The sequence below is a fragment of the Lolium rigidum genome, chromosome 2 (genome assembly GCF_022539505.1).
Source record: "Lolium rigidum isolate FL_2022 chromosome 2, APGP_CSIRO_Lrig_0.1, whole genome shotgun sequence".
Classification (NCBI taxonomy): Eukaryota; Viridiplantae; Streptophyta; class Magnoliopsida; order Poales; family Poaceae; genus Lolium; species Lolium rigidum.
The window spans coordinates 3,637,839-3,709,927 of record NC_061509.1 but is presented as its reverse complement, the minus strand read 5'-3'; the positions used below and the strand labels follow the sequence as shown (position 1 = coordinate 3,709,927).

The 72,089-nt window shown below is 42.8% G+C and overlaps 3 long non-coding RNA genes and 1 other non-coding gene across 30 annotated transcripts; all 4 read left to right on the top strand.

Annotated features, from left to right (window-relative positions):
* Positions 1–3,257: 3,257 nt before the first annotated feature.
* Positions 3,258–3,330, top strand: TRNAK-UUU. The gene has a single exon. It is a non-coding gene; the product is annotated as a tRNA-Lys (tRNA).
* Positions 3,331–46,625: 43,295 nt separating this feature from the next.
* On the top strand, positions 46,626–53,508 carry LOC124691198. 7 transcript variants are annotated; one of them, XR_006998823.1, is made up of 12 exons: positions 46,627–46,862; positions 46,992–47,126; positions 47,658–47,763; positions 48,366–48,549; positions 48,915–49,024; positions 50,559–50,669; positions 51,359–51,545; positions 51,758–51,846; positions 52,118–52,255; positions 52,338–52,958; positions 53,058–53,167; positions 53,253–53,508. It is a non-coding gene; the product is annotated as an uncharacterized LOC124691198 (long non-coding RNA). The 7 variants fall into 7 exon arrangements; XR_006998824.1 differs by having other exon boundaries at positions 46,629–46,862; positions 52,839–52,958; XR_006998822.1 differs by having other exon boundaries at positions 46,626–46,862; positions 46,992–47,003; positions 47,442–47,763; positions 52,118–52,958.
* A 4,661-nt stretch (positions 53,509–58,169) lies between these two features.
* Positions 58,170–59,355, top strand: LOC124691201. The gene is made up of 2 exons (XR_006998848.1): positions 58,170–58,763; positions 58,868–59,355. It is a non-coding gene; the product is annotated as an uncharacterized LOC124691201 (long non-coding RNA).
* A 500-nt stretch (positions 59,356–59,855) lies between these two features.
* On the top strand, positions 59,856–67,973 carry LOC124691200. Of its 21 annotated transcripts, none has more exons than XR_006998831.1 (9): positions 59,856–59,972; positions 60,083–61,263; positions 61,414–61,545; positions 62,148–62,332; positions 63,095–63,217; positions 63,303–66,022; positions 67,105–67,227; positions 67,517–67,583; positions 67,671–67,973. It is a non-coding gene; the product is annotated as an uncharacterized LOC124691200 (long non-coding RNA). The 21 variants fall into 21 exon arrangements; XR_006998835.1 differs by having other exon boundaries at positions 59,857–59,972; positions 60,090–61,263; XR_006998834.1 differs by having other exon boundaries at positions 59,863–59,976.
* The last annotated feature ends 4,116 nt before the right edge of the window (positions 67,974–72,089 follow it).

The following is a 72,089-nucleotide window of genomic DNA, read 5'->3' as shown; positions in this document are numbered from 1 at the left end:
CGAGTGGATTTGGTGAAAACACGGGAAAACCTATACACCGACCAGGTCGGTGGCTACGGGCCACCGCACACCCCCTGGTCGGGTATGGGCCAGGCCCAGTTCGCTGTGGTCTTTTCGGTTTTCTGTTTCTTTTTCGTTTTTTATTTTTTTTCCTTTTTCTTTTCTATTTTCTTTCTTATTTTGTTTTTCTTTCTTCTTTTTGTTCAAACTGGAAAAATTTCAAATTTTAAAAATGTTCAAAGTCAAAAAGTGTGCAAATTCGAAAATGTTCAAATTCGAAAATTGTTCAAATTCAAAAATTGTGCAAATTCGAAAATCGTTAAATTTTCGAAATTTGTTCAAATTCGAAAATCGTTCAATTTTCGAAATTTGTTCAAATTTGAAAATCGTTCAATTTCAAAATTTATTCAAATTCAAAAAATCGTTCAATTTTCAAAATTTGTTCAAATTCGAAAATCGTTCAATTTCAAAATTTGTTCAACTTCTAAAAATCGTTCAATTTTCAAAATTTGTTCAAATTCGAAAATCGTTCAATTCGATTTTTGTTCAAATTTGAAACTGTTCAGATTTAAAACAGAGAAAAAATGAGAAAGAAAAAAAGAAAAACAAACTTGGGCCGGCCCGTCCGCACCGAATCCACAGCAAACCAGTCTCAGCAAATCGTGGGCCGGCCCAACAAATACCTGGGGGGTGGTCGGTGGCTGTTATACACCGACCAGGTCGGTGTAAAGCAGCTCCCTGAAAACACCCCTATCACCCAATCCCCTTCAATTCACTTCTAACTAATCCCTTGCAATCTCTCTCTTCAAAACCGTTGTTTGGTAAGGGGGGATTGCTACATTCAGAAACATAAATCACAGTACTTGTTCTTTCAGACTGAGAACAGGTCATCTGGTAACAACATCACAATTATGTATAGCAGTCAGCAGTACAGGTCTCAAATCAATGTGCGTCTAAAATTGCAGCGAAGCTGCACATGAACATGTGCCTTGTTGTCGCTGGATGGGGCAGCGAGGTGATGAAGGTAGTGGACACTCGATCGGAAGGGCGATCAGCACCAGATCGATCTCACGAGCTCGGCAGGATGGGAAGAAGCGATTGAACCTGCGTGCTGTCTGGTTGCGGATGGAGGAGCCGCTGGCGTTGGCGTCGGGGGCGTCGCGCGAGGGGAGATCCTTTGTCGCTGCGAGCGTTGCGCGCCGTCGAACGCCAAAAACGCGAGGGGTCACGAGCGTCTCGAATACATGTCGGGTCGAGGTGTATCTTCGGGTTTTCTGGGATCCATCCCGGCCAAGACCGGCCTGCCAAACAGTCCACTGGTGTTTTCCAGGGTTTTTAAGTTGGACGGGGATTACACCCAGAAAAAAACGTTGAAACCTGTGTGCCAAACGAGGCCTAACTGTTTGGTTGCTAACTGAAAAATACTTATCATAATAGTTAATTTACGCACATTTGTCTTCCGGCAGTCCGGCTAGTAAGAAGGAAAGGCAGATGTCTGTGTACCATAAATTATTAATCTCATGCCTATGCCGAGTATTACAACAATGTTTACATGACTGAACCATGAAAAAGGGAGGATAAATAACTTGCTTCATGTTGGTTATATTCACACTTGTGAAATGATAAGGTCAGCTATAGGTGGATCCAACCGTCCCTAAGTCGGGGCACACGCCCAAGTTTCTGGCCGACGGCGTAGCCTATTTTGATAAAATTTTGATGAATATTTTGATAAAAAAATTGATCGGCCTTACACTGCATCCAGGCTTGACGAAAATCTTAGGTCAGCTACTGAGATCAACTACACACAGAGTGAAATCATGACATTATTTTTTCAATATTAATTCTTCATATTAAGAAAACTACCAGCTCACTTTGCATGTCAAGTATGCAAGCTTACATTTTGCATTTGTTCATCTTATGAAATCCATTAGGTACACAGTAAGATCTCAAAAAACAATGCATGTATAACAAAGTTAAAAGTTAAAAGTAGTAGTATTATATAAGAATATTGAGCCAGATAGTTTTAACCATATAGAAAACTACTCCCCCCCTTCCCTGTCCCTTCCATATTAGTCGTTGCTGATTTTTTTTTTGCAAAACTCCACCGATCTATTAATAATCATTAACATCAATACAATTAGTCCCAAAAGTAATAAAAAAAATACAAACAGGTCTTTGAATCACCTAGCAACGACTAGAAACACTAACGTGACCCGAAGGAGTGCCACCATCCTCGCCCCTCCATCGCCGGAGATGGGAAAAAGCTTGTCGTAGTAGAGCTTGTTATAGTAGACAAATGGTATGTCGTTGTGCTAAGACCCCAAAGGACCAGCGCACCAAGCAACAACCATCACCAATGATGTCATTCGTAGATCGAAAGAGACTGATCTGAAACCACACCAAGGAATGCGAAAACCGGCCGAATAGTAGGAGATCCACTGAACACATGACTCCAAGCGCGCTCCATTGATGCTAGACGCACAACTGTAGCGCATCACCTTTCCGAAGAAGGCATTGAAAAAAATCCGGAAAAAAGAGCCCCCCCCCCCCCACCCACCATGTGAAGGCCGTGGTCCTCCACACCTTCAATGTCGTAAGGCCACTGAGGAGGAGCTAACCGACGGCTTCGCAGGCGAGGGGATGAAACCCTAGATGGGTTCTACTGCCGCCCCAAATCGCCTCTCTTTCTTTCCCCGTACGTACCAGTTTGGTCTAGCGCTATGAAAAGAAATTTGGCATAGAGGTGTTCCTTCAGTTGTCGCTAATGTAGTATAATATTGCACTAAACTAGCGACAATTAATATGAACAAAGGGCGTAATTATTATTTCAAATCAGCCAAAACTATGTAAATGGGACTTCAGCAATATGATAGTACAGAATTATGAGGCTTAATAAAGCATGTGAACTAATAGAGCAAAGAGATAGAAAAGTCGGCACCCCTCCACTTCAGTACGTCTTTTTTTTTGTATCATAGTGTGTTAAACACTCTTGACCCTAAAAGGACCTTCTTAAAGAAAACTGCATGAACAACAGAATAGCACTACTATGATGGCATGATAAGATGGGATAAAGCTACTATTTTGCCTATGTACAGAACATTACGTTTATACATATCATGATATGCATGCGGAAATACGTGTCCATGAAGCAAACATGTACGAGAAGTGAGAATCAGTATAAATGGTACTCCAAATAGTTGTGGATTCTGTTCTCGCGATTTTAGATCTATAAACTAATTTCTCGAAATTAACACATAGCCGTCTTAGCTCAGCTGGTAGAGCGCGTGGCTTTTAACCACGTGGTCGTGGGTTCGATTCCCACAGACGGCGCATTTTCGATGTTCAACAATTTTCCACTGTCTCACTTCTTTTTGTATCATGTTCTTGCTGAAAGAGTAGATGCGGATCAGGCCACCTGACTTGCCAACGTCTTATTTTCTTAACCATCAGAGATAGTATGATGTGGCTCAGGTCACCGGAGTTAATTCAAAGTGAGCTGCCGAATGTCGCCGTCTCTCACATGGGCGGAGCCAGGATTGGTTTTTAGTGGGGGCAAAGATGTGCTTAGTGGTGCAAATATTTTTATTAAGTGGGGCAAATCAGTATTTAGCATGGCATATTACAAAGTGGTAGAAATTTGAGTGGGGGCAGCCGCCCCCATTGGCTAAAGGCTGGATCCGCCCCTGGTCTCTCAGGCGAACTAATGCGCCGTTCCCGGCCAGGGCCTCAAATTCAAACTCTACTTCAGCTGCAAGGCCAGTGAACTAAAACCTTTTTTCAGATGCTTTAATCAGATGGGTGAACTGAAACCTTTTGGAAGAAAACATGTTCTTTGAAAGAAACGAGTGTTCGTTCCTGTCGACTAATTGATCCCATTTGGAAGTTTTAGAGCATCTCTAATTTGGAAACATATTCCTTGGAAGAAAGGAGTCATTTGCTCATGTATTCATTTGAAAGGAAAGCCATGTTCTTCTGTCTCGTTGCAAATAATTCAGAACATGCAGTCCTTAGGTAACATCACCTAATGCTACTTTGCTACAGATAGACCTCGGTAACGCAGCGGCCTTCCTTCGCTCATGATTAAGTCTGAGATCATTCTACATCAGGATGAGATGTCTGCTGCTGCCTGGCATTTTTTACGCCTAATTCCGAACATCAAACTACAACTGTCCAGTCCTTATGTATCAGGTAATGCTGGCATTTTACATCCATTCAGAATAATATGTGGTAGTTACTACTTCCATTCCAAATTATAAGATGCGATAGTTCTACCAAAACGTCTTATAATTTGAATGAGAGGAAGTACGAGGCAATGTGATTTATCTAAGAATCAGAGAATTCCAGTTTGATGTTGGTTTCGTGATGTCATGTTTGCACCCAAGTAAACCTTCACACAAGGATATGTAATGATCCAGATTAGGGCATTCATACCAGCATATGTAATGATGCAGATTAGCGCAAAACATGATCCAACCAAGTCAATTAGAAAAAATCTGGTTTCAAACATGTTGCTTCAAAGAAAAGATTTATTTGCTCATCTACCTATTCATTTGGAAGGACAGTGTTCGTTCCTTTTGCCTTTCCAACAAATTCAGAGCATCTCTGGTTTGAAAGAATGTTCCTTGAAAGAAGAGAGTTATTAGCTCATGTATATCACGTAATGCTAGTTTGCTATAGTGAGATCATGATTGAGTCTGAGATCATTCTACGTCAGGATGAGATGTCTTCTGCTGCCTGCTGGCATTTTACTCCTGATTCTGATCATCAAACTGCAACTATGCAATGGTGGAATTTTACACCTAATTCAGAACAACATGTGGTACTTACCAGGCAATGTGTTTTCTCTAAGAAATCAGACAATGCTAGTTTGCTGCTGGTTTTATGATGTCATCTTTGTATCCCAGTAAACCTTGTAGAACCTTCATCCAAGGGTATGTGATGATTCAGGTTAGCTCAAAACAGCAAAAGCAGCGGCAGAACAACTTGAGCGAAGGAAGCCTAGAATGCAACTGCACTGGATAATCTGGTACCCATGAGTTTTTAGCATCCAACAGTTGAGCGTTTGCTACCTTAAGCGAACGGCAACTTAGATCCCTGGGTGTCACAACGCATCGAAGATCGAACAGCATGTGTTGACCTGCACAGAACAGGTATGCGCCTACGGAGAACACTTGAACCTCGAATATTATGTCGAAGTTGTTGAGTATTGGATTAGTTAGCAGTTTTTGTTGGCATGAACTTTTGAGAAGTCAGCGTGATGGTACGGTGCGTTGGTTAACCAGTAGCAAAATCTGCAGCATGGAGAAGTCGAGTTTGCGAACACTGTCGTGCCTGCATCCTGCTGACCACAAACGAGGCTGGGCTGTGCTGTGGTAAAGCCTTATAAAGCCCATAACCTGAGGCTCAGCAAGCAACGAAACTCCGCCCAACAATCTTTTAAATCTTCTAAAAAAATACTCTTATAAATTTTCATTTCCAGCGTCGATCGAGAAGAGATTTACAGAGTAGGGGAAGCAAAGTACAGATTTTAAATTATCCTGCTAAGACTGCTGACAGTGCAGGTAACTTGTAAGGCGTCTAAAGATTAGTCAAAAGTCAACGTTTTTTAAGTTTGACCAAGTTTATACACAAAAATATAAACATTTACAGTACTGAATCAACATGAATAGATCAACATAAAATATTTTTTTTTTAATATGTCCATTCGATATTGTAGATGTAAATATATTTTTCTAAATATTTGGTTAAAGTTAGTAAAGTTTGACTTTTGTCCGGTCCTTAGACGCCTTACATTTTGAGACGGAGGGAGTAAGTGTCAAACTCAGCAAATTTGCTTATGTGATAGTGAGTTAATGAGGAGAGAACATGATTGAGTAACATAGCTAGTTACTATAACATCACACTTTCCAAGATACAATTAGTCTACAAGCTAATTAATAAATACATCTATGATACTAATTTGATGTTACTAACCACTATGAAGGTGGTAAATAGAGTATTAACATGTGCATGTTACTGCTGTATGTTACTTCCCACTATGACTAGTCTAGGATAAACTCTATTAGATCTCGATAATCCGAACCCGGCTATCTCGGATCGGGGAGCTGCACGCGGAGTCATACGGCACAAAAGATACTTCAGAGTATAAAAGATTTATGAAAATAGAAGATAAAAGTCCACCGGAGTGTGTTTGGAGGAGAATTATTTCAATCCTAGTTCATCATCAACATAATTACATAAATAACTTCATCATTACCACAAATTAAGTATGATCTAGATCTAATCCTAACGCTAAATGGAGAGGAGATAGGGTTTCCCCTGGCACCGGAGGAGGGGAAAGGCACGGTTGGGACCAAAGACCATACCTTCGGGAAGGGAGCGGTGCTCACAAGCGTCATCGTGGTCCGCATCGGAAGCCACCGAGCAGGGCTTTCACAATGGCCCTTCACCGCGCACCAATGCTGTCAGAGCCGGCTGACAATAAAGATGAGGGAAAAAGATGTAGATGCCGGCTTGGACCACCACTAAAGAGGCAAAAAGCCCTACCGGCCTCACCGTAGAAGAAGAGGAGCGTCGGCCACCATCGGCCTCACTAGCGGCCAATGGTCTCGGGGGAGGAGGCCACCCATGCCGACCGATCACCACTGCAATCGCACCCACCTGCCATGGGTGACCATGAGCATCAGGGAAACACCACGCGCAGATGCCTCGACAACGTGCCACTCCACACCTCCGCCACACACGCCCTCCCTGCGCCGCCACGCTCGCCGTCGAGAACCGCCGCTGCCCAGGCCAGCGGCCCTCGCGATGAGGGGAAGGGCCGTCTCGAAACCCCGCATCTATCATTGGCGGTGTGGGCTTTGTCCGGCTACGTCCGTTGATGTAGGCAGGAAGGAAAGCTAGCCGGCGGCTCTAGGGTTAGGGCCCTCCAGTTTCGCCCGAGCAGAGTCGTCACAGGAAGAAGTGGAGGAGTTCTCTATATGAGCTATAGCACACACTATTATGGATGAAATAGGCGAAAGCGCCTTTGGCTCCCGAGCTCCAGTGCTCTTGTCAGTTTGAAAAAATTAAATGGCAACTTTTAATTTATTAAAAACTATGAAAATAATTCTCGAGATATTCTTTGATACATCTCAAAATCATGCAACATGTTAATGCAAAATTATTATTATTTTGTGCTAGGAAAAAATGACAAAATCTCATTTGTTATGGAGATTTGAAAATGACAAGTCAATTTTTTATTTTTTGTGTAGCTCAGAATATAAAGTATTCGAAATTGATATTTTACGTGTTTGTGGGGTGCATCATTGACTACATGCGATTTTTTCAGATTTTTTAAAACTTACAAATATGAATTTTTGATTTCTTTTAAAACAAGATCACTACTATCCATATGCCCGAAAGACTAAATATCGTATGAGAAACGGAAAGTGTTTTTGGCTCCCGAGCTTCAGTGCTCACGCCATTAAAAAAATAATTCTTTAAATAATTTCGTCGATTATCGACGATACATCCCACAATCATGCAAAATCTCAATTCAGAATTCGTTTTCTTTTGTGCTAGACAAAAATGACAAAATTTGATATGTTTGGAAGATTTAAAAAATGACTACTTAGATCTACACATTTGTTATGTGTACATCAAAATATGAAGTATTTAATATTGATTACATGTCTGTCAAATACTGTTGCGGTCAGAAACCCACCGACGGGCAGCGACTGGCAACACCGTAGAGCCGGGAACAACTCAGGGCTGCGGCTGGCCCCAGTCCCTCAGAGCGACGGCCCGCAAAGCCTTCTGGTCACACGTCCGATGCTGTCGCAAGGGCGTGCCACCTGACCTATACCGGTCGGGAAGGTGTTGGATGATGCCTCGCTTAGTTTCCTGCATGGCATACACGTAAACGTTAAATACGAGCCTCGATCGGCTCTCGGGTTATCTCGTGAATCGGCTCAAAGAGCCGATCCACCCATGATTCGTACGAGGTGTACAAATATATGGTGGTCCTGCTTGATCAAGATAAAGCTAAAGCGATCTACGACGATTTAGAGTTTTCACCGCATAATCGGATCATCCTACTCACGATTGGGCCTCGCGCTCGCGTACGGTGATCGTAAGCCGATCCTAGACGAGGCCTAAAAACCAACACGAGGTTGATCCCCGGAACATCCTGTCTAGGGCTAGCAAACTACACCCTACATGCCACTTGGATCCTCCAACCCTTTGTAAGGCCTAACTATTGCGGATATTAAACTAATCCTTGAAGAACAAGGAGCAACCGTAACGGATCGGATCTACTAAACAATGATCAAGCGGGGTGCCGCCCCTACACCTAAGATAGGTGTAAGGGCGGCTAGATGTATAAGGGTTGCACTACGACAGCATATGATACGAAGAACAATGCTAACCCTAACACATCTAAGATAACTACGTTGCTCGCCATCAAAAAGGCTTCAGTACGAGCAACGCATGAACAACGTAAATAAGCTTATGCTGCCTAGATCGCAAGATGCGATCTAGGCAGCATGGTGCTTACCGGAAGAAACCCTCGAGACGAAGGAGTTGGCGATTCGCCGAGATTGATTTGTGTTGAACGTTGGTTGTTGTTTATTTCATAAACCCTAGATACATATTTATAGTCCGGGGGACTTTCTAATTCAGGTGTGCACCTAACCGTGCACGGGTAAAACTCTAACTCCTAACCGACACGTATCTACTATGGTACAGATACACGGGCAATTAGCCCAAACTTGGTACACAAGGCCGATTCATGTATTTCTTCTACGTGTATTCTTTAAGCCCATCTCCAATCGCGGCCCACCTCTGATCCGGTCAAATTCTGGTGATAACACATGCCCCCCTGGTTTTGGAAATGACATTTCCAAAATCATTACGCTTTTCTTTCGTCGGGTCATGTCGTGGCAGAGCAGGACTGCCGCAGTATCCTTCATTACGATGCCTTGCCTCTTCCACTTCTCCGCGTGGCCTGCGAAATTTTCTGTTGGGCACAACTTCCTCGGAAACTGCTGTGGCATTGAATCTCCCTCATATCCCCTTTATTTAACCGTTTTAGACAGTTTTCTTCTTCATCCCCTTCGCATTAGCACCCAAAAAACCCTCCTGCGCCACCATGTCTTCTTCTTCCTCATCCTCCTCCGGTCTTTCCTATGGGTCCTCCTCCTCCCGCGAGACGCCGGAGGACATCCGCGCCCCGGAAGAATGGGACCAGGAAGACCACGCCTCCTCCATCGCGGTCCGAGGACGACCAGTCCTTGACCGGCGGGGATGAAGATCTCCAGTTCCTCGCCGATGGGGAACTGGAGTCGGAAAGCGAGGATGACCGGTTCCCCTGGGACGGCTGCCCCTCCTCTGAAGAAGATGAGGAGGAAGACGACGACGACTCCCTCGAGGGCTACCCCCCAGCGAAATGCCTCCGCATGTGGTGGGACGACGACAACAGCGACGATGAAGAGGAGGATGAAGCTCCCGTAGAAGGCTACGGGAGCAGCGACGAGGAGCCCATCGGCAGTAGTGCCGATGAGAGCTCCGAGGATGACGACGAGGGCAGCGATGGCCCGTAGATTAGGATCTACTAGTGTAGGCCTAGCAGTAGTAGATTGGTCCATAGACCCTTCTTTTGTTCTTCCTTCTTTGAGCAATCGGTTCTTTCTTTGTAAGAAATCCTGTTCATTAATGAAGAAGTTTCCCCAATTTGATTTTGCCGATTCCTTTTAAACCGATTCTCACTGAGCCGATGGCAACGCATTGGTCTCTCATAATCCGCCCTTCATCTCTTCGACCACGGGGTGACTGCAATCTTGGTCAAAGCTCAATAAGCCGATGTCAGCGCATCAAGCCTTCATGATCTATCCTTCATCCTTTCGGTCAATGAGTTTGGGCTCCGCCGGATCACCACCCTTGACGAAAATCGCGGCGCAGGACTAGCCGATGGCCACCCAATCGGCTTTCAAAACCAGAGCATCCACCAGGCCAGCTGCCCCCCGAGTTTCAGTCAAGGCGAAACAGAGACGAGGGCACACCATTCAGACAAATGGACCTGGGCTAGATCATGTCTGAGAGAACTATCATGCAGAGCCAGCCAGAGCCGATCACCCCTCCTCCATTGAAAGTCGATATTGCAGATGATCACACAACGGCTCAGAAGTAGAACTCCTCTGACACAGAGCTGGAGATCCTTGTGTTTTGCACATTCTACTGGTAGATCCCATAAAATTTGTGCTAGGGTCGATGGCCGTGCATCGGCTTTGTCCATTACATATCATGCGAAATATTTTTTTTTTACGGGCCGATTTTTCTATCGGCCCCCAATATCTCACTGCACATGTATCGCACATGCTCATCTGATCAGGTGCCCCCCCGAGCCGATTCTGTCAGGGAACTGCTGAAATCGGCTCTGTGGTTAGCCAAGGCGCTATGTGTGAACATCGTCTTGATTAGGACCAGTGTGGACTTCTTCTAGCTCATTAGCCGATGTAACCCCATTTCCCATTAGATTGGCGTTGAACCCAGGCAGAATGGAAGGATAATTTTGGCCGATTGCTGGAATCGGCCTCCACGTTGCTTGCTCGATGAAGGTTTTGCAACGTTCCTCCATAAATCCTTGGGGCCGATCTCCCGGATCGGCATCGCCACGTTTGTCCATAGACGCTGTTTTTGTTACACGGTCAGGCCGGTGGATGAAACCAACCTAACCCCGTCCTTTGTCACGTCGATGCGCTCGCAGTCGTCCAATCCTGGAGCACTAAACTCCGTTGGAAGGATGGAGACCATGTTTGTGCCAGCCGATGTCTCATCATCGGCTTTCTTTTGTTTGGAGCGCCACTCTTTCCTTTGTGGCCGACCTTCTTCGTCCAGGGTTCGCTGAATTTTGGCGGCCAGATCAGGCCGTGCCTTCCTCAACGTGTGCAGGTATAACCTTTCAGCTTCCTCCAACCCACGCAGACGCTGAACCCTTCGCTTCTGGGAACGGCTGAGCCCATCAGGGCACCACTTTGGCCGATGATACTTGTCTTCTTTTTCATCATCGTCCTCTAGTTCCTCGAGATCTTCCACCCGAGCGGACTCAGCATGCTTGTTCCGAGGCGGGAGAGGCCCTAGACGTTTGAACACGGACACGTTAGCTGCATCCTTCTTCCTTTGTTTACATTCTGGCAATTGCCGATTGTAGGCAATCGGCTCATTCCTGAATCCCAGCAGTGTACGAAGAAGGGGCAGTCCCAGTGCCTATCCACGTCGTCTTGCTCCCTCGACTTTTCCTTGGCGTGGCGCTCATATCGCTCCTCGTCGTGATCATGCCGACGACGTCTCCTGTCGTCCCTAGCCAGACGATCTTTTTCATCATCGTCGTTGCATCGCCGGCGTTGGTCGTATTGACCCACATACTTGTTGAGGAGGTGATCAAAGAGAGGTCGATCATATCTTACATTCTTCACTTCTCCCTCTGTGATGTAGCGCTTGTCGTCGTGGCGGAGCCGATCGCGTGGAGCGGCTTCCTCTGTGTCTTTGCTATGAGAGCAGCTGCCCTCATCTCCGTCCTTACCAGAGTGGTGCCCGGGTCCCACCATGTTGATATTGCACGAGAAATCTGGCTGGCACCCTCCATGGTAAGTATACTCCACCATGTTAACGGCGGGGAAGGGGTGTGTGTCGACCTTCATGGCGTACTTGGTTGAAAATTAGCCGCCCTTTTTCTATCACCATTTGGATGCGCGACGCCACACCCTGCCAGTCGTTAGTGGTGTGGGTGAACGTGTTATGCCACTTGCAGTATGGCTTTCCGTTCAGCTCCTGCACCGTGGGGATCTTGTGGCCTTCGGGTATCTTTAGCTGCTTCTCCGTGAGTAAGAGGTCGAAAATCTGCTCAGCTTTGGTCACGTCGAAGTCGAACCCTTTTGGAGGGTCTTGTGGCTTAACCCACTTGCAGGACACGGGGCCTGCCGCCCGAGTCCATTCAGCCACTTGCTACCTCTCGATCTCCCGCAGCACCTTCATCCTCGTACTGCCTCAACCGGGACCACCGCACGCTTGAATTTGTCCTGGTAAACATCCGGGTGGCGCTGTTCATATGCGACGGCTTCCGCACCATGTGCGCCAATGAAGGGTAGTCTGCTTGGGAGGCCACGTCCTTGATCGATGATGAGAGACCCACCACCGCCAACTCGACTGCTTCTTTTTCACTTACGTGAACCGAATAGCATCGGTTCCTAATGGTCTGAAGCGGCTGGATGTATTCGACACTTGTTTCCCCGCGCTTCTGTCGTACTTGTGCTAGATCGGCAATACCAGCCTCGGAAGCCTCCGAGTGATGCTGTATGTGGAAGCTGCTCTTCCAAGCTGCTTCCAAGTCCGGATTGAGTTCGGTGGTAGCGATGTGTACCACCCGAAAGCCGATCCTGTGAGGGACTGTGCGAAGAACCTCACACGCAGCTCGTCGATGCTGAGATCGTGCCCGAGCTGTGCCAAATATCGGCTCACATGCTCGATGGAGCTGGAACCATCCGATCCACTAAACTTTGTGAAGTCGGGGAGCCGATATTTGGGTGGTAGCGGGATCAATTCGTACTCGTTGGGGTACGGCTTGGTATAGCCGAATGTCTTCCTTTTCGGCATCATGCCGAGCCGATCTTTCGAGAATTGTACAAATCTGATCCGCGGTGATGGCTGAAGGTGTCGAACCACGAAGATTCGCCGGGGTGGCATACTTAGCCAGCCATCCTTGCTTTTCCGGTTCCGAGCCAAGCTGCAGGAGCTGAGCTGCGGAGGTTTGTCGGAGTGGCGTACTTAGCTAACCACGTTTGCTTCTCAAGATCTGCTCCCGACGTTCCTCCTGTCTGTTCCGAGAGGTCCCTGTTGTTGCGGCTCGGTTCGAGTGTGCCCGATTGTTGCGGTCCGGCACGTATGCGCACGCGTATCCGTGCGGGATCTCCTTGGGCGCCTCATGTAGGAATTGGTAGTCACTAGGGTCACCACCAATCTTGTAGACGACGTATGCCGATGAGTTCGGCACTACGGTGCTCGCCGACGCGAACGGCAGCGGTGGACGGGGCCTGGAGTGGCATCTCTCCTTTGTAAGTCCCCGGAGCTGGTCCCGACGGAGAATCGCGATGGCTCATGATTTCCTGGATCACGCGCGAGCGACACGCTCCAAAGTGTTCACCGGGATCTCGAGTGGCGGTGCAGCGAATGAGCCACCATGAAGTTGATCTCCTGACGCAGCGACCTGGTGCGTTCTTCTGACGGGGCGGACAGGTCCATTCCGTTGAGCGCGCCTTAAGGTGAGAACCCCTTCCACCTGATGCCATGGGAGCGGGTTCTGTGGAAAGAGCCGATGAGGTCGGCTTCGAGGACTGCCTTGATCTCGTCATGCTTCTTCTTGAGCTCGTCAGTCAGATCCTCGTACTTGACCGGAGTGCTTTCCGCCATCTCGGATGTAGATGGCGATGCGGTGTATGTCGAAGATTGTCCCACCGGCGTGCCGAGAATGTGTTGCGGTCGGAAACCCACCGGCGGGCAGCGGCCAGCAGCACCGTAGAGCCGGGAACAACTCGGGGCTGCGGCTGGCCCCGGTCCCTCGGAGCGACGGCCCGCAAAGCCTTCCGGTCACACGTCCGATCGTTGTCGCAAGGGCGTGCCACCGACCTATACCCGGTCGGGAAGGTGTTGGATGATGCCTCGCTTAGTTTCCTGCATGGCATACACGTAAACGTTAAGTACGAGCCTCGATCGGTTCTCAGGTTGTCCTGTGAATCGGCTCAAAGAGCCGATCCACCCATGATTCGTACGAGGTGTACGAATATATGGTGGTCCTGCTTGATCAAGATAAAGCTAAAGCGATCTATGACGATTTAGGGTTTTCACCGCATAATCGGATCATCCTACTCACGATTGGGCCTCGCGCTCGCGTACGGTGATCGTAAGCCGATCCTAGACGGGGCCTAAAAACCAACACGAGGTTGATCCCCGGAACATCCTGTCTAGGGCTAGCAAACTACACCCTACACGCCGCTGGATCCTCCAACCCTTTGTAAGGCCTAACTATTGCGGATATTAAACTAATCCTTGAAGAACAAGGAGCAACCGTAACGGATCGGATCTACTAAACAATGATCAAGCGGGGTGCCGCCCCTACACCTAAGATAGGTGTAAGGGTGGCTAGATGTATAAGGGTTGCACTACGACAGCATATGATACGAAGAACAATGCTAACCCTAACACATCTAAGATAACTACGTTGCTCGCCATCAAAAAGGCTTCAGTACGAGCAACGCATGAACAACGTAAATAAGCTTATGCTGCCTAGATCGCAAGATGCGATCTATGCAGCATGGTGCTTACCGGAAGAAACCCTCGAGACGAAGGAGTTGGCGATGCGCCGAGATTGATTTGTGTTGAACGTTGGTTGTTGTTTATTTCATAAACCCTAGATACATATTTATAGTCCAGGGGACTTTCTAATTCAGGTGTGCACCTAACCGTGCACGGGTAAAACTCTAACTCCTAACCGACACGTATCTACTGTGGTACAGATACACGATTAGCCCAAACTTGGTACACAAGGCCGATTCATGTATTTCTTCTACGTGTATTCTTTAAGCCCATCTCCAATCGCGGCCCACCTCTGATCCGGTCAAATTCTGGTGATAACACATTAACTATGTCCGGATTTATTTTCAAATTTTTCATAAACTCAAAAATATGATTTTTTTAAAAAAATAGGACAACTGAGAGCATCTCCACCAGCGTCCCCGGTAGCGGCCCCGATAGCGATTTAGGGGCCGGAAGCGAAAATGGGCTCGCACGAGCGGCAAAAACGGCATCGGCAATTTTTCGAGCCCAATAGAAGCGCCGACAACCTCGTGCCGGCCCGTTGACCAAGGGCGCGAATCGGGCGCGCCGGCGCCTCGCTAGGCTGAAAATTTTGGGCGTGGGAGCCGCCTGTCAGCCACACATCGACAAAATATACATATTCCCTCCCCCCAAACACCGTTCCCTCCGCTGCTCATTTCACCCGCCAGCCGCTCCATCTCCCATCCAGCCTCCAACCCAAAACACCCTCGCCGCGGCGCCATGCCACCGAAGAGAAAGGCTCCGGCGAAGGCAGCGAAGGCGCCGACGAAGGCGCCGCCGAAGACGCGCACCGTCGCGTCGAAGGAGAAGCCGGTGACCATGTCGCAGGAGGAGTGGGACACGGAGATGGAACGCCGCTCCTTCATCACGACTGACCACAGAAGGCGCCGCATCATCGCCCTCGACGCAGCGAAAGCGGCGGCCACTTCGGAATCGTGCCTCAGCTTGGGCGGCGGCCTCAACACCATCTCGAGCTCACCGTCGTCGCCGGGTTACTGCGCGAGGTACAACGCGGACGCGCTGTCGATCTCGCAGATGCGGCTGTCGCAGATGGACGGCCGCGCCCGCTACTCCCACGAGTACAGGGACAGCGACATGACCATCGACAACAACGCGCCTTTCTCGCCGGATTCAGCGGCGAGGGGTAGCGGCGTCTTTCGCTTCCCCGACTTGAACTCGTCGCCTGACCTGCGCCGCACCGAGGGCCACGTGACAGACGGCACCGAAATTTCCCGCCACCTCTTCTCCGATGACGCCAGGCACACCCACCAGATGATGGCGGTGCGAGCTGCGTCGGCGTCTCCCCCTGCACCCTCCACGTTCATGTCTCCCCCGGCACCATCGATGTTCATGCCTCCCCCGACGACCATGGATCCTGTTGCAGCGACGGAGCTGCCGTCGAGGCTTGCCGCCGATGAGGAAGTCGTCGAGGTTGAGCCACCCGTGACCTCGTTCATCTGATCATTTGTCTTGGAAGCCATTTTTTGCGCCGGAGAGGGCGATATGGTGGCCGTGTGTTGGCCCAAACTTCATATTCGAAAGCCTTTTCGAATTTGGTGGCCGTGTGTTGGCTCAAACTTTAAATTCGTAAATTTATTCGAATTTCTATGCTTTTGTTTGAGTTTTTAAATTCAAACTATCTATTGTGGCCGTCGTATGAGGCGCGCCGGTGCGGAAACAACTCCCTTAAATGGAAGATGTTGTGCCGGTGTCCCAATACGATAGTGCCGGCGGCCCCATCGGCAACTACTTAGGGGTGCCGGTGGAGATGCTCTGATGCCCATGTGAACTAAATCTCTATCCAGAAACTGTGAGAAAAGGTTAGAAATATACGTTCAAGGTACACAACTACACAAGAGTGCAAGACATGCTGTGGACAAATGGGGCAGAGGCGCAGAATAGCGGGGGACGCGACATGACGAGACGTACAGCACACCATGTAGGCTGCTGCTGCTCCACCAGCTAGAAGGGCTAGCGCGTGTGACCGGTGGACGTGCAAAGGTCGTTCTGTCGAGGCACCTACATACGTGGCCGCCCGCCGATCGCTGCACTGCATGCCTCGCTGGCCAGTGGCTATTCACGCGCTTATTCGAGGGCATGTACAATACCTCGATGTTAGTTTTCTCTTAAAGATGCTACGTTAGATTTTTACTTAGTTAGAAGAGAGAGAATAAAAAGAGAATGTTGTTTTTCCTTAGCTAAGAGATCATCTCTTAGGAAATAAGTAAAGACTATTTTTCTCCATCGTATCACATATATCTTCCCTTAGTACCAAAATTTAATTATTCGTATTAATTGCTAGAGATGGCTGTAAGAGATAATGCATTGTAAGACTTATATCTAATGACTTCTCTAACTGATGTGGTGGGTAAGGGAAGGCATATCTTCTCTACCATTGTACATGTCCTGAGTTGTCTCCAGCGGGTCGACATGGAACCCGCGGAATGGGCTGACAAGGCCGTAACGACCAACACGTGCTGCTGCTGTTGTACGGCGATCCGACGAAGATACGTATTGATGCTCCTGGTGGTGCTAGACTGCGACCGCCGGCCGGCTAGATACATACGGCGTAGAGCACGTAGCTCGCCGCGTAGGAAAAGACAGCTCCTTTTCATTCGCGGCAACTAGACGGACGTGACACCTGTTCGCTTTGTTCATATGATTCTGATCAGACCAAGGGACTATGTTGCATCGCTACTATGTTGCCATAAGAGCTTTATATATAAAGCTGGACCAAGGGCCTTCCCTTTAAAAAGAAAGAAGATAGTGAAGACCATTTTCACAAAATCAAGTTTTTGTAAAACGTTTAACATAAAATAAACTTTATTGAAATATAATTTAGAAAATAACCTTATTATGGCGCCTTGGCAGAAGATACTGACGATTTTGATCTGGTCCCATTCGTCGGGCAATTTGGAACCTAGATCGCCTGTGGGTGATCTGAACAAGATGGAGCCACCAGAGACGACTTCAAATCGGCAACTCATCTCTTTTTCTTCTAAAGTTGAATGCCATTTGGGCCTCATCCGCTGCCCTACCTCACACTGCGTGCCATTGGCAAACATGGGTGATGTTGCACGGACTTCCGAATTCACGGCTAAATTATTTCGATCTAAGGCGAAACAAGATGATGGTAGCATGCGGACCATAGAGAGGGTTGCAATTTGAGATGGGAGGTTAAATTTGGAGAGATCAATTCACAAGAACTGCAGAACATGGAAGAGAACGTCACGAAGAATGTGGTGGAGAAACTTAGAGAGCGTATATTCTTTACCTCATGACAATAAGAATAATCCAATCAGAGGACAAATCATACACAGACCTACACAGAGACGGGCACATGGAAAAAGAAACACATCGAGCATGGGATCCAAGTGCTAGCAATGAAACAGACAACATATTCCTCAACGCTTGAGCTAGCTATAAGGGCATCTCTAGCGGCGCGACGCGTTTCGGACGTCCGAAATGTCCGTTTGCGTCGCGCGGCGGACGCGAGACAGACAGTTTTTGTCCGCGCGTCCGTTTGCATCTAGGGGTGGCTCCAGCGGCCCGACGCATTTCGGTGTTTGCATTCGAAACAATAAAATAAGGAATTCAACGAAGTCATACTTATTACATTTAAATTTTTAAAAGTCTACATGAAAATAAGATAGTATTTCTCTAGGCATGATCTTCATGGCCAGCCAATGTCCACTGATGCTCAATCAGATCCGTCTGCAGCTGTTTGGAGACGTTCTCGTTAGTGACTTCTACATTGATATGTAGATAGTCCTGCCAAGATGAAGCTCCAGGAAGTGGCGCCACCAGCTCACCTTGGAATTCCCAGTGGTTCTCATTGCGGCCATCAGGACGCTCGTTCTCAACGATCATGTTGTGCATGATCACGCAGCATGTCATTGATACGTCTCCAACGTACCTATAATTTCTGATGTGCCATGCTTGTTTTATGACAATACTTACATGTTTTGCTTGCACTTTATAATGTTTTTATGCGTTTTCCGGAACTAACCTATTAACAAGATGCCGAAGTGCCAGTTCCTGTTTTCTGTTGTTTTTGGTTCCAGAAAGGCTGTTCGGGCAATATTCTCGGAATTCGACGAAACGAAGACCAAACATCATAATTCACCGAGACGGACCAGGACACCGAAGGAGACCCGGAGGGGAGGCCCAGGGGCCCCACACCATAGGGCCGCGCCGGCAGGCCCCTGGCCGCGCCGGCCTATGGGGAGGGCGCCCTGGTGCCCCTCCTGCGCCGCCTCTTCGCCTATAAGACCCCTTTCGACCTAAAAACGCGATACCAATTGACGAAACTCCAGAAAGACTCCAGGGGCGCCGCCACCATCGCGAAACTCCGTTTCGGGGGACAGAAGTCTCTGTTCGGCACCCTGCCGGGACGGGGAAGTGCCCCCGGAAGCCATCTCCATCAACGCCACCGCCTCCATCATGCTCCGTGAGTAGTTCCCCCATGGACTACGGGTTCTAGCTGTAGCTAGTTGGTATTCTCTCCCCCATGTACTTCAATACAATGATCTCATGAGCTGCCTTACATGATTGAGATTCATCCGATGTAATCGGTGTTGTGTTTGTCGGGATCCGATGGATTGTTACATTATGATTGTCTATCTACAAAGTTTATGAAGTTATTGTTGCTGCAATCTTGTTATGCTTAATGCTTGTCACTAGGGCCCGAGTGGCATGATCTTAGATTTAAGCTCTATACTTATTGCTTAGATTGTATCTACAAGTTGTTCGCACATGTCTATGTCCGGAACCAAAGGCCCCAAAGTGACGAAATTGGGACAAGCTGGAGGGGAAGGCTTAGATATGAGGATCACATGTTTTCACGGAGTGTTAATGCTTTGCTCCGGTGCTCTATTAAAAGGAGTGCCTTAATTTCCAGTAGATTCCCTAGAGGCCCGGCTGCCACCGGCTGGTAGGACAAAAGATGTTGTACAAGTTTCTCATTGCGAGCACGTATGACTATATATGGAAAACATGCCTACATGATTAATGATCTTGATGTTCCGTCTTAATGCTATTTCAATCCTATCAATTGCCCAACTGTAATTTGTTCACCCAACACTTGTTATTGGAGAGTTACCACTAGTGTAGATAGTTGGGAACCCCGGTCCATCTTTCATCATCATATACTCGTTCTACATGACATTGGAAGTAGTATCAACTATTTTCTGGTGCCATTGCTCTCATATTACTGCTACTGTTGCTGTGTTACTGTTACTACTGCTCTCATATTACTGTTGCTTTCACATCACCCATGTTACTAGTGCTTTTCCAGGTGCAGCTGAATTGACAACTCAGTTGTTAAGGCTTATAAGTATTCTTTACCTCCCCTTGTGTCGAATCAATAAATTTGGGTTTTACTTCCCTCGAAGACTGTTGCGATCCCCTATACTTGTGGGTTATCAAGACTATTTTCTGGCGCCGTTGCCGGGGAGGCATAGCTCTACTCATAAGTTCACCTGGGGAGTACACTCTACCTCTCTCTCTGTTTTTGTTTTATTTTATTTTGTTTTGCTTAGTTTACTTTTGTCTAGTTTATTTATGCTTAGTTTATTTCTGTCTAGTATTATTTTGCTTAGTTTACTTTTGCCTAGTTTGTTTTTGTCTTGTTTTATTTTCCTCATATACCCCGAAAATCCATAAAAATTTGAAAAACCTAAAAATTAAAAACTGCTATTATGGGAGAACCTACAACCTATTTGGAGCTTATAGAATTATATAATAACTATAGAGAATCAAGAACGGGTAAAGTTATGAGTGTTGTGATAGAAAAGCTGAAAACAATTGCTAAAATCTTGCTTAAACGCCATGATATAAACTGTTGCTCTCAACAGGACACTAAACATCTTAAATTTCAATGTGGCTTTAGTGAGGAATTTTTAATTAAGAACTATAATCGGAATAGCTATATTCATTTTGGGTTCGAAGAGGTAGAACAATTTGTCATGTTTATGGGAGCCTCTGAGATAGAATCCTTCATGGCTAAAAATTATGAAACTTGTGTTGTTTGTAAGGATCTTAAAGATTATGTCTCTTCTATCCTTAATTTTTGCATAGAAAGCTACAGTGATAATCCTTATATCATTGATTATAAAGAGAGACTCATTAATGCACAAGAATGCACTCACAATTTGCAGGAACCAGTGGAAGAAGAAATTGATGAACCTGAAAGCTCATTGGATGAAAAAGAAGAGGAGAGTGATGAACAAAAGGAGGAAGAATGGATTAGCTACCCATGCCAACCTTCTAATGAGAGTAACTCTTTATCTCTTACACTATTTGATTGTCCTCCATGCTTACCAAATGAGGATGAATGTTATGTTCCTGTGGATTCTCTTGAAATATCCCCTATGAGTAAAACTAGCGAGAATAATTATGCTACTGTTATTCATGATAATCCATGCTATTTTGATAAATCTTATGATAATGCTTTGTTTGTGCCTGATGTCGAAATGCATGGTACTAAAGAGTTTTGTTTAGCAAATGTTTATGATAAATCTCTAGATGATGGTCCTATGTTACTTGATAATATTAATTGTACTACTAATGAAAATGGGATTGGAGAGTTCTTGACTTTATCTATGAGTCCCATATCTTTTAAGATTGATCAATCATCTTGTTACATAATTGATAAAAGTGGGTTTGAAAGTTTTAATCCTATTATTTCTGAGCTTGATAAAAATTATGTGTTTGTGAATCATGAAAAGCATGCTTTATGTGATAGTTATATTGTTGAGTTTGTTCATGAAGCTACTGAAAATTATTATGAGAGAGGAAAATATGGTTGTAGAAATTTGCATGGTACTAAAACACCTCTCTATATGCTTAAAATTTTGAAGTTACTCTTGTTTTATCTTCTTATGCTTGTCACTTTGTTCTTCATGAATTTATTTGTGTACAAGATTCCTATGCATAGGAAGTGGGTTTGACTTAAAGGTGTTTTGAACTTGCTTTTTGATGCTCTCTTTTGCTTCAACTCTTATTTCTTGCGAGTGCATCATTAAAACTGCTGAGCCCATCTTAATGGCTATAAAGAAAGCACTTCTTGGGAGATAACCCATGTCTTTATTTTGCTACTGTTTTTGTGTTTTGGAAGTTGTTACTACTGTAACAACCTCTCCTTATCTTTATTTTATTGCAATGTTGTGCCAAGTGAAGTCTCTAATAGAAGGGTGATGCTAGATTTGGATTACTGCGCAGAAACAGATTTCTCGCTGTCACGAATCTGGGTATGATTCTCTGTAGGTAACTCAGAAAAATCTGCCAATTTACGTGAATGATCCTCAGATATGTACGCAACTTTCATTAGTTTTGAGTTTTCTGATTTGAGCAACGGAAGTACCTCTTAAAAATTCGTGTTTACTGGCTGTTCTATTTTGACAGATTTTGTCTCTGTTTTTTGCATTGTCTCTTGTGGACTTTAAGTGAGGCTTTCTAGACGTGGAGAGCTGTAGCTAATGTTTTATTGAGTACTTGCAATGTGTCACTACAGGGCCAAGGTGGATTAAAGTTTTTTGAGTACTAACCTCTCTAATGAAGTTTATGAGAAGTTTGGTGTGAAGGAAGTTTTCAAGGGTCAAGAGAGGAGGATGATATATGATCAAGAAGAGTGAAAAGTCTAAGCTTGGGGATGCCCCCGTGGTTCATCCCTGCATATTTCAAGAAGACTCAAGCGTCTAAGCTTGGGGATGCCCAAGGCATCCCCTTCTTCATCAACTTATCAGGTTCTTCTATTGAAACTATATTTTTATTCGGTCACATCTTATGTGCTTTACTTGGAGCGTCTGTGTGTTTTTATTTTTGTTTATGTTTGAATAAATTAGGATCCTATCAATCCTTGTTTGGGAGAACACGCTCCGCTTTTTCATATGAACACTTGTGTTCTTCGTTTTACTTTTAATGTTCAATGACAAAAGTTGGAAGCTATTGCATTTATTGCTATTTGGTTGAAAACAGAAAATGCTTCATAATGTCTTGGATAATTTGATACTTGGCAATTGTTTTGAGCTCTCAAGTAGATCATGTTTCTCTTGCATCATGTAGTTTAAACCTATTAGTGGAGAAATACCGTAGAGCTTGTTGAAACTGGTTTGCATGATTGGTCTCTCTAAGGTCTAGATATTTTCTGATAAAAGTGTTTGAGCAACAAGGAAGACAGTGTAGAGTTTTATAATGTTTGCAATATGTTCTTATGTAAGTGACAATGGATTAACTTATCAATGCCTACATGTTGTAGACTAGGGTTTAGTTGGAAGTAGAGGGCAAGTAGATCTCGAAGGTTTCAGCCGAAAAGTACTCGACGATTATGAAAACTAGGGTTTGAGAGACAATGATTCGATGCTTTCTTTGTCCCTCGACCCCCCTTATATAGGAGGTGGAGCCGAGAGATTCGTATTGCACAAGTTACAAAGTCCGGGAGGGTTTCCAACTCATCCCGTAAGATTACAAACATCATCTTCTAATACAACTTCTAACTTTCCTTAATATCAACTTGGGCTTCCGATTCTTCTTATTCTTCGAGTCGTGGGCCTTCAGTAAACCCCGGGTACTATCTTCGGCAGGCCCATTGGGGATGTCTATGTCAGTAGCCCCCGAGATTTTGTTTGAATCGTAGAGTCAGGGAAAATCTCCACTGTTTATATTTACTCGACAACTTTAAACTTCTCTATATTTCTTCATATGAATTTCTATATCGTACAGGGATAATGGTAATTGGGGCTAGTTCATCTGACGGATCAGGTACTAGTTAACTGCTCTAGTGGCAATCCGCAAAAACCTACTTCAAGATCACGTCCCCGGACATGATCTCGGGATACTCGGTGTAAACTTCGACGAGTGCCGCTTAAGGTCTTACCATTCCGTCGAGTCCCGAGTCATATTTATCGGGTACCTAACGCGTCCGTTAGGATTTTTCTTCGTATCTGTTGATACGGATAAAAGTAGCAAACCGACGTCAGAGACGGCGCCACACCACTCAGAACGGATCTGGGGTCTTACCTTCGCAAAGTTTTGCAGCATTCAGAAATTGTTCGCAACTTTGGCGTTCTGAGAATATATTGTCGAGTGCTTATTCTGCTGTTGGAATGGCACATTTTATTGAGTCAACGGATGACTTATATTGCTCTCCCGATGGGAGTATATGTAGAGTTACTTTATAACTCGAAATATACTCTCTTGCTTTTCTATCTTTCTTTTTTTTTATAATTTCATCGGGCACGCGAACAGCGTTCCCGATGGGAGTAGCCCCCGAGGCTACAGCCAAGGACTTGTACTTGGGTGTAGGCTCCACGTCTTATGCCGCTATATTTTCTTTTTCTCCCGATATTTTCAAATCTCTCGGGTGCGCGAACAGCGCTCCCGATGGGAGTAGCCCCCGAGGCTATGAACAAATATTTGTATTTGGTCATAGGCTCCCACCATTTCTATTTTGTCTTTCTCGATTTTTTCAATTTTCCAAAGTAGCCCTCGAGCATTTGATCATAAACTTGTATTTGATCAAAAGCCCTCCAATATCTTTTGCTGTCGCCTTTTTTATTATAATGTTTAGTCGAAATTTTCCTTGCTGAAGTGACATCATTGCTGACGATAACCACGACCATTGTTCCTGGAAATCACGAGATGTTCTCTCTCGCTGCCTTGCGGGCCCAAATTACGCATCATATTGACACGTCGTGCAAGTGGGGGACACACGTCCTCCGCTTTTCCTGACGCACGCACTGTAACGCATGTAGGGTGAAATTACTTTCTTACCCCTGTTCCATGTGTACATCATCTACCGCACACTTTTTCGATCCAACGGTTCGCCGTTTCGCCGCACCTCTATTTAAGGTCTTCATCTTCTTCCTCCAGCACTTTCGCTCACGCCGCTTCCCTGCTCCCTTCTGCAGAAATCCCCTCTTGCGCTCCACAACTCCCTGAGCTCATACACTCTCACATTGTGTTCCTGCGCCATTCTTGATGCCACCGCGCAGATTGACCAGGCACAGTACTCCTGAATCCAAGATGGCTTCCGTGGATCTTGGGAGCGCTGAGTGGGAGAGATCCAAAATCTCGACCCAGGACATCAACCTCCTGAAGAAGCTGGGAATCAGCAAGAAATCGAAGGCGCTGTGCTTCCCAGCCGAAGAAAGCTACCCAACCCCTCCAATGGAGTATCGGGTTAGTTTCGTCGATCATCTCATCCGTGGCCTCTCTGCCCCCATTCACCCTTTTCTTCGGGGGTTGCTTTTCGTTTATGGACTGCAACTTCATCACCTCACACCCAACTCTATTCTCCATATTTCCATTTTCATCACTCTTTGTGAATCCTTCCTCGGCGTCCAGCCTAACTGGGCGTTGTGGAAGCGTATCTTTTTCTGCCGCCGCAATGGCTCTGCCAATGTCGCCTATAACATAGGCGGTGTTGTTATTTCCGTTCGCCCCGATGTCGATTATTTCGATGTCAAATTCCCTGACTCAGTTCAAGGATGGCGCAAAAAATGGCTATACATTCATGAGGAAAATCATGGATATGCTGAAGACAACATCCCTCCTTTTGATGGTGCCGAAAAAATCTACCGCCGCCGTTCCTGGGATGCAGAAGCTACCGAGGAAGAAAAAACGGCGACGGAAGCATTGATGACCCGCATCCGCGAGCTGCAAAACACCCGCGGCCAAGAACTATCGGGTATCCAGATCACGGCTTATTTCCTTAGAATCAGAGTGCAGCCTCTGCAGGCTCGCAAAAATCCCCTCTGGAAGTATGCTGGCGACAAGGACATGGATCGCCTGTCGGTGGATTTATCGGTCAAGGACTTAGAAAAGCTTGTCCGAAAAATTTCCTCCCTCAGCAAAAAAGATCCTGTCCCATCTTCTTGTCGAGTAAAACCATATAGCGCCGCCAATGCGCTTGATAACCCACAAGTATAGGGGATCGCGGCAGTCTTCGAGGGAAGTAAAACCCAAATTTATTGATTCGACACAAGGGGAGGTAAAGAATACTTATAAGCCTTAACAACTGAGTTGTCAATTCAGCTGCACCTGGAAAAGCACTAATAACAGGGGTGATGTGAAAGCAGCAGTAGTATGAGAGCAATAGTAACAGTAACACAGCAGCAGTAATAGTAACACAGGAGCAATGGCACCAGAAAATAGTTGATACTACTTCCAATGTCATGTAGAAACGAGTATATGATGATGAAAGATGGACCAGGGTTCCCAGCTATCTACACTAGTGGCAACTCTCCAATAACAAGTGTTGGGTGAACAAATTACAGTCGGGCAATTGATAGGATTGAAATAGCATTAAGACAGAATATCAAGATCATTAATCATGTAGGCATGTTTTCCATATATAGTCATACGTGCTCGCAATGAGAAACTTGTACAACATCTTTTGTCCTACCAGCCGGTGGCAGCCGGGCCTCAAGGGAATCTACTGGAAATTAAGGTACTCCTTTTAATAGAGCACCGGAGCAAAGCATTAACACTCCGTGAAAACATGTGATCCTCATATCTAAGCCTTCCCCTCCAGTTGTCCCAATTTCTGTCACTTTGGGGCCTTTGGTTCCGGACATAGACATGTGCAAACAACTTGTAGATACAATCTAAGCAATAAGTATAGAGCTTAAATCTAAGATCATGCCACTCGGGCCCTAGTGACAAGCATTAAACACAACAAGATTGCAGCAACAATAACTTCATAAACTTTGTAGATAGACAATCATAACGTAACAATCCATCGGATCCCGACAAACACAACACCAATTATATCGGATGAATCTCAATCATGTAAGGCAGCTCATGAGATCATTGTATTGAAGTACATGGGGGAGAGAATACCAACTAGCTACAGCTAGAACCCGTAGTCCATGGGGGAACTACTCACAGAGCATGATGGAGGCGATGGCGTTGATGGAGATGGCTTCCGGGGGCACTTCCCCGTCCCGGCAGGGTGCCGGAACAGAGACTTCTGTCCCCCGAATTGGAGTTTCGCGATGGCGGCGGCGCCCCTGGAGTCTTTCTGGAGTTTCGTCAAAAGGTGTCGCGTTTTTAGGTCGAAAGGGATTATATAGGCGAAGAGACGGAGTCGGAGGGGCCACGGGGCCTCCTCCCCATAGGCCGGCGCGGCCAGGGTGGAGCCCGCGCGGCCCCGTCGTGTGGGGCCCCCGGCTCGCCTCCGACTCTCCTTCGGTGTTCGGGGCCTTCCGGGAAAAATAAGATGTTTTGCGTTGATTTCGTCCAATTCCGAGAATATTGCCCGAACAGCCTTTCTGGAACCAAAAACAGCAGAAAACAGGAACTGGCACTTCGGCATCTCGTTAATAGGTTAGTTCAGGAAAATGCATAAAAACATTATAAAGTGCAAGCAAAACATGTAAGTATTGTCATAAAACAAGCATGGAACATCAGAAATTATAGGTACGTTGGAGACGTATCAGCATCCCCAAGCTTAGTTCCTGCTCGTCCTCGAGTAGGTAAACGATAAAAAGAATAATTTCTGTAGTGACATGCTACTTACATAACCTTGATCATACTATTACAAATCACATGAGATGAATGAAGTGACTCAAGGCAATAATCTATAGTTGCTAACAAATAGATAACATATAGCAAAACTTTTCATGAAGAGTACTTTCAAGACAAGCATCAAAAGCCTTGCACAAGAGTTAACTCATAAAGCAATAGATTCAAAGTAAAGGCATCGAAGCAACACAAAGGAAGATTTAAGTTTCAGCAGTTGCTTTCAACTTTCAACATGCATATCTCATGGATAATTGTCAACATAAAGTAATATAATAAGTGCAAATAAGCAAGTATGTAAGAATCAATGCACAGTTGACACAAGTGTTTGCTTCTAAGATGGAAGGAAGTAGGTAAACTGACTCAACATAAAGTAAAAGAATGGCCCTTCACAGAGGGAAGCATTGATTGCTATATTTGTGCTAGAGCTTTGGTTTTGAAAACATAAAGAGAGCATAAAAGTAAAGTTTTGAGAGGTGTTTGTTGTTGTCAACGAATGATAGTGGGCACTCTAACCCCCTTGCCAGACAAACCTTCAAAGAGCGGCTCTCATTTTATTTTTATTTTTGTGTGGCACTCCTTCCAACCTTTCTTTCACAAACCATGGCTAACCGAATCCTCGGGTGCCTGCCAACAATCTCATACCATGAAGGAGTGCCTTTTTATTTTAGTTTTATTATGATGACACTCCTCCCCACCTTTGCTTTCTCAAGCCATGGCTAACCGAATCCTTCGGGTGCCGTCCAACAATCACATACCATGGAGGAGTGTCTATTTTTGTTAATTTGGGACTGGGGAATCCCATTGCCAGCTCTTTTTTGCAAAGTTATTGGATAAGCGGATGAAGCCACAAGTCCATTGGTGAAAGTTGCCCAACAAGATTGAAAGATAAACACCACATACTTCCTCATGAGCTATTAAACATTGACACAAATCAGAGGTGATAAATTTTGAATTGTTTAAAGGTAGCACTCAAGCAATTTACTTTGGAATGGCGGAGAAATACCATGTAGTAGGTAGGTATGGTGGACACAAATGGCATAGTGGTTGGCTCAAGGTTTTGGATGCACGAGAAGCATTCCCTCTCAGTACAAGGCTTTGGGCTAGCAAGGTTGTTTGAAGCAAACACAAGTATGAACCGGTACAGCAAAACTTACATAAGAACATATTGCAAGCATTATAATACTCTACACTGTCTTCCTTGTTGCTCAAACACTTTTACCAAAAATATCTAGACCTTAAGAGAGACCAATCATGCAAACCAATTTCAACAAGCTCTACAGGTAGTTCTCCACTAATAGGTTTAAACTACATGAAAAAACTTAATCATGATCTACTTGAGAGCTCAAAACAATTGCCAAGTGTCAAATTATTCAAGACAATATGAGGCATTTTCTCGTTTCCAACCAAATTACCATAAGTGATGTAGCTTCCAACTTTTATCATTGAACATTAAAAGTAAAACGAAGAACAAGTGTTCATATGAAAAAGCGGAGCGTGTCTCTCTCCCAAACAAGGATTGCTAGGATCCAATCTTATTCAAACAAAAACAAAAATAAAAGCACATAGACGCTCCAAGTAAAGCACATATGATGTGACCGAATAAAAATATAGTTTCAATAGAAGAAACCTGATAAGTTGATGAAGAAGGGGATGCCTTGGGCATCCCCAAGCTTAGACGCTTGAGTCTTCTTGAAATATGCAGGGATGAACCACGGGGGCATCCCCAAGCTTAGACTTTTCACTCTTCTTGATCATATATCATCCTCCTCTCTTGACCCTTGAAAACTTCCTTCACACCAAACTTCTCATAAACTTCATTAGAGGGGTTAGTACTCAAAAAACTTGAATCCACCTTGGTCCTGTAGTGACACATTGCAAGAACTCAATAAAACATTAGCTACAGCTCTCCGTGTCTAGAAAGCCTTGCTTAAAGTCCGCAAGAGACAATGCAAAAAAACAGAGACAGAATCTACCAAAACAGAACAGCCAGTAAAGACGAATTTAAAAGAGTTACTTCCGTTGCTCAAATCAGAAAACTCAAAACTAACGAAAGTTGCGTACGTATCTGAGGACAACGCACGTAAACTGGCATAATTTTCTGAGTTACCTACAGAGAAAACAGCCCAGATTCGTGACAGATAGAAATCTGTTTCTGCGCAGAAATCCAAATCTAGTATCAACCTTCGATTAGAGGCCTCACTTGGCACAACATTGCAATAAAATAAACATAAGGAGAGGTTGCTACAGTAGTAACAACTTCCAAGACACAACAAAACAGTAGCAAAATAAACACATGGGTTATCTCCCAAGAAGTTCTTTCTTTATAGCCATTAAGATGGGCTCAGCAGTTTTAATGATGCACTCGCAAGAAATAAGAGTTGAAGCAAAAGAGAGCATCAAAAAGCAAATTCAAAACACATTTAAGTCTAACCCACTTCCTATGCATAGGAATCTTGTACACAAATAAATTCATAAAGAACCAAGTGACAAGCATAAGAAGATAAAACAAGAGTAACTTCAAAATTTTCAGCATATAGAGAGATGTTTTGGTACCATGCAAATTTCTACAACCATATTTTCCTCTCTCATAATAATTTTCAGTAGCTTCATGAACAAACTCAACAACATAACTATCACATACAGCATGCTTTTCATGATTCACAAACACATAATTTTTATCAAGCTCAGAAATAATAGGATTAAAACTTTCAAACTCACTTTTATCAGTAATATAACAAGATGATTGATCAATCTCAAAAGATATGGGACTCATAGATAAAGTCAAGAACTCTCCAATCCCATTTTCATTAGTAGTACAATTAATAGTATCAAGTAACATAGGACCATCATCTAGAGATTTATCATAAACATTTGCCAAGCAAAACTCTTTAGTACCATGCATTTCGACATCAGGAACAAACAAAGCATTATCATAAAATTTATCAAAGTAGCATGGATTATCATAGATAACAGTAGCATAATTATTCTCACCAGTTTTACTCATAGGTACTATTTCAAGAGAATCCACAGGAACATAACATTCATCCGCCTTTGGTAAGCATGGAGGACAATCAAATAGTGTAAGAGATAAAGAGTTACTATCATTAGAAGGTTGGCATGGGTAGCTAATCCATTCTTCCTCCTTTTGTTCATCACTCTCCTCTTCTTTTTCATCCAATGAGCTTTCAGGTTCATCAATCTCCTCTTTTTCATCCAATGAGCTTTCAGGTTCATCAATTTCTTCTTCCACGAGTTCCTGCAAATTGTGAGTGCATTCTTGTGCATTAATGAGTCTCTCTTTATAATCAATGATATAAGGATTATCAGTGTAACTTTCATTGCAAAAATTAAGGATAGAAGAGACATAATCTTTAAGGTCCTTACAAACAACACAAGTTTCATAATTTTTAACCATGAAGGATTCTATCTTAGAGGCTCCCATAAATATGACAAATTGTTCTACCTCTTCAAACCCAAAATGAATATAGCTATTCCGATTATAGTTCTTAATTAAAAATTCCTCACTAAAGCCACATTGAAATTTAAGATGTTTAGTGTCCTGTTGAGAGCAACAGTTTATATCATGGCGTTTAAGCAAGATTTTAGCAATTGTATTCAATTTTTCTATCACAGTACTCATCACTTTACCAGTTCTTGATTCTCTATAATTATTATAATATTCTATAAGCTCCAAGTAGGTTGTTGGTTCTCCCATAACAGCAGTTTTTAATTTTTAGGTTTTTCAATTTTTTATGGATTTTTGGGTATGTAAGAAAAGTAAAACAAGACAAAAAGAAACTAAGAAAAAGTAAACTAAGCAAAATAATACTAGACAGAAATAAACTAAGCACAAATAAACTAGACAAAAGTAAACTAAGCAAAACAAAATAAAATAAAACAGAGAGAGAGGTAGAGTGTACTCCCCAGGTGAACTTATGAGTAGAGCTACGCCTCCCCGGCAACGGCGCCGTGAAAACGAGTCTTGATAACCCACAAGTATAGGGGATCGCGGCAGTCTTCGAGGGAAGTAAAACCCAAATTTATTGATTCGACACAAGGGGAGGTAAAGAATACTTATAAGCCTTAACAACTGAGTTGTCAATTCAGCTGCACCTGGAAAAGCACTAATAACAGGGGTGATGTGAAAGCAGCGATAGTATGAGAGCAATAGTAACGAGTAACACAGCAGCAGTAATAGTAACACAGGAGCAATGGCACCAGAAAATAGTTGATACTACTTCCAATGTCATGTAGAAACGAGTATATGATGATGAAAGATGGACCGGGGTTCCCAGCTATCTACACTAGTGGCAACTCTCCAATAACAAGTGTTGGGTGAACAAATTACGATCGGGCAATTGATAGGATTGAAATAGCATTAAGACAGAATATCAAGATTATTAATCATGTCGGCATGTTTTCCATATATAGTCATACGTGCTCGCAATGAGAAACTTGTACAACATCTTTTGTCCTACCAGCCGGTGGCAGCCGGGCCTCAAGGTAATCTACTGGAAATTAAGGTACTCCTTTTAATAGAGCACCGGAGCAAAGCATTAACACTCCGTGAAAACATGTGATCCTCATATCTAAGCCTTCCCCTCCAATTGTCCCAATTTCTGTCACTTTGGGGCCTTTGGTTCCGTACATAGACATGTGCAAACAACTTGTAGATACAATCTAAGCAATAAGTATAGAGCTTAAATCTAAGATCATGCCACTCGGGCCCTAGTGACAAGCATTAAACACAACAAGATTGCAGCAACAATAACTTCATAAACTTTGTAGATAGACAATCATAACGTAACAATCCATCGGATCCCGACAAACACAACACCAATTACATCAGATGAATCTCAATCATGTAAGGCAGCTCATGAGATCATTGTATTGAAGTACATGGGGGAGAGAATACCAACTAGCTACAGCTAGAACCCGTAGTCCATGGGGGAACTACTCACGGAGCATGATGGAGGCGATGGCGTTGATGGAGATGGCTTCCGGGGCACTTCCCCGTCCCGGCAGGGTGCCGGAACGAGACTTCGTCCCCGAATTGGAGTTTCGCGATGGCGGCGGCGCCCCTGGAGTCTTTCTGGAGTTTCGTCAAAAGGTGTCGCGTTTTTAGGTTGAAAGGGCTTATATAGGCGAAGAGACGGAGTCGGAGGGGCCACGGGGCCTCCTCCCCATAGGCCGGCGCGGCCAGGGTGGAGCCCGCATGGCCCTGTCATGTGGGGCCCCCCTGGCTCGCCTCCGACTCTCCTTCGGTGTTCTGGGGCCTTCCGGGAAAAATAAGATGTTTTGCGTTGATTTCGTCCAATTCCGAGAATATTGCCCGAACAGCCTTTCTGGAACCAAAAACAGCAGAAAATGGGAACTGGCACTTCGGCATCTCGTTAATAGGTTAGTTCCGGAAAATGCATAAAAACATTATAAAGTGCAAGCAAAACATGTAAGTATTGTCATAAAACAAGCATGGAACATCAGAAATTATAGGTACGTTGGAGACGTATCAGCGCTCCCCAAGGTAACTTTTTATCAACTCTCTCTTTTTGTTTGACAACTTGTGCATAACTCTTTTATTGACATCCCTCTTTGCTTTATACAGGACCATCCAGCTATTGTCTCTCTTCCTCCCCTTCCTGAAGGTGGGGAAGTCGAAGAACGAGCCATTATCGATGATGATAACCAAGATGCTCCTGGCAATGATAGTGAACCCGCAGGTTCTCGAAAATCTGCGGGATCTTCTGAAAAGGAAGCTGAATCCGAGGGTACTACCTCGGCACACTCTCCTCCTCCTGCTGTTTCTCTTAAGAACAAAAGGAAGAGGACTGATGTCGAAGATTCTGGCACTTCCAAAGCCAAAGAAGCTGCTCCTTCATGTCGGAAGGTAGCTTTCGATCCATACCTGGAAGCCCTCGTCAGTTCGTAAGTCATTTTTTGTTTCTTATTGTTTTGCTACTTGAAGATCTTTGTCTATCTTGCTTCTTATCTTATCGCCATTTCATCGTAGTGATGACGAGGAAGAAATACCAGCTCTTGATGCGACTGCTCGAACGAGTACGTCGCATACTCTAGTTGTTTCTGAGGTGCACATTGAAGGAGAGGAATCTTCGCCTCCTCAACAAAACGGGCAAGCCCTACTCCTCCTGCAAGCCCTCTTGTCCCTTCGCCAAAAAGGGCGAGAGTTGAATCAATCACACAGCCTACCCTACAATTGGGTAGCTCCTCGACTCCTCTTCTGGATGATGTAAGTCCTTGAATACTTTCTGATGCTATCGATGTTTTCTCTGTTTACTTCTTTTTATTTTGTGCTATTGCACTTTTATTCCGTACCGATGCTTTCTTTCTCTATCTTTCTTTTAACAGCCTTTGATTAAGGAATTCATCCGTTTCGGTGCCCAATTTGTTGGGTACCGTGATTATGCCAGCAAAACTGAAGGTAATTTCTTGCTGCTTCTCTTTACCCTTGCCTTCTTACTCCTTTGTTGTCGATGTTTTTAACTAAATTTAACTTTCTTGGTAGAAAAACTGGCGGAGGCCAACGAGCGTGCCAACACACTTGCTCAAAAATTAGAGCAAAGTGAAGAGGCTCGTAAAAAGGCCGAATCAGATGCTAGTCAAGCTAGGGCAGAAGCTGACAAGGCCAAGGCCGACGCTGCTGGTGTCGAAGATCTTAAGAAGAAGCTTCATGATGCCGAGACTTCGCTGAGCGAGCATATAGCCGCACAATCTGCTCGCGAGGAAGCGATTATTAAACGCCTAAGGTCACAAAACCGTCGCTTTGTCAGTAAGTATCTGAACCACTTCGCATTCTTTGGACCTTCTTTCCTGCACTCGTTTGTTGATCAATAAATTTTTGTCTTGACAGGTAAAACATCTCAGGAATTTGAACTTGAAGATCCCGACAATGATCCTCTTCTCGACGCCCTTTTGTTCCTTGAGTTTCATGGAACAGAAGCACGCGAGGGCATTGAGCAAGTAAAGCAGGACTGTCGCGACTCTTCCCCTACTTCTTTCCGAAGAAAGAGGAACCCGCAACTTTCCTTGCTCATGCCAAGTGCTTTAATCCACCAGAAGATCTTGGACTGAAGGTGCGCCAAGAAAATATAAAGGTCGCTGTTGAAAGCACTGTCGCCCTTGTTGCCGACAGCCAGCAAAACATCGACTAGACTAAAGTTGGCGACACGCAGGAGATGGAGACCACGAAGTGGCGATCACTGATCAGGGCTGCGAAGCCCAACACAAAGAAGGTCCTCGCTTATCTTGGATTCGCGCCTACTCCTGCTCCTAGCTCGTCCAAGCCGGAGGTCTAGTAGAATGCCTTATCTTTTTCTGTTTTTTATTTTCCTGTTCCTTCTGAAATTGTCGCCACAGTAGCTTTGGCGGCAACTATCGTAGTAATTCTTTTGAAGACTACATCTGTAATATCTATGTAAATGTCCCGAAAATCAATGGAATTCTATTTTGCGTGATCATTGATACTGAAATTTTCTTTTCCAGTTGATATTTGATAACTACTCCGCGGGTCCTCATCTTGCCGATACCTTTCTTGCTTCCTCCTTCTCGAAGAAAACACTTGTCGCTGATGACCTTGTCGAAGGTTCTTCGAGTAGACACTCCCCACAAGATTTGCAAGAACTTCGCCAACAACTTCAATCCATCAAAAAGCAAACTCTTGCGATGATGGAGCAATCTCGCAAAGCATCCGAAAGGGAAAAGATTGCTCTTCAACAAGCTAAAGAAGCCATAACTGCCAAGGAAGCTGCTATTTCAGAAGCTGAAAAAGCAAATACTCGAGAAAATTTTATGCTTGATTTGATGATTGAAGCCAGTGCAGATATGTCAGGTATGCTCTTGCAAACCGAAATTCCCGTTTTCTCGCTACTTCCTTGTTCAAGATTCTTATGTTGTCACCAATCCAGGCTCTTTTATCGACGCTGCTGCTGAAGATGAAAGGGTGAATGCGAGGACAAATCTTCTCGTCAACCTTTCCCTTGACCATGGCTCTTTATTCTGGGCCACTCCCGAGCGGACCCGACAAATTGTTAGGTTTCAAGACCGCGCCTGTCAAGTTCGCGAGTTCCTTGATTTCTGCACCAGGACACTGACTTTAGTTTACAAGACGCTATTTCCTCGGAACGAGGCACCCGACACTATTCTTGGATTGTTGGAAAAGTTTCAAGATGCTCCTCGTATCCATCACTTTGTAAGAGCGCAACTATCTGCAGGTGCCAGGTTTGCTATGATGATGATCAAAATCTGCTATCCCAAGTTTAATATGAGCCAAATTGTTACCAAGTGTTTAGCCAAGATGGCGAAGAGAAAAAGGGATGTCAGCAAAATTGATGATTATGTGACCCCTGTGGCAGAAGATATGATGGATGAACTTCTTCGGATGGACTCTGAATTCTTCGAAAGGGGTAGCTATGCTGAACATAGTACTCGCACTGCAAATACTGGACGGATGACCATAGATAATATATTGAGCCGGAATTGATTTTCTTTGTCTATTAACCTGTCGATTTTCTTCAAATATGGCGCCCTTTATTGTTGCAAACATATACTATATTGTACAGCTTAAAAATATTTCTATTTTTCTTCCTCAAGCCCCCGAGTGTTTCGGTGGTAAACCTCTTTGTTGTGTATGCGAGGCTGTAAACCAAGGCAACCAAATTTTTATTGAGGATACTATATTTGCGGGTATAAGCCCCCGAGTATTTTGTTCTTTTGCTGATTGCTATTTTGTATTTTCTTTCTATTTAGCGAGGTATTTGATACCAAGGCGAAATATTTCTTGCACATTGGGTTTATCTATGTTGTGTAAGTGCTGTAACTTCGAGGCGTAAGCCCCCGAGTATGTCGACGAAAAGATATGTATCTCATCACTATATTTTATTATATTGCAGCACCGCGAGCCCGCCTCATTAAAAACCTTTCCAGCCTCACTCGGTGCCCTGAAAAGGAAAAGAGTGCGTCTGAAAACTCGCGGGCGTTTCAGTACATTGTATTTTTACAAAGGAGGACTATATTTCGACTCTAGGCGTAGAAACGCCTGAGCTGCGCCACGTTCCAGGGGTTTTTCTCGGGAACCCCTGTCTTCTTGTCCTTGATCCTGTACGCTCCTCCTTCGATTACTTCCGTGACGACGTAAGGGCCCAGCCATGGTGACTCGAGCTTTTCAGTACTTTGCTGATTGAGCCGTAAGACCAGATCGCCGACCTGAAAAGATCTTGGCCGCAACCGTCGACTATGGTAGTTTTTCAGGTCCTGCTGGTACTTGGTGACTCTTGAGAGTACTTCATCTCGAGCTTCGTCGAGTGCGTCCATATCGTCCTCAAAAGCTCTTCTTGAAGTTTCTTCGTCATACTCTATCACTCTTGGGGAGTCATGCTCTATCTCGATCGGTAGTACTGCCTCAGCTCCGTGGACTAAAAAGAACGGAGTTTCTTGCGTCGCCGTATTTGGTGTTGTTTGAATACTCCACAAAACACTTGGCAATTCTTCTGGCCAGGTATGCCGAGCTTTTTCAAGCGGTCCTAGCAGGCACTTTTTAATACCATTACAGATGATACCATTGGCTTTCTCGACCTGGACGTTGGTTTGCGGGTGCCCAACTGACGCGAAGTGCAGTTTGATGCCTACTTCTGCGCAGTATGCCTTGAACTCCTTGGACGTGAAGTTACTGTCGTTGTTTGTGACGATGCTGTGAGGTACTCCAAACCGAAAAACGATGCTCTTCACAAATTTTATGGCTGACGCTGCATCTGGTGAATTTATCGGCTTTGCTTCTATCCACTTGGTAAATTTATCGACACCAACCAACATGTACTCGTATCCTCCTGGCGAAGCTTTGTGTAATTTGCCTACCATATCAAGTCCCCATTGGGCAAAAGGCCAGGACAATGGTATTGGCATCAGCTCTGCTGCTGGGGAGTGTGGTTTTGCGGTGAATCTTTGGCACGCGTCGCAGGTTCGTACTATCTCTTTTGCATCCTCGATTGCTGTCAACCAGTAAAATCCAGCCCGAAAAACCTTTGCTGCAATAGCTCGACTGCTCGCGTGGTGACCACATATTCCCTCGTGTACATCCTTTAAGATTATTCTTCCTTCTTCGGGTGTAACACACCTTTGCAGCACTCCCGAAATACTGCGCTTGTATAACTCCCCTTTGATCACTGTGAAGGCTTTGGATCGTCGAATAACTCGCCTTGCTTCAATTGGGTCGTCAGGTATTTCTTTTCGTAGGATATACGATATGTACGCTTGCATCCATGGGATTTCTACCATCATTACCAGCTCCTGATCCTCTTCTTCATCTCGAACTTCTTTGTGAGGCGCCGAAATTTTCTCCTCCTTCATCTTCTTCTGCACCTTTGTCTTTGTGGATCTCTCAGCTATTTCTTCCCAAAACACTCCTGGCGGGATTGGGAGGCACTGTGACCCGATGTTTGCGAGAACGTCGGCTTCATCATTGCTCAGCCTACTGATGTGATTTACTTCGCATCCATCGAACAACTTCTCAAGCTCGTTGTACACCTCCTTGTATGCCACCATGTTGTCATTGACTGCATCACATTGGTTCATAACTTGTTGTGCTACCAATTGTGAGTCGCCAAAGATTTTTAATCGGGTCGCGCCGCAGGCTTTTGCCATCTTCATCCCGTGTATAAGGGCTTCATATTCTGCTTCATTATTAGATGCGTTTGGGAACGTCATCCGTAGGACGTATTTCAATTTGTCGCCTTCAGGTGATATGAGTATCACCCCTACACCAGCTCCTTCTACTCTCTTGGATCCGTCGAAGTTCATGGTCCAGGTTCTCGACAAATCTGGGGGTCCTGTATTTTGTAATTCCATCCACTCTGCAATGAAGTCTGGCAAAATTTGCGACTTGATTGCCTTTCTTTTTTCATATGTGATGTCCCGAGGGGAAAGTTCTATTCCCCAAAGGGAGACACGCCCTGTAGCTTCTGGATTGTTTAGTATATTTGATAGAGGTGCTTCATTGACTACTATTATCGGGTGTGCTCGAAAAATAGTGGCGCAACTTTCTTGCTGTTGTAATTACTCCATATGCTAGCTTCACAGTGCGAGGGTACCGCTGTTTTGAGGGCGATAAAACTTCGCTGATGAAGTATACCGGCCTTTGTACTCCATGGAGTTTTCCTTCTTCCTCTCTTTCAACGACTAGCGCCGCGCTAACCACCTGAGGTGTGGCTGCGATGTATAGCAGGAGGGGTTCCTTCTCTTTTCGTGCCACTAAGATTGGTGGTGTCGAAATTGTGCGCTTTAAATCCTCGAAAGCTCGTTCTGCCTCCTCATTCCATTGGAATTTATCTCCTTGCTTGATTAGAGCGTAGAACGGTAACGCTTTTTCTCCCAATCTGGCGACGAATCTGCTTAAAGCTGCGACTCGCCCAGTTAGCTGTTGTACTTCCTTCAACTTTGTCGGCTTTCTCATTGTTACGATAGCTTGTATTTTTTCGGGATTTGCTTCAATCCCTCTTGCTGAAACAAGAAAACCAAGAAGTTCTCCTGCAGGGACGCCAAAGGAACACTTCGTTGGGTTCAATTTGAGACAGAACTTGTCGAGGTTGTCGAAGGTTTCCTTCAGATCTTCAATTAGCATTGTCCCCCTTTTTTGATGTTATGATGACATCGTCGATGTATACTTGTACGTTCTTCCCAATTTGTGTCGCCAAGCACTTCTGCATCATCCTCTGGTATGTTGCTCCCGCGTTTTTCAAACCAAAGGGCATTGTTTTATAACAAAATACTCCATAAGGTGTGATGAACGCTGTTTTGACCTCATCTTCTTCTTTTAATCTGATCTGGTTATAGCCAGAATATGCATCTAGGAAGGAAAGATGTTCGCATCCTGCCGTGGAGTCGATAATTTGATCGATCCTTGGGAGGGGAAAGTGATCCTTGGGGCAATGTTTATTGAGACACGTAAAATCGACGCACATGCGAAGAACTTTAGTGTTTTTCTTCGGTACCAACACTGGATTTGCTACCCATGTGGCCTCTGTATGCAGCTCCTTGATAAAACCAGCTTCTCTTAGTCGATCTATTTCCGACAGACATAGCTTTGCGGTTTGGCTCCAAAAACGCCGCAAAGGTTGTTTAATTGGTCTCGCTAATGGATCCAAGTTTAGGTGGTGCTCGGCAAGTTCCCCGGGTACTCCTGGCATGTCGACTGGACACCATGCGAAGATTTTCCAGTGCTCACGGAGGAACTCGACGAGCGCGCTTTCCTGTGCGAGGTCCATGTTTGCCGCAATGGACGTCGTCTTCTTTGGATCTGTCGGGTGAATCTGCACCTCTTTTGGAATCCTTTGCCGTGTTCAAGGTTGCCTCTTTATTAGGCCTCCCCACATCTGTTAGCACATCATAATCAGTCGTAAGCCTTGAATCCATGTATTCTGCTTGCATCCCGAAAGTTTCTGATAGTCGATGAAAATCCTTGTCACATTTATCGGCTAAAGCGAAACTTCCTTTGACTGTAATTGGTCCCTTAGGTCCAGGTAACCTCCACAAAAAATATGTATAATGTGGTACTGCCATAAACCTGGCATATGCTGGTCGTCCCAACAAGGCGTGATACTACGACGGGAAATCCACGACTTCAAATTCCAGCTTCTCGATCCTGTAGTTCTCTCGGGTCCCGAACTGAACGTCGAGATTGATCTTCCCCAGCGGATAACTTAGCTTCTCCGGTGTGATACCGTGGAATCGTGTGTCGGTCGGTTTCAGGTTTGCTAGGGATATATTCATCTTCCTTAGTGTATCTGCATACATAAGGTTTAAACTGCTGCCGCCATCTATGAATACTCGAGATACATCGAATCCTGCAATTACTCGTCTGGTAAGATCGATGCTTGACCGCCCTGGTCGAGGAACTTGCTGTGGATGATCAGCAATTTTGAAGCCAATATCTTGCCCTGATCATTTAAGGTACTCGATTGTTGGTGGTGGCATCTTCTCTGCCATAAACACCTGTCGCGAGATTACTTTCTGAGCTCTATTGGATGGCCTGCCTTTCTGAATCATCGAGACCGCTCCGTTAGAGTTAGGATCAACATAAGGCGGTGGAGCAGGTGTTGCCGCTATTCTGAGCTGATGTCGATTTTCGTCCGTAATCGCGGGAGGAGGTGGCAAGTGAATCTCACTCCTAGGTCCTTGAGGATTTCTGTGCGCTTCCTGAGCATTTGCATGCCCTGCCCACCTTAACATTGCCTGGAAATTTCGGCAATCCTTCTGCAAGTGTCCTGACTGTCTTTTTCCATTGTTGTCGAGAAAAAATGCATCTGACACGGCCCGTTCATCATCTCTTCAGGGGACACAAAATGTCTCTGGAACCTTGACCCGGTATTTTGCCTATTGTTTCGAGAGTCATCTCTATTGTCGCCTCGCTGTTCGTTGCTCCTCTGGTAATCATCTCTGTTGTTTCCTCCAGCGCTTGCTCGGAAGCCAGCCGAAATTTGCCCAGGAGCATCATAACTCGAGTACTGCCGAGGAAATCGTCGCCTACTTTGATAATTTCGGCCGCGGCCTGATGTCTACGGGTGCTTCTATTCTTGTAGACAGTGTTGGGCCTCCAAGAGCAGAGGTTTGTAGAACAGCAGCAAGTTTCCCTTAAGTGGATCACCCAAGGTTTATCGAACTCAGGGAGGAAGATGTCAAAGATATCCCTCTCATGCAACCCTGCAACCACAAAGCAAGAAGTCTCTTGTGTCCCCAACACACCTAATAGGTGCACTAGTTCGGCGAAGAGATAGTGAAATACAGGTGGTATGAATAAATATAAGCGGTAGCAACGGCACCGAGAAAAGTGCTTTGCCCAGGACTCGGCGTGTGGTTGATGGTGGTAATATTGCGGACGGTAGAGATGCGATAAAACAAGTAAACAAGCAGCGATAGCGATATTTAGGAACAAGGCCTAGGGATCATACTTTCACTAGTGGACACTCTCAACATTGATCACATAACAAAATAAATAGATAAATGCTAGACTCTACACTCTCTTGTTGGATGATGAACACCACTAACTGTGTAGGATTACACGAACCCTCAATGCCGGAGTTAACAAGCTCCACAATATTCGATGTTCATGTTTAAATAACCTTAGAGTGCATGACAGATCAACATAACCAAACCAAGTAATAACATAGCATGCACACTTGTCACCTTCACGCTACGAAAGGAGGCATAGATCACATCAATACCATCATAGCAATAGTTAACTTCATAATCTACAAGAGATCACAATCATAGCCTACGCCAAGTACTACACGATGCACACACTCGTCACCATTACACCGTGCGGGAGGAATAAACTACTTTAATAACATCACTAGAGTAGCACACGAGATAAATTGTGATACAAAACACATTGCAATCATAAAGAGATATAAATAAGCACTTCACTATGCCATTCATAACAGTGAATAAGTATTCTGTGAAATATAGCCTAAGAGACCCACACGGTGCACACACTGTCACCTTTACACACGTGGGACAAGGAGTCTTCGGAGATCACATAAGTAAAATCCACTTGACTAGCATAATGACATCTAGATTACAAGCATCATCATATGAATCTCAATCATGTAAGGCAGCTCATGAGATTATTGTATTGAAGTACATAGGAGAGAGATGAACCACATAGCTACCGGTACAGCCCTGAGCCTCGATGGAGAACTACTCCCTCCTCATGGGAGACAACAGCGTTGATGAAGATGGCGGTGGTGTCGATGGAGGAGCCTTCCGGGGGCACTTCCCCGTCCCGGCGGCGTGCCGGAACGAGAGACTCCTGTCCCCCGGATCTTGGCTTCGCGATGGCGGCGGCTCCGGAAGGTTTTCTCTGGTTTCGTCGAACGTAATAGGGTTTTCGCGACGGAGACCTTAAGTAGGCGGAAGGGCAGCCTCGGAGGGGTCACGGTGGGCACCACACGTCGAGGCCGCGCGGCCAGGGCTCGGGCCGCGCCGCCCTACTGTGTCGCTGCCTCGTGGCCCCACTTCCTTTCCCCTCGGTCCTCCGGAAGCTTCGTGGAAAAATAGGACCCCGTGCGTTGATTTCGTCCGATTCCGAGAATATTTCCTTACTAGGATTTACGAAACCAAAAACAGCGGAAAACAGGAGCCGGCACTTCGGCATCTCGTCAATAGGTTAGTTCCGGAAAACGCATAATAATGACATATAATGTGTATAAAACATGTGAGTATCATCATAAAAGTAGCATGGAACATAAGAAATTATCGATACGTCGGAGACGTATCACCAAGAAGCAGCCTTTCCCATGTCCATAACCGCGGACACGGCTATTCGAATAGATTTACACTCTGCAGAGGTTGTACACTTTCCCCACAAGATCCGGATACTTATCGTGTGGGCATCATCCCTGCATAACAACATATGCCACGACAAGTACCCGATCGTAGTTTTTCGTCTGCTCGCCTTAGCCTAAGACATGCCGCCTAGAGTTGTACCTCCCAACACCAGAGTCCGAGGGGTCGTTTACCCAGGAGTAGCAAATTCCCCGACCAGCTCGACCCTCTGGAATGCCGCGACCAACTGCGGGGCATTATTCAATGGGAGCTCATAGGTTGTACCCCTGCCATCTGTCCGAGACGGAAAGGCGTTCCCAAACCTCTTTGCTAGAAAACAATTTTCACAAATATTTTTCCAGGGCTCCCAACCTATAGTCCAATTTCCTTTTGAAAAGAGGCGACAAGTGTGATGAGGTGGTGAGCACCATCTTTCTTATACTAGTAAATGAGCACGTGCAACGCACGTTTCAATTCGTATAGATGCGGAGTACACGAAGTATGTATCATTACAAAACTATTACAATTCAAGCTCTACCTAACATGAGTAGAAAAGGTATGATCGCATTCAAAATCTAAGAACATCACACGGATAAATTATATATAACGCCTTCAGCCTTCTTCATTCCATATAACCATTTTTTCATTCAAATATTACTCTAATATAAACTACACCCTACTCAAAGGAAAATAAAAAAGAATATTTTTACAATAGCATGTATGTCTATTCCTAGCACGCCAATCAACCCAACTGATATTGCTCTCGATTGTGGTTCCTTCTATCATCACAAATCCCTATACTTACTCATTAGTGTCCTAACAAAAAGGATGTAAACTTCCTTAAAGAGTTCCTGTAAACAAAACAGAATACCCATTAATCAACTTCTAGCAAATAAGCATTAAAATAACATTACTGCCAAATAATTAATATATTGGACGGAGTATCTAAAATTAGCAACTACAAGATTGATCTTCTCACCAATTTAGAAAAACAGTAGTAACGACCCAGCTTATTTATATGATGCAACAATCTTTACTTAACACACCAATTAAGAATGGAATAAGCAAAGAGAAGTCAAGGCATCCACCAGATTCAAAAAGCCAGCCACTTCCTTTTAATTTATACAACGAACATAAATTGGAACTAAACAAATAAGTAAATCTCATCAATTTTCTAACTACAAATAGGGAGAAATGTATGAAATGTACAGAAAAATACAAAGAGGGATAGCAACCATGTGCAGAAGAGAAACAATTTCTGCTACATGTTGGTGTTTCCATAGTATCATATATATGTCAGATTATCATCATCAGGAAGACCAAAGGTCCGATCTTGTAGAAACACGTATCTAGCTATTATGCTTTCAGCAGGTCCTACAGATGCTTACTGTGAATACTATAATTTGTAAAAATAAGAGACAAACAAAAGTAACAGGCTGTACAAACCACACAGAAGATTATCTCGCCTCGACGGAGACGTAGATGATGTTCAGCTATGCAGCCACCATTATGAAGGGGAAACCGAGGCATCCCTATATGCTAGACATTAATTAAGGAATCTAAAGATCTCAAAAAACAACTAACAAAAAATGTGGATTAAAATAAATTTAAAATGAAAAAGATCTACTACAGTTCCATATGCATGGCTCCATGATTAAAATCTTCGCCTACATTACAAAGAAGGACTACCATATGATCCATTATAGATATTAGCACCACGAATTATAAAACATGAGTCTTCACTTTCTCCAAATAAACAATCACACAACCCTGTTAAGAGCAACAAACAAGAACCTGTTATACTACACAGTTATAGGGAATTTTATCTCCTATAGTAATAAAAAAAATACCCTGCTAAGTTGTACGTCAACTATAAATAAAATAAGAATTCTCATAGTATTACAATAAAATTACTGTTAAGAAAGAAATACAGACAATTAGCAGGCCAAAAAATACCAACCTTCTGTGCTGCGAGACAATTAAGAAAGAATAATATGGGGACCATCAGAAGTTCTATAGTTTGGGTGTGCACCTCTTATTTTTACCTCAGATTGTTTTCATTAAAGAAGCAAGAAGTTTCTACCAGAAGTGGTACTGAAAACTGCTCTAGATGTTCAGCAAACTGCAATACTGCAATTATTCATATCAATCTGCAATCACATTGGCTGCCTGCTCTCTTCTCTTGTGACCCCAATTTCGAATATTGCAACATCTTCTAGTATCTACATTATTGCAGAAATGATGTTAAATCTGACAAAATATCCACCCCAAAGGAAATAGGAAAATTCTTTTGTGCCATGTAGGCACATACTGAAAATAGTAATGATGATGAGTAGTAAACAATTAGTAGCAGCATGTATTAGACATTCAAAAGGATACAAAATTGAATGAATCGGAGGAACAATCTAGATGGATTTGTAGAACAAATCTTAGCACCTTAACAAGAAGAATAATTAATGTTGCTTAATTATACGGACAAGGCAAGTTTTAACTTTTAAAATTCTACATCTGAAACAGAGTAAAAGCACAAAAACAGGGAAATAAGCTAGATCTAATTCGATTCAGAAACCACGATCTAAATAAAATGCAAAAAGATGACCGCTAACTGTTGGCGTCCAAAATCAACATCAGTAAATAGAAATGTTAGGCTAGAAATGAAACAAGTGGCAACACAAAAATCACGCAAGTTTTGAGATATTAGCTACTTACTAAAAGGGGATATGCTTGTTCACAGCCAATTCTAATAGCAAAAAAGCTAGACCGATAGATTGGTTCTGCATTTTAGCAAAAAAAGAAGAGGAAATACATGCCCTACAGAAGTCAAGTGCCTCCTGCAGAATAGATCAATTCCATAAAATCATTCACTATGGTAGTAAACCAAACAATTCCACTTAACGTTTTTTATTTAGGAAAATAATTCATGGTCAATCAATCATATTTTGGCTTCATGCCTTCCACATTTAGATCAAGTTCTCAATTGAATTACACCGTTTTCAGAGGGATACAAACCACGTAGCTATTGTTAGCCTAGAAACACATGAGAGGTGTGCTAGGCGCTCTAGACTTACACGTTTCATCCATTCGCCAGGGCATATGTGAATCTGGTCCGCTCCATCTGAAATCCAAGAATAGTGACTTAGCTGCAGCCATGAGGTCACCATGGTATGAACTCAAAACAAACAAGCTTAGCGATTGTATTTTTTGATGTATGATTTACCGTGCTCATGTAATTCTATTAATGAACACAAATAGTAAAAGAGTTTCCCTTTCCCGATCCGAGTCCACTTCATGTGGGTACTTGCAGAAGAATTCCACTATCAAATATATTGACTTTGTATGAACCAACCTTACACCAGAAGGCTTTACCTGAAGTGTAGTTTTTTTTTTTATAGTAATGAACTATCATCCTAGATAGCATATGAATGGTGCAAAAATTGATATACGATTGATGATTTGGTACCAAAAAACATGTTTTTCTGAGTGTTCCAGAATTATATCCCCACCAGCTCCCATGAAATATAATGCACCTGCATTACATATAATTAGATTCTACAAAAGGAAAAAAAAAAAAGCCAACACAGTTTTTTTTTTTTTGTTACAACCATAGGAAGACTACGCCAACAGTTACAAAAGCTATAGTTGACCCTTTAAAATAATTAAGGCCAAAGTTGAGTCGAAAATACGATACCACCAGATCTTGACTGAGATTTTTTAACAAGCATAACGAATTGACCTAAAGTATCATTTGTAGTGCCCATAAAATAGATTAAGTTCACCTAGCAAGATTGTATTAAGAGATATAATAGATGCCCCCCAACGGGGGCCTCACAGAGCATCCACGCACGCCACCAGACGAGCAAGGGCTGGCCGGTTGCGTCGTCCCGTTTCGAGCCAGCGATTGGGCCACATGTGACAGCAGTATTGGTTCAAGGTAGCAAAAGAGAAAAAGGATCGAGGAGAGAAAAGCTAGCCACCACACAAACCTTATCTTCTCTGCGGCCGCCCCTGTCCCTTCTCTCTCCGTTCGTCGCCTCGTCCACCCAGCCGTCCCCGTCGAGCTCCACCTCCTCCCCGTCGAGATCCACCTCCTCCCCGTCGCCGCCTCGCGCGCCGTCCATATTTTCCACCAAGTCGCATAGAAGGTGCAGCTCCCACGGTCAAACCCTAGCCGCCGCCCAATCCCCTCACGTGCTACTCCCCTGCCCAATCCCCTTCCTCCTCCTGCCACCATCCTTCTCCTCCTTCACCTCTCGTCCCTGACCTTCTCGTCTCCGACCTCGCAGCTCCCATGGCCGTCGTTGGAGGAGCGGCTGGTGGCCGGCGGGAGCTGCATCCCGTGCCGCCACCGGATGAGCGGTTGGTGGCCGACGGGAGCAGTCCATCGCCGCCGCTAGAGGAGTGGCTGCTGGCCGGCCGGCGCAGCGCAGCCACACCGACGACGCCCGTCGTGCCATCCCCAGAGGAGCAGCTGGTGGAGCTCAGCCCGTCCTACCCCTCTCCGATTTGTTTTGCTAGACCGCCTAGCCTCCTCCACCTCTTCATCGTCACCAAGGACGCCGGCCAGCAACAGAACAATGGCCCTCCTCTTGCTGGAGAAACAATTATACAGAAGATTAGGCCCTAATATTGATGGTCTCCAGGTAATAATCTGAATTTTAGTCGAGGTTTCTCACGAGGTTGCAGCACCAATAGTCTGAATATTCTTAGCCATGTACTTTTACCTCGTGAAGCTTGACTATATCTGTATTTTTTCTTGTTGGATGTTTCAGGGCTAGGGTTCTGTACTAAGGAGGAAATAAGACTAGGTTGCAACCAGTAGTTCCGAACGGCCGGAGGGCCTCGCCCCTGGTATGGGCACCTTGTTGTCGCGTCGTGCCTCTCCGCTGGGTATATGTATAATGAAGGTATGTGCAGCCTATTCAGCAGCTGTTCTTTTTCCACTTCAATTCAGATGTTATTAATAGTGATCTGACGAATTATCAGTTTCAATGTGTATTGTGCTATCGAAATAATGATAGACCAATGCAATGCTTGATTAATCCAGGTAGCACGAATTCTAAATAAGGAACTTTCTAACCGGACATCATGTTCATGCTCACTATAGGTGAAACTGTTCATGCACGTTATTAACATACAAATTCAACATAGTGTGGCTACAAAGTGGGAAGTTAGTTCTTCATAAAAATCTCATAGCTACAAAAACATACATGGGAGATAAGATATTTTCGCAGAGAAGAAAAGCACGTAGAAATCCTCTTCAGAGAATAATTGTTTTCCAGCAAGCTGACTTTTGGTTATTCATTGCAGATCTGCATACTCCTTTAACTCTTATATTGACTCTCAGTTTGTGCATGAATGATGAATCCGTAATGTGCCTTCTCTTTGCTAATGAATTGCAGGCACTTACACTATTATTTGCTTGAATTTTGTTACAGAGCTAAAGGGTTCTTCAGTTTGCAGTAGGCTGTAGCCTTCATAACTACAGGCAAAGGCAGCTGAGTCCGGAACCAAGAATGACAGCCTAGGCGGCTTGTTTATACGGTATGTTATCTATTTTTCATCTATTGTCTGTAATATTTTCATTTTCTAGAAGATCGGCACATTAGTTCTTGATAACAGTTAGGATTCAGGTGGGCCAAGATTTTGCATGTGACATCCTGAACGCGTTCTCATGGTTTGATTTCCTTTTGTTTAGATTTTTGTAGTGCTTTTTCTTCAATATATATGATTCTTGCCATTAAATTAGTTCATCCTTTACTTTGAAGGCATGTTGTTTGTGTTTGCATATTCAATCTGATGAAGCTGCACTTCAATCTACAGATATCAATTTAGCTTTGTCAAAGTGGCAAATGAAAGTTACTAATGAAATATAGTACATGACCTTACTCTTACACATGTTAGTATGGTCTATTAACTAAAGGCTAGCCGAAACAGTAGCCATGAAGCCCTATTTGATTGGTATTTCTTACATGGTTACATAGTCATGCTATTTTAACTGTTTGGATTGCGTTTCAGCTATTTTCATTTTTTGCAATTGTAAGTATTCACGTGTATATTTTCATCTTCTTGCTGCAATAGCTGATGTACATGATGCTCTTGAAATTATTCCCACGTGTGATATTTACTGATTGATCATGTTTCAGATGTTTCCCTTATTGCACCTTGGTTGGGCGGTGAGGTTGAGGTGTTGTGCGGCAGGGTAACCAACCAAGGCCTATTGTGTCCGCTGTCCCTGCATTGATGCCACATCCACCCTAGCTATCATGTCGTCGTAGTTGAGGTCTTCCAAAGATGAAACCATACTGGATAATAAAGTTTATGAATCGGGTAAGCGACATCCCCTATTAGGGTTATTTCTATATGATCACATTGAAGCCATTACTACCTTCTGCTGCTCTAGGGGGTTGCTTTCTACCAATGCTTGTTTTTTCTATTTCATAAATCTGCTAATAGGCGATAAAAATAATGTTGGTTTGTAGAGCCTACTTTTTCGTTCAACATAGTTTAATTGCACTCTCAGTTTCCTATGTTGAAAGCTATTGGAACATACCCCTTAATTATCTATGATGTATTGTGAGCCAGTCCCTTTAAATTGTCTGGTTTCTTTTCTTGAGGTTCGACCAATATATCTATGCTTACTTCCTTTTTACTTGTCGAGTAGATGTGGTCAAAAGATTTATCTATTATTTCAGGTACAACTCCCATGGGAAGGCAGCGGCAATGCCTTATAATTTTTTAGGTTCCTAATGGAATGTTATCTTTTCCTTGATTCTGCAATCCTCAAAGAAATTACACGAATTCTGTGAGTGCCCTAGCATCGACTATATAGCATCACCTCTTCTGTGTCTTGCATTTTTTCTGAAGTTTCTTTGTTTGAAAAAAGAGTATCTATTTTTTATTTCTTAAAGAAGTGTCTACATGCATTTTCTATCTAGCAAACCACACATATCTTTTGTACTTGGTTGCAGCTTAGAATGTAAATAGGTTGCTGTAGCTATTTATGCACTGGAAAAATAGTGAATCCCTTTATGGTTGCTGCATATATATACCAGGTTAATGTCCAGGTCCAGTCATTTTTTGTTTCTGAAAAATAAAATGCTCCTACTTTAGGACTTAAGGTGTATTTGCAATGATGTATTCTTAAAATCAGGACTGTATGCTGTTGTTTGTTACTGTAATTGTCTATTTGTATTCTGATGTACTTACGCGTATAGGCCGGAAAGAAAGCAATGAGGTATGTTTGAGAGAAAAATTGAGTAGGGATACAGTCGTAATATGGAGATATTTCATGTTCAGCAAGTCTGTTCTTGATCTCCGTGAGGGAAAGCTGACAATTGTAGCACGTGCGAATGAGGCTATTCCTACTTGTATAGATATTCTGGATGCTCTCTTGGTTCACATTAAGGGTGATCCAATCTCGGCCATTGTCTCTTTGGTTTATATAGATTTTGTCAACTATCAAGATTCTATGTATATATTTTGGCACCTACAAATGATTTGACTGAATAGATCAACACCAATGTCTTACACATGGTATCTACCGAAGTCAGACCAGCAGACCCAGAGATCTCATGATAGACCATATTTTTCACATGCGGAGGTTAGGGTCTGCCCCTGTCACTTATTGATAGTCATGGATAACACAAACGGATAGGAAAATGACGTAGCTGAAGTATAAAAGGCCATTTAGTTTTTTGCAGTCGACTCAATCCTAGGAATATGAACCACCTCTCTTATGTTATGCACGATCTCGCGACCCATTATCAGGGCGATCTATTACAATAAAACGTGCCATTGCCTGAACCAGCATACATGTTTTTTTTCTTTTCGAAAACAGACGTACTTCTATTTCTAAGAATTATTATGGGAACATCCTTTTTTGAGAAACAATCTGTCGCTTAGGAAATTAGGGACAATTGCATTCAGAACTTCTGGAGGGTAAAGCAAATCGTCCTTTTGAATGAAGCCATAAGCATAGTTTAATCAGAACCTATTATGTTTTAGTTTATTTATATTATATCTTCTACAATTCTTTAATTGCGTGCCCCCCAGTATGTATAACTTATTTTTTTTTGTATATCATGTCCATTACACGTCTGTCAGCCCACATCCGTCTTTTGCGAAAAGCATGTTGTGTCAGCCTTTTGAGCACCAGACAGTTATTCAGTCTGATCCGTCTCTGGTGGCTTATTTTATGTATACTGCCTATTAAGCTACTATTATGTTACCCATCACCCATGCACGTTTTCTTACTTTGTCAGTTACGCCTGCTATTGTGTATATATGGTCTGTTTTGTTATGTTTTGCCTAATGCTCTCATTTCTTTTCATGATCAGATGGTGACCTATCCATTGAGTGAGCTCACCCTGGGCTGGCTGTAGCATCACTGTGGAGGAACCGATGATGGTCCCATAAAATACACTGACATAGTGTTTCAGGACAAACAGGTATTCAGCCTGATCTTTGGATGTCTGGATGTTTAAGTTCTTGCGTATTGAGTTCACTAATTTGTTCTTAGATGATGTTTTTGCGTGAATTTTTTCATGTGGCTTCAGAACTATTTAGAGTTCTGGTATTCGGAGGATATTTCTTGTGACATCGAACCACAATAGCCTGGAAACATACTAATAGTTTTCCTCTTGTGTTTTTAGAACTCTGGGACTAGACTAAACTTTTTTTTTGACAAATCACCCACTCATCTTATAATATATCATTGATCGGTGGATTTAGTAGGAAAGGATGATCAAGATATGGAAATTTTCTGCATGACATGAAGCAATAGAATTAATGCCTTCTATAAACATATCTGAACTGTCGACCTCATTGTTCCATATGTATTTTCCCATATGTTCTCCCTATGTTTTGAGTGATTAGTTGTGATACTTCAAGAAGTAGGCTTTTATCAATTTGATTTCCCAACCCTGCAGTACCAAGGGCTCTCTTTGTTTGGCTGGTTCTTTCTTGATCATATCTTTTCACTTTATTGTAATGTATGGTAAACTGCTAAGCTCCCTAATTTGGCCATGCCTAAAGTGTGTTATTATCGTATTGCCAAGGTTTTTACATGACCGGGCCAATGATAAATTATGAGTTAATAAAACATGAGTTCTGACGTGATGCTTGAAAATACTTACAGGTGTGGTATATGGTGTCTAAAGAGAGCCCCAGAGTCGCCCGAGCCAGGGAAAGGTTCACGAGAGACATGCTGCTTTGGCTTGAGCACAACACAAGGTCTGATTGAGTTCAAGTGTGAGAGCAGCAGTAAAAATAATTGGGTTCGTGGTGTACAAAATCTGCCCCAGCAGGTTGATGTAACTGATCAGGTAGGACACCAGCTAGAAACACTAAAACTCAATACATGAATACAACATGGCAGTATCAAGAATGGATTTCCATTCCAGTTTGAGGCTTGAGTTTAATAGAGATATGGGTTTGTAATCATTTACCCCTGTAGGAGAACTATTTTTTAGATTAATGTTATTAGATAATTATTTATACTGCCCAAGATAACTTTTCCTTCCGAAAATTGCTGCAGTAAATTATAGAACTGAGGAGCCACAATATCCCAACAAGTCTTAGGAAAACAACAGTTAAAGCCATCAGGACTTGGAGCTTTGTCACTAGGTATTTTCTTAACAATATTATCAATTTTCTCTTCAGAGAAAGGACTAGATATATTTTCAAGGCCAGGAATAGAATTGAATAGATTGTGTAAATCAAATTTCATTTGGTGTAGATCAGTGACTTCTAATCTTTGGTTACAATCTTGAAATAGAGCAAGTGCGTTTCCATCATGATCTTGCAAAATAGACCTGCCAGCGAAAAATTTAGTATGTTCATCTCCATATTCTTTCCGTTTCTCTGAGCATCTTTTTTCCAATATTGTTGCTTGTAGGAATGCAGCCTTGATATATTCGATTTTGAAAATTTGTTGAAGTTCCATTCCCGGAGTGTGAGGATTCTTTATTGCTCTAATTCATCAACTGAGCAAGCACCATTTGACATTTTCAACAAATAAAGATAGCTGAGACAAGTACTTGTTCCATTCTTTCAATGCAGTTCTTACATTATTCAGTTTAGTATTCAGAATAATTGTTGGATTGTTGCTCTAACAGGTATTTTCCAAGCATTACTTACTGTTTCTTCAAATCCTAGATGTTGACCCAAATATTCTCAATCTGAAATGCCTTACTTCTGGGGATTTTTTTGTTTCGTGCCAGATTCAGTGCCAAAGAAAGAAATATTTACATGGGACTGGTTAGCTAACCTGACTGTAATTTAGAAATGCCGAGAGCTTAGCCACGCAACGAAAAGGGCAGGGTTGTGATCTAAAATAATTAACTGGTTATACAATTTATTTCTTATGGTTGTTTCAAAACCTATTTATTCATATGATAGGGTCCTCACTAGGAGGCATAAAAGGCAAGCATATGATCGCCTCAAGGCACTCGTGATACTAGACCACTTCTAAACCATGGCAATACATGTTGCTCAAGTATATGTCAAGAGTCAATTTTCTCTTCAGGCTGCTAGCAATGGATGCAAAATTAAAATACCTGTGGATATACAAATTTTATATCATTCCAAGTGAAACCTCAATTGCTTATAATTACTAGATTTCAAAGCATACAATTATCAGCGGATACATAGAATGTGAGAAGAGACAATATCGTGTGATCCTCTCTCTGACCACCCATGGTTCCTCTCTTCATGGTTGTCATCGTCCTAGACCCTAGGTGAGTTGTTACAATTATTTATTTCTTATAATCCAGGTGAAGGTTCATCTTACTTTTAATCAAGATTTTGATCAACCTTAATTTTTTGGTCTTTTGTAGAGATTGAGCCAGTCTTAGAATCTACCATCTTCAATCAAGGCATTCGTGAGAGTAATTATGGGAAGTTGCAAACACTTGGTTGGGAAAGGAATAGCCGAACTGATAAAACGGTAGGACTTGACCGCTTAACCTCTTGATTTTCCTGATAGTGGAAAAATATGTTTATCTCTCTTTTTGGCTGACACAGTATTTTAGGTATACATTCACTAGCTACAATGATATCTCCGAAGTAGATGTAGATAGAACATGGGAGAAGGATCTTGATGGCATTGCTCTTGTGGATTTCATTAACTCGATTTAACGTCAAATTATTCCTTCAGTAGATGGCTCAGGTTATGTGGATTTTCTTTCTGAACTTCTGTTGCTCTTGACATATCTCCATGAGTGTTTGCTACTATAATATATACCTCGGTTTTCCTGGTTGTATATAAATATTCCTACTTTGTTTTTACTCTCGTGTGCTTTATCCTAAAGATCATCATATCGACTTCATTTTCTGAAATCGAAGAAATGGATTATCATATTCCATCTAACTTATAGCAGTGTTATACAAAGTGTGCATCGACATAAATTTCACGGGATCGTGCGCCAAGGCGCACATCTAAATCTAGTCCAGGGGTATATATGATGCCCCCCTGCGGAGCCACCACGTTCGTTTGGATTTGTGGCCATCCGATGGCGCATCCAGCGAATCTCAACCGTCCACGCGTTTTAACCAGAGTGGTATAAAAAGTTCAACTCATGGTGAGAACCCTAACCGCACCCGCGCCTGCCCCTCCGTTCCTCATCCTCGCGGGAGGCGGCGGCTGCACCTCCACGTCGTTCCTCCTCCTCCTCCTCTTCGCTGCACCTCCGCCTCCCACCTCTCCCCTCTCGTTTCTCCCCCTCCTTTGTCTCTCTCTGATGGCCCCTTGTCGACCTGCGCACGAGCGGGGCGCCGTTCTTGGGCGCGGGAACCGCGTAAGGCGCGAGCTGGGCGTCGTGCTTGGACGCACGACCCCTCTGCCCCGCCCACCGCCGCCACAAGTTGCCGGGAGGAGCCCTCCAGAGACCCGTTGCCACGCCGACCTTCAGGCTGCGTCGAGTGACGAGTCCCCACGTCGGGGCACTGCGTCTCCTCGACGCTCTCGACCTCTACGTCGACCTCCAGACCTCCAACCTTTTTGGATTTGATGGTATGTTCTGGGCTAGGTCGGTGGTGTTCCTCCTCTCTCTGTCTATTTAATCCCCCAAATCTTATATGTTTATGCAAATTCTATGTATTGTGCCTACAAATTGTTTGACAAAATTCCAAGCAGGCCGTTCTCAAAATTCCAAGTAGTAAGGAGATGGAGAAGCAGCACTACAAAGATCCCAGGTTTCTCCCTCACTCTCTCACAATCTCACTGCCACTGCCAGGGCTCAGGTCCCCACTCGCGCATTTTCTCTTGTGAGAGATAGCTCTTGCAAATGCAGGTCAAGATAAGATACAAGGGGAAAGTTCAGGTACACATCTTCGAAGAGTTTCCATCCACAGTCTGCATTAGTCCAAAGCCCAGGTTAAGTTTCTGTTGTCCTTTTGTTTGCTCATATGCAATACAGGATTCAGAATAGCACTCCACCAGCCTATATGAATTGGCACGCTAGGACTTGGGAAAACTATAATAGTGCAAAGATTCGAGGATCGCCATTATTTTTCAATGCTTACATTACTATTGTACCTCCACTTTTCTTGCATATCGGGATGCTATATTTCAATGGGTTGTGGGAACTTGAGTGCCGTGAAAGGTTTGCCTTTTGACATAATAGAACAACCATAAGAGAATCTGGAAGAAATATCTAATTATAAAAGATCTGCTGGCTATGCAGTTGGTGATAACATGTTGCAAAAATGATCATAATATGATGACATTTAAATATAAAAATACTCTACTTTAGAGTGTGGCCCAGTGAAACTATTATATGCATTTTATTATTGTAAGCATTCACTACTGAATTTATTTTGGTAGTAGTGAAAGGTCTCATTGAATTTATGGATTTTTCTCATCGTGAGAGTAACTAGAAGAGGAATAGTTTTTCAGTTAATCATTGTTTACTAACCAACCGAGTAACACTGCAGCTATGCGTATGCGCTTTTAGTAGATATTCTCTACTGTAGATATTAGAGGCTCTTTTATATCCACTGTTTGAGGTTCTTTAAGGATAAATTCTAATTATCAGGTGTCTGGTATCATTGTATTCGGCAAAACATGATATTGCTGTTCAAAGCTTGCAGAACATATGTACTGCAATTAAGTGCATTTATCCGTGAAATTGAGAAAGTCATCTCTGGTGCTTTCTCGGCTCTGTGATTCATGCCAGATATACATATAATCATATTTAGTTTGACGGTGACTGCGCGCTTTAGGTTAGTCAAAGGACGTGAATATTTTATATTAAGACAGTTCTAATAAAATTTGTTTATGATAATATTTTCTTGATCTATGAAATTTCATCTATGCTCAAATGTTTGGTCTTTGTTCTGTTTTAGGTATTTGAAATCTAGCCAATTAACCGTTGAGTTCATAATAATTGGAAAGCAGTCGAATGCTTCGGGTTGACTTTTGCATTGTCAGAACATGGCTTAAAACTATGCTCTGCTGATTGGTTGTAATTTTTTACCTTCATTCAGTAATTTCCTACAAATTTGAAAGATCGTTTAAAGGAGCCACAACGTTATCTACCTGCGTGCTCCTTACCAGTGGCGCCCCTTGAAGTAAGACTGGGTTGTCATGTGTTTCTTCCTTAAGATTCAGAATACTGGGATGTGATGTACCTCTTATGTCAGTTAGATCTTGCCTAGGATCCTGCTGATGGCGGAAGTGTTTGCCTCCCTACATGTTTGGAGTATGATATGTAGATGCTTTTGTATATCTGTGTTGATGATTGTTTTCTAGAGCAGATTTTTGCAACTTCATTCTACATCTATATCTCTGACTTTTGCATAATAAATGCAAGTATTTATGAACCAATTTTTTGTGCTGCTTCGCATGCGGGTGATATGTTTACACTTTTTCTTGGATTTGAGATTCTATCCCAGCCTTGGTAAGCTTTAGGCTTTGATGTAAGTTTATAGTATTAAATTGGCGGTTAACTTTCTCTTATGCTGAGTGGCTAAATGTGCTTAGGTTAGAACTCAAATTGCTCTTATATTCAGATTATTATCCGTGGGTGAAATTATTAGTGGGGATTTCCTATTGAAATATTATATTTTCGTGGTTATTACTACAGATATCAAACTGAATCAGCTTCACTTTAGGTTAATATTGAGACTGCTGCTAGATTTCCTTTTTGGTCATGTTTCCTCTATTTATAGTTAGCTTTTGCTACCTGCCGCTTGTGTTCTGTCTGCACATACATTTCTCTTGGTCTAGGTGATATTTGTTGTTGGTGATACAAGCCCACTCGTTTTGGTCTGCTTTCTATTTTTGGGGTTTTCCTCAGATCAGTTCTTCTTCGTTTTATAATTTCTTTGCTGATGGATTTCCTTTTAGTCCTCTTCCTTTTTTTTTTCCCTCATTTTGATCATCATATTCTTGATTTTGAGTGCTTCTTCTTAATTTTATTTCTCCTCTTTTATCTTTTGTTTAGAGTTCTTTGCTTGTGGTTCTGTTCATCTTTTCTTCTCTCTTTGCTTCATCTTTTCTACCACTTTGTTCTTTTTGTTCGTTTCTGGCGGCTCGGCTCTTGTGATGCTGCTCTATCCTCGCTTGCATCGCCGATTACTTGATTTTCTATTCTTCTATTTATTTTTTTCTAGGTACTCGTGTTGCGGAAGATCGCTGTCTTGGGCCGCCGCTGGTGCTTTCCTTGGTTCAAATTCCTGCTTTGTTTGTGTTGAGTTTGCCCCTTCAAGCTTTTAGTCAGCCAGATAAATAGTTTGTCCTTCCTAAGTGAGTAGAGTGTTAGTGAGTTCTGTTAAATACTCGGTCCTTGTTGCGTGAGTAGAGTGCAACCGAGTTCTGTTAATTTCGGTGTACGGAAATTATTGTTTCCATTCTATGTACAGCTTGCTTTTTTCACCATTAATTAACTACTCTAGAGTTCCACTCCTCCATCTGATAATAAGAAAAAGGTTGATACTTATATTTATTAGGCATGGTTCTCATTCTTCGAACTGGTTTTATATTTGAGTTACACTAACATGATTGAATTTCGTCCGGTTTAATCTGTTGCATTGTTAGGTGGACTGGATTTTATTTGAGGCAGACTAGCACGACTGAATTTATTCCAGTTTAATCTGCTGCATAGTTAAGTGGAGTGAATTTATTTCAGTTTAATCTACCATGAGCTATGTATTGAATGGTCAGAATTGTTTGAGGTACATTGTAATCAACGGTTTTCATTGTTTCAGGTTGTGGGCTGATGCAGGTTGTTGTTTGTTGCGACTGTTCCTCTGACAGGTAGTTGCCTTTCTTCGTCTTACACCACTGCGTGTCTACCCTTCCTCATTCTGTTCATTCACACATTTATATGCTCTCTTTCTAATCAACTGGACCTAGGTTTGTTTTCACGGATTTGATCTTCATGTGTTAGTTCATCTACATGAAGAGTTACTTTGTTCAGTCCAAATATCCTCTCGCATTTTGTATAGCGATGGCAAGACTATTATTGTCTCATTTGTGCCAAGAGTGTCTTTCTCCAGGAATCACCGCTTTGAATTGGGTCTGAACGTGTGCTTCAGTCGGCATCTTCGGTTGAGTCTGAAGAGGTGATTTTTTTTTTGTACATTAAACAACCGCGCTGACATGATACAATTTCAGTGCAATACAATGTTCATGGTAAATGATATTAAGTCCAGCAAGAGCCATGAAACAAGATGATAAGACAAATCTAGAAGCTTTTTAGACCAGATTCGGAAACACATGTAGGAAATCCTAATTTTCCTCGCAAATACTATGTCCTAAATAGCTAGGCATGAAACCATATAGATAATTATCTGAACATATGCAGCCATGTTTTTGCTTTTATATATTGGTAGGGTTAAATAACCTAATCTCATTTCCTGTCGCCTATGCAGTCCTGGCCTAATCTAAAACATGCTACTATGTATTAATGTTATCCCTCTCCTCTGGCTCAAATTTAAAACTTTTTTTCTTTTGTCATAACTGTTTAGGATTGAGATATAAACCTGGCAGTATTCTGCCTATAGTTAGTGTATTGCGTAAGGTAAGGGTGCTGATTTGTTTCTTATGGATTACTTCTCTTCAATATATGTCTTGGCTTCACATGACATGCAACACGCCTTATGACGAAAAACGCCTGGTCGACTGTTGGCACACAGCCAAGCAGAACACTCCCAAGGCGATGCAAAAAGGGATGGCAACCGCGACGATGTTGGTGCCCTGGATGATTTGAAAACATCGCAACACCTGTCTTCGAAGGAGCGTCACCCTCCATTCGGGACCTGTGTGCCAGGATCAAAGAAGAGGCAAGGTCATGGACCACGGCAGGAGCAAACAGGCTCAGAGATGTCTTGCCTACAACCTGGGATGTCACTAATTTCAGATTCCGTAATAACGCTGTGTAAACCTTTTAGGGGGCGTGTAACAACTTACATCTATTCAATGAAATGAAATGCAAAGATTCCTTTGTGTTCTCTCGAAAAAAATATTATGTAGGTGTGCCCGTAGCCGACGATCCAAATCATCCAACTTCCCCATCCACCATGGCTCCAACACATAAGAGGTTGCTTCCATTTTTAGTGCTGAAATAGTCTTTGTTGTGGTAGCTCGGTCTGGTACATCTTCTATATCGTTTGCTAATTTAGATTATGTGTGGATTGTCTGTAGGCGCAGGCCATTGGTGCAAAAGGCTCAGATGGAGCCACCATCCAAGAAGAGAAACTAAATCAGCAGCAAGTGATGTATCTGAAATACATTGCGTGTGTTCTTCTATAGTCTTGCAGGCTATGTTCATTACCATGTGTTTGTTTTCACCTCGGGTTAGTCCTTGACTAATCTCTGCTTTGCTTTTCACCAGTGTTGTCTTTTGGTGACACATTTCGTGGGTAGCTGTGTTTGTGTCCTACTATCTTTGTTCCCTAGGATCTGACGATCATGGACCTCTCTTTTGTAGATGCCATGTAAATATGCGCTTAGTACCTGGTGCAACCATTCTGCCTTGTGTGGATATTACTTCTACTGCTCTGTAATGTCGCGTGTGAGGTGTATATACTTTGGTTTTAGTCTCGTGTGCTTTATCCTAAGATCATCATATCGACTTCATATTGACTTCATCTTCTAAAATTAAAGAAATGCATCATCATATTCCACCAAAATTTTAGCAGTGTTATACAAAGTGTGCACCGACACGAATTTCACGGGGTCGTGCGCCAAGGCGCACATCTAAATCTAGTCTAAAGGTGTATATGATGCCCCCCATAGGGGGCCTCACAGCCGTTTAGATTTTGGGCCGTCCGATTGAGGTGACGTGGCACGATCTCGACCGGCCGTTTCGTCCAGGGTGTGAGGCCCTCCCGCAGACCCGCTTTTTATCCATGGATCATGTGAAGCCCGCCCGGCCCGGCGTCTCGCGGGGAGAGAGCACGCAACTTCGTCCGCCCAATCCCCTTCCTTCCCCTCCTCCCCAATGGCCTTCTTCCTCCCTCGCGCCCGCCGCCTCTCTCTTTCCCTCGTGCCTCCGGCCGCCGCCGTCGGGCGTCCCGGCTCCTCCACACACACCCTCCCTCCACCATGCTTGCAAGCCTCGCTCCTCGGCCGATTTCCCTAGCGCCGCGGCCGGAAGGCCTCCTCATCATCGGGTTTCGCGCCGCGGCGCCTCACAAAGTCGGCCATGTGGAGGAGCACACATGGAAGCAGCAGGCCGATGCGGGGATCCGCGGGCGGAGCTCCGCCGTCTCCGGACCCTCTCCATCTCGTGCTTCAGTGGGTCAAGGTCGGTGAGCAGCACACAGGGACCCTCCCCACTCGTTCTTCTCCTCTCTCCCAACAATATCCCCCAATCTCGTGTTGTTCCTCGTTTTTCACCGGCGGCTGGATGCCTAGGAGGAAGGAGGACGGGCGGCCTGGCTTCAACAGGATTAGAAGGAGGCGGATTTTGGCATGGCCCTACAACTGCCAAGATGGCGCCCCGCCGGAGTTGCTGTTCGTTCTATCTCCCAGGTGAGCTCTTCCTCTCGTTCCTTCCTCCCTATTTTAGTTCCTCTTCCCATAGAGAAGAAGGAGGCTCTGCCAAGCCATGGACTTGCTGCCACCAACCCTCACCGGCCTCCTCCCTCCTCTCCCTACACCCTCGTGAGCTTTCCCTTTTTATTTTGATTCACTCTCGTGGTCACCTCCCTTTCAGTTTGTTGCCTGCCAACTGTTTGTTGTTATGCCTGTCCAAGCTGCCTTTTCATATATTTGTTGGTATACCCATGTAGGCCTGTATACTCCTGCTGTTGAGGGTTTGTGTAGCTTCTAGGCCAAGAAGCTGAGAGGGGTTTTCTTCTTTGAGTCGCCGGAACCAAGCGACAACGTGCTGCAGACTTTCTGGTCTTCTATACAAGAGAAATCAAATGAATATGTTTAGTTTCTAAACTTTTCTTCATTTTTAAATAGAACTGCTTACTTAGACGCCGATATATTTCTTTACATGAATCGGCACTATGCTCTTATGCTTTTAGTTATACATATATTTTTTTGTTGGTCAGGTTTTCAAGTTTCAACCATTCTTACTTTCAAATGATTCTTTAGTTAGTTATAAATATAGAAAATTTGATGCCTGGGATACATATTTTTTATGGTATATTGTGTCAGCTAAGGGATCTCTTATTTTTCTAGGTGTGCTACATAGGTATATGTAGATTTACTTTGTTCCAGTACCTGCTTTTGATCACAGGAAACTAAAAAAATAAAAGATACTTCACATGCAACATCTTATACTATTTGAAGTTATTTTGCAGACATCGTTAGATATTTTTCTTCACTGTTCTGTTTAGCTAAATAACCAATTAAATAATTTAATATACATTTTTTTTTGAACTAGGTAAAGAAAGTACGTTGCACTTTCTTATAGTCTATTGGCTGGCACTGGAATTTTGTTTGTCTTCTAGAGCGACATAGAACATGATATGCTTCTTTAACTGTACATGTTGTCTATATTTTGCCTCTTTAACACCCTCCTTTTCTATCGATACTCAGATAATTCAGCTTCAAAAGCACCAAAAATTTATGTCAATACATGGGTGAGTGGAGATACTGCATGTAATACTCATTTTCCCATCTTCATACAGCGATGTACCTGTAGCAACTGTCATTTTACTCTCCCACTTAGAAGGACTTCTCTGTATTTTGTCGACCCTTCCGGTCTTATGGTGATTTTTTTTTTCCTGAAGCACTTCTTATGTCTTGCCTGCGTTTGAAGTGTTGGAGTTCTTAAATTCTTGATGAAGAGGATTTTGGAGGTACGTGCCGCCGGTGCTCGTGGCGCTTAATTAACTGCAGCAGCAGAATTTGGATTATTAATGGTATGCAATCTAGCTTGGTTACAAAGCCTCTTAATTCCTGGTCCTATGTTTCAAAGCACAGTGCTTAAATTTTGATTAGTGTGAGTGGCTGAATTCTTGTGGTCATGCATAATGCAGCTGAAGTTTTTGAAATGTGGTGGAAAAATTATTTGTATTTTTATCGATGTAGTTTATTACTGCTCAATTAGACATGTGAATTCAGACGGATTACCCCCACAAGGAACAGTTCGTTTAATTACTTTACTATGAACAAGCTTCCATGGGCACGTTTTGATTCATTTCTTTGTCCACTTGCTCCTCTACTTTCACCTATAATTGCTTAGCACATCTCTTTTTGTGAGGAAAGCTTTTAGAATTATCTTTTTATGCTATATGATTCAATGTTCAGTTTGCATTGCCAAGCTTCTATATAAATGACCTTGCAGCTTCTCTACATCAATTTTCATTAGAAAGATACCCTTAGCTTTCCTGTTTAGGATCTTTCATTTCTTTTTTGCATTTTTCATTTCAATCTTTGCTACATTTAACCTTAATAAAAGAGAAGGGAAACTCGTGAGAAAACCTCACTATAAATTTCTCATTAGATAATATTCTTTATTCAGCAGATGAACCCTCTGTTTCAGAAAGCTATGGTTGGCTTCGGACTGGAAGGACATGTCTAGCAGCGGCTATTTATCGGAGAGGCTATCGTTCCTTTATGGTCATAAGAATGGCTTCTCTTTGGAAGTGGAAATGGAATCAGCACATGAAGGCTTGCCCCTGACCTTGCAAGTGCCCCACGAAGCCGGTAATCCAGAAGATTAAATCTCTTTATTCTTTTAAAAGAAATCTACATACGAAGTTCCATCCATTATTTACCATATAGCAATTTGTTTCCTGAGAAGAGAAAATCATACCTGATCGTTCGCATGGAACATTACAACAATATTACAATGTATTCTTTTTGTCTTGCAAGTAACAAATATATTTGAGTGCCAGACTTGATCCACTTACTATTTAACATTGTAGTTAACTCAACAACCAGTAAGTTCTACAAATCTTCGCTCTCTTTGTTTGGGCTATAGTTGCCTATTTTGATGTACAGTACTATAAATGTGATCATGTATACTGTACATCATGGTTAATTTATTTTTGAAATATTCTTATTTGCAAACCTTTGTTAGAGAACAGATAGTCCAACTCAATGAGCCATTAATACTTTCATTTCTAGGGAAGATGTCATTGATAGATTGAACTGTTTTTGGGCTACTTTATCAATTTCATAATAGACAACGGCTGTTATGTCTTCTTGGGCTGCGTTTTGAAATCTTTGAGAGCAGGGTAGCAATTGTTTGTTTCCGATTGAAACTAATCAACCTGCAATTTAATTATGTTTAATATTTGATCGCATTATTTTCCCAAAAAAAGATGGCAATAGCATACTGTACATGTATTTTGACAGTATAAATCTCAATTCTTCTCCCTCCACCTAGGTACAAGCAGGAACTTCATGTGTTAGTTCATTTACATGCATGGTTGCTTAGATTCATTGTTTAACATCCTCTCACAGGTCGTGCAGTGATTGTAACAGTGAGACTGATACACAGCCCTAGAGGACCATGTTCGCCGAATCATCGCATGAACATGGGTTGGGAGCTACACTAGAGTTGGCTCCTAGGTTTGGTCTGAAGAGGTGGGGTTGTGTGCATGTTAGCGATATGTGTTTGTGTTCTTGCATTAGGCTTGTTTACTTACGAGTTATTCGTCTTCTATGTTAGGTTGGTTTACCTGTGCTTGATGCTCCAGATTCTCCGCCTGCCCTGTCCACTGCTCCTCCAACGGACAAAACATCAACCACGTCTACCTTTCGTTTTCCGTTGTGCTCATCTACCCATTTCATTAATTAAAGACTGGCAAAAAAAATAGCTGGGTTTGGTTTCTGCCTCGTGGTATCTTTCTATATGATGTATCTATAGTTCTTTGTTGCTACATGCTGCCTTACTAATAAACAATAGTTACAGCAGTTTGCCTTTTTCAAAGGAAAATTTTACCTAAAGTGTCAAAATAATCACTACTCTCCCAATGCACATAAGAGAATGAGCAGACTGTGCATCACTTCAAAATATACAATAAGTCAGACTCATGATTATTTTTGAGAACACAAGGAATATTGAATTTTTATGTTTTCCATGTTTCAACCATTTCGACATATACAAATCCAGATGGAGTAAACGGTGATCATTTGTGTCCCACAGTTTCGGGAAAAGGTGGAAATAAATGAAAAAATATATATAGAGAAAATCAAAAGAACCTCTACATAACATAATTTATAGTGGTATAATATAGAGGGTAGCTCATGGAGCCACCCGGTAAATCAGAATTTACTGATTGTAGGTCTCGCTTCCAAGTTCCAGCAGAGGAGAGCTCATGTGATTTGACAATGCCCAAAAACGTTTTAACATTTTCCACAAGTATTTTACTGCATAAAGTGTAAATCAGCGTGAATTTCACGGGATTGCTATGACATTCTTTACAAGCAGTTTATTGCATATTTTTTTAATTCAGAGTGTATCTGTCCATGCTTTTGAACCAGCAAGATGTTATTAGTGCTGCTTTTGGTCCTGAAGCTTGCTCTGTAATCTGTAGTAATAAGGCATTGCCAAATTTAGCACTGCTTTTACTGTAGAGTTTTTCTTAACCTGGCTATCAAGTTTCAGTGTGTTTCTGTAAGTAACAATTAACAGTAGTAGTACCACTGTGTAAGTCACCATATTCTATTGTAGGATTAGTGTTCTTAGACCGTCATTTTATCCATGCATCGGAACTTGGCTTTAAGCGGTTTCGGTCACAGAGTACTCGAAGCCAAGATTCGATGCGGATATTTGTGGTGGCCTGAAGATCCCCGTTGCAAGAAAAACCACATCCTGTGGAAGTAAAGAATCCGATCAAATCACTGTTTCAATTCTTTTAGTAGCCTTTCATAGTTTTAAGAAACTCTTCCATTTGGAAAAGCAAATGTTATGTAAATGAACTGGGACAGTTTTCTATAGCAAACATTATGGGACCAAGTGCCAGATTTTACACTAGAGGTCAACCAATTTAATAAGTATGCATCTCAAAACTTCATAACTGTTGCTTTTGTATCTTCTGTCATCCTTCATTGTGCATGCTAGATGTTCTCTTTTGTTATTTCTATCAGATGGTTCTGTTGTATTGTGCATGCCAGATTATTTGTTATGTATGCCCGAGGTGATGAGAAAAAAAATCCAAGTAGGATGCATGGGAAATGAATTTATTTGTGTGCTTTGTTGTCTACATACTAATTCATTTATTTCTGAAATTTAGCTCTGTTTTGTGACCTGTCCATGCATGGTATCATCGATAGTATATGAGTAAACTCCAAGGAAAATATGTTTGTGTTGGATTGTTTTGAAGCTCATGTTTCTGTTAATTTTGTGAACATTCAGACTTTTGTCCGATGTTATATCTGAATGTGTTTATTTCATAAGGTCTTGCTATTTTCTGAAATCATTTGTCAGATTTTAAGTCAGTGGTCTAATTTCATATATGTTTATTGAAGAGAGAAAAGTAAAAAGAGCCAAGGAGAGATGCCACCGATTCGCACGTGTTGGAGCATTTCACGGATGGCTTGACTATGAAGTCCACATTGTAGTGATTTTCCCTTCATGTATTATTGAAAATTGACCTTAGTGATGTTTCTGTTAATTTTGTGAACATTCAGACTTTTGTCCGATGTTATATCTGAATGTGTTTATTTCATAAGGTCTTGCTATTTTCTGAAATCATTTGTCAGATTTTAAGTCAGTGGTCTAATTTCATATATGTTTATTGAAGAGAGAAAAGTAAAAAGAGCCAAGGAGAGATGCCACCGATTCGCACGTGTTGGAGCATTTCACGGATGGCTTGACTATGAAGTCCACATTGTAGTGATTTTCCCTTCATGTATTATTGAAAATTGACCTTAGTGAATTGTAGATTTGCAGATGTGCTTACCAAATCTGCAACAGGTAATGAATTTTACTTGGCATATAGATTCTGCTTATAGTAAGTATTCTCCTCATGATTTTCTTAGTATTTGACATGAAGTTCATGTTGAAAGAACTAAAGTGGTGATTTTAAATCCCTTCAAAAAGTGGTGATTTTAAAGCATAAGCTTTAATTTTCATCTGATGCACTCAAACTGTGTTTGGTTCTCTACATAGTTGTCAAAGCATATGAGGGGTGTGGTTATATATATAAGAAATTGATAGCATAGTTTATAGTTTTTTGCTTCTATTGTTTGTTCTTTTTATTTGAGGTAATCTCTCCCTTTCCTCTCCTTGTTTTGTCATGCTAGGTCTCCTAGGTCAGAGCCACGGTGCAGGAGCTCAGGTTTCGGTGGAGAGATGATACAGTGATGAGAAGATGTGCCCAGCAGCTAGCTATAGTGGAGAATTGATTCGTCCGATCCCCCCACCCTTGGCCTTCTACAGAGAAGGTGAGAAGTCCTATGGGTGTTGCTCTATATTCTCCTCAGCCGGCCAACTGCTACCTAATCTTAGAACGGTGGGTTGGGCTCGGTTGAAAGGTAGCACACAATTGGTGCTGCTACCGTGTATGGTAATTAGGACAGCCTATTTCTATGCATCAAGTAGTTGGTACATGGATCCCAACAATTGAATTCCTAGCTTCGCCAAACGAGATGATATAAATATTGATCTCGGTTCTAAAATTTATATTGGGAACAAATTAATTTTACAAGGAAGTTTCCATCACATATTATCTATATAGATTCTTCTGGATTCAATTATTATGGTTCCTGATTTCGTGTCCATTTTCCCTCGCGACTATCTTTTCTCATAATTGTTATCCTATGAAAATTAAGATTTCAGTGAACCGTGTGGTCCTATTCAGGCGCTCTCGCTAACCCGCTGTTCCCTACCAAGGAAGCTCTCGGGGGGATTTGTCGTGGTGCCATTCGGATTCCTACTTTTTAAGTTCCTATTTTTTTTTATCTTAAGTTCGTATTAGATGGTGTTTCTCACATCTACCATATAGTGTCTGTTATTCTGCAAGTACTCTGTACACATAAATATCAGCAGACACAACCATCCTCTTGATATGAATTGCTCTGATGAGCATCTTATGTGGCGGATAAGACTCAGTACAGTAGTACATTTGTACTACATTATTGGTATGGTATATAAGTTCAGTTGAATGCTCCTTTCTAGGCCTTAACGACAACAATCAAATACCTGCAAAATAGTTTTTCCATATGTGCATTTCAATGATTAATATATTCAGGCGCTCTCGCAAACCTGTTGTTCCCTTCCAGTATTCCGTGTAGAAAGAAGATTGTACAGCTTTGTTGTAAATCTTAACAATTAAAGCCATTTGTTAGAGAAATTCCATATAAATGTAGAGAGCATATTTATTACTGCAACAGGAAAACTATACTGCTAACCTCTTGGTTTTAGCTGCATAAGGTGTGAACTCATTTTAGTCCTCAAAATACATGCTCTTATAAAGAAAACAATCAGTTTATAGCCTACCAATTTCTGACGCTGTTTGATTTCTTAGCTGAGACTCGTGTACGAAGTCGGTGCCCTATCGACAAAGGTGGTACAACTCTCACCAGATGACCTCAGAGATGAGAGCACAATAACATACTGGAAGATATGACGCTAGAAGCACACAAATAAGGTGAACATCAGGCAGCCCTTGTTTTCTGAGCTCTATGCACTCTGATTTACCTACGTGATTTGCCTTTTGCTCAGCTACTTAACGGGTTTTCTCTTGTGTTTTCTTTCTGTATGTCTGTTTTATAGTGCTGCATAGTACTATTGCCCAGCCATTTATAATCTGACCACATGCAGAACTCGCAATCCGGCCTAACCTACAGAGACACTATCATTTTTTTCAATTGGATTTGTTTGGACAAATCTAATGTTTTTTTTTCGTGTGCATGTTCTAACTGATAAACTTGGAACAGCTAACCTGGTGCAAGCTGTGATTCCATGACCCATCCCCGCTGTGACCCTGTTCCTGGAATTGGCAAGGTCACCCTGTTTTTTGCGCGATTTAGAATTGGTAAGGAATTTTCCCTAGAATGTATCCATCATTCTGATTTTGTTTCTGGATTGCAGGTGTTTTTGAAGTATGCAGATGCCAAGAGCTCGGCCAGGGCAACAATGGATGCAAATGAGGAGATTCGACAGGAAAAAGACGGTTGCCGTGTTCGCCGATGGAGACTACGACGAATAGATTAAAACAAATCTTGCATATTTGTTCTTTTTAGACTTTGAATACATTTAGCAGTAAGTTTTCATGAAATGTACTTAAATCTCATGTTATTCTAATAGTGGTGCATACAGGATTGCATTCCGAAGTTATCAGAATACAAATCTTTAAAACCGAACCGCAGTGAGTTTATGTAGATTTTTTTTTTTGCCTTGTGCGGTGGCGCGAGATTAGGGATCAGGAGGCAGTAGGCGTGTAGGGCTGCAGGAAAGCGACTGACTCATACAAGACATATGATATGTTGTGTTCCTTTGCTCCTCTTCGTCAACTAATAATTTTTCAAACGGATAATTATTCAATTTTTATTTAATACTTGCTGATGTTTCCAAATGTCTATAAAATAAATATTGACACAACCTTTACGGGTCCGTGCGCCAAGGCGCACATCAAAATCTAGTACGATAAAAATCTGGCAAGCATCCCACTGAATCTACAATACGAACCGTACACTGGTACACACTGCTCCCATCCAGGCCCCTGTAAAAATTCAATTGACATCATGGCCTAATGGTAAATCATCAGTGTAAGGTAGAAATATGTTCCAGCAATTCAGTCTACGGTTATGTTGCCTGAAGGAAACTGCACACAAGGTTGTTCTTTTGAATCATTCCCGAGAGCCAAAACGGAGGTGATTACTTGAACTATCCAATAGTCCTTGCAAGACAGATTATATATGAGATAAAAGAAGAGAATAATTTACCATCCAGATGGAGGACGATTCGGGCGGTCTTGCGCTCGGCATCAGCGTGAGGACTGAGCAGTCTGCGCCTACAGGCTGTCGCGCAAGGTCTTCATCGCGGTGGACGGATGCCGGTGCTAGATGGTCACGCGTGGCATCTGGCGTCGCGGGGGCGCATGGGCAGGCGAAGGCCGCGGAGGGAGGCCGGAGTGGCGCCGACGTCACAGGGGAAAGCCACCGGTGTGGAACTGGATAACGAAATTGGCAGAAGACATTGATTCGGCGGCGACGGCTCCGTTATATCAAATCGCGAGGACCGGCGAGCAGCGATGGCGGATGGCGTACCGAAATGGCGACGTCTGGCGAGGATCTGGGAGGCCGGATGGGAGGGTCGAGCGCATGTGCGGCTGGAGAAAGCTTCGAGAGGGGGCGGTTGCTGTTCGCGTGGGGAGGAAAGATGGAGGAATTAGCGGAAACAGTTTATGCGGGAGTGGAGAGTTGAGCGCTCAACGTGTTTGATACTCAACATTGGAGCCATCTAGATCGTTGGATTGAACTCATTTGACGGCTGAGATATGCTGGATCTGCCTCTCTCTCCCTTTTTATATTAGTGGAGATATATTAGTGGAGATGGAGATGGAGATGGAGATGGAGATTTACTAATTGGAGACTCCCATCAAGCCTCCTCAGTAATCCTAGAAAATAACTCTTAATTGTCCGTCCGATTTACCCATTGCCTACCTAAAGCCGTTGGATGAATTAACTCAGGATTTCCTTGCCCGCACGCAATAGTCTCTTTGGATAATTGCAATTGGCTGCCGAACAATAAAAAAAAAAATCATTCGTTATCTCTCGTGTCCCATAGGCACGCTCGCGAGCGAGCCCTAGATCGAGCCGCCGCCGCCTCCTGGAGTCTTCTCTCCATGCTCCTTCTGCTCCAGCCTTGAATACGTCAGTTCATGGAGGACAGCCTATATCCATCTGTGAATCAGCTGCTGAGCGGTCTGATGGTTGGCTGATGAGCCGGACAAGATTGTGTACTGAGTACCGATGAGAACTTGAGGCAGACAAAGCGGACGTAATCTCCGGCAAGGCTGGTGAGTGCATTGACTATTTCCTGCCACCACTACGCAGGCAATTAAGTAAGCCAGCGTCCTTATAATTACTGCTTTGTGTTATAGGTCGTTGAATTTATCAAGAAAGTTCTACAAATTGGCTTACGTCTGATGTATGATAGCAATACTATTCTTGGACGGAACAGTTGGTTGAATCCATCAACAGATTTTATGTCTGATGTATAACAAAGAAGGCTAATCAGTTTTTTAGGTCTATCAGCAATATTATTTTGACAGGATTCTGAGCGGAAGGAAGGGAACAAGATTTCATCTGAATAGCCTTAAGTGACAACACAAATCTTCGGTAGATTGGGTTCCCTGCATCATCGAGTCAAACATTGGAGAAGTGCACTTGAGGCCTGCTTACTTCCATGTTTAAAGGAGGCTTTATGAATTTTCTTTCATGTTACCTTATTCATTACTACTGTTGCTATCCAAAATAATTAAACTAGATGCATGGAGTACTCAAGTTGTCCAAGATTTGATTTAGATGGTTTCCCATTTTATAGCAAAACAAGGCTGGCCGGTGATGTTTACACATGGACACTCTCAGGAAGCTGTAAGTATGTAACTAATCTACTTTATCTAGGTTCGATTTTAACCATATGCACGTAAGTGCAAGTCTGTTATTTAGCGTTTAGAGCTAACCTATATAGAGAAAAGAATGTGCAGATTTCAGTTATGACCTATCAACCAGTCATTTACATTCTTTTGATAAGCTACAGTAGTGAGCTGTTAGATTGATGATGGATTCGTCACTTAATATTAGTTACTATATCAGTTTTCACCAAAATAGTAAATTTATACCTATGAGTCACATATTGATATTACAGGTGTATGCACTGACATAATTACTTATCCTGCTGCTGCTGGAAATATGACTTAGAATCATTATCTAAGTGTTCATATGATTTTAGCTAATGGCAGCATATGCAGAATAGCCTTTCTATACCCAAGCCCATGGCATCATAGTCACAATCTCTGACCAGGTTGTATTTGTAAGAAGGTTATTAATTATCATGTTCAGAAGGTTTTCTACCGTATGCCTAGAGACTAAAGGAATTATCAATTTTAGATTCAGGGGTGGAGCGAGACTTTTCCCTTTGTCTGAATCCTATGAACAAATATGAAAATGGCTATTTATATGATATTTAGTTTCTGTTAAATATCCATCCTCATTAGCTCCAAATTATATATTATGAAGGGTATATCCTTCTACTGTATTAGTATATTGATGTACATCTTTCTACAATTATCAATTATTTACCTGAACTGCTTTTCTTTCTAAAGTAACGTTCTGTAAACTGTGTCAACATTGACAGTTCTATAAACTGTGTTAACATTGTTAATATTGGAAGATCTATAAGCTTCTCAGTTAACTGAAAGAGATGAATGCCAGTTCAATATATATTGGTTAAAAAATGCAATAACATAAGAGTTGATATGAAGTAGAACAAAATTATTGTCGCCCTATAAAATATGCCTAACATTGAATTCCCATAAGCATCATTCACCATCAATAAGCTTAGGTTGCACTATATACCAGAATTTGTGAACGCCAAATTTTAGAACAACATATATCCATCCACGCGACATAAACTATGTAGCCCGTGCGAAAACTGCTAATAATGCAAGAGCAAGACAATTTAGGATGAGATATGCATCAAGAGGTGGCTTGCCTTGATTAGCAAAGTGTCCCTGGTCTTCCTCTTCAAATCCCCCGAAGTCACCTCCTCCTTCGTTTCCGGCGGCGTTCGAATCTATCGTCGCAAAAATAAAAGAAACACGCCACACCAAATCAACAAACCATTCCAGAATGTTTCACACAAATTTTTGATAAAATCACAGTCTGTAAAGGATTACAAATGCAAGCTACTGAAAGTGGTTTCACTATTTTATGATTTTTAAAACAAAAGATATGATTTTTACAATTCCAGAAATGACTTAGGAACCATTTAAATGGTCTAAATCTTTCTGTATGTCACAAACATGCATGCAGCATACCTACTGAAAGCTAATAAGATGTAGAGTACACATGCACAAGAATCACATGCAAATAATCTTTTAAATGACCCAGCTAATTAACTAAGCCAGGAACCAGAGCATACAAACAACAAGGCACACCAGTATCAGAGCATCACCAATAAACACCAAACATACCTCTGGATAGGTGATACTAAATGTGAACTAATCCCACTGGTTTGGTATTTTTCTGATTTGTAAAAGATTTTACAAAAATCAAATACGGAAAAGGTATATTGTTTCAGTAATAAAATTCTTAGAATTAAACTACAAATCTGAAAAATATTTCCTTCAGCACAAAATTACCCTATAGATATATCTACCGGCCGCACTTGGATTTGTTTTAAAATCATTAGTATTTTGCAAATTAAAAAACGTTTAGTGTCTCTCTGGACAAAACTTATTTTCTAAACCAACTTAAATCCAGGAAGCTCCTGCATGTGAGTCTA